At 42.5% G+C, this 72089-nt stretch overlaps 1 protein-coding gene across 3 annotated transcripts; it reads right to left on the reverse strand.

Annotated features, from left to right (window-relative positions):
- Positions 1-10143: 10143 nt before the first annotated feature.
- Positions 10144-44312, reverse strand: LOC148034394 (fructokinase-like 1, chloroplastic). 3 transcript variants are annotated; one of them, XM_087679347.1, is made up of 7 exons: positions 44161-44312; positions 43868-43974; positions 43471-43700; positions 43126-43373; positions 11378-11910; positions 10771-11266; positions 10144-10652 (listed from the first exon to the last, which is right to left on the reverse strand). In XM_087679347.1, the coding sequence occupies exons 3-7, from the start codon at positions 43686-43688 to the stop codon at positions 10450-10452; spliced, it is 1698 nt and encodes a 565-aa protein (XP_087535473.1). In that variant the 5' UTR covers positions 43689-43700; positions 43868-43974; positions 44161-44312; the 3' UTR covers positions 10144-10449. The 3 variants fall into 3 exon arrangements, with proteins under 3 accessions (XP_087535473.1, XP_087535475.1, XP_087535472.1); XM_087679349.1 differs by having other exon boundaries at positions 43868-44042; positions 44161-44260; XM_087679346.1 differs by having other exon boundaries at positions 43868-44279.
- Between the last annotated feature and the right edge of the window lie 27777 nt (positions 44313-72089).

A 72089-nucleotide genomic window follows, 5' to 3' on the forward strand; every position in this document is an offset into this window, starting at 1 on the left:
ATTGTCATGCACTTGAGGACCCAAACTGTGTATAGATTGTGGTGCAGATATTATGTGACTGCATGTGCATACTTAGATATTACGTAGTTAGAAGACTGCTAGTCTAGTTCCTCATAGCAATGTGTGGATGAAGCAAGGGTTCAATGGGGTGGAAAAAATTATCAATGTTGAGGAGAAGTACACTTGAAGGCTTCTTGAGACATCATTTGTGATTTTGACAACATGATTAGCATAATTGAGCTCATTGATACCTTAAATTTTGGTAGATAGTGGCTACTTGTATTGTTTGAAGAGTAGGTGTACTTTCCATGGTCTTTTCTGCCTTGCTTACCACTGTTGTGATTGCCTTGGCACTGAGATGGAGTGCAAAAAGGAATTGCGTAAATAGTTCATGGTGATAGGTCTAACCATAGGCGAGGTATGTCTAATCGTAGGTGAGACAAGCTCCCTACATATGTCCTATCCTTGGTGTGCCCTGAACAATTGTGGGGGATGTATAAAGGCCTAGGGGACTAGGGACAGAGCTAGTTAGCCAAGGTCATTGGACGTACCTAATTTGGGATCCCTAACTGCTGTGATGTGATCATATGCGTTTTTTTTTCTTTTCTTTTCTTTTTTTTTTCTCTTTTTTTTCTTTTTTCTTTTTTGGATAAAATGAATACAATCAATGCAATGCGTTGAGGCTATTAGCCTTTCATTTGGATTAAGAAATGTCAAAGGTTGTGAAAAATGGATTTTACAAAGATGATTGTGTTACTAGAAGCTGTTACCAACATCAACCAAGCGCTGGTAATAAAAAGATGCATTTGTAAGAATAGGATTTTTTTAAAATCTCTTGCATAAAACAAATCCTAGAGAAATTATTAACCATAGATTCCAAGGAATAATTTGGGTTTATACAATATGTACTAGAAAGAGGATGCAATGAAGATATTGCGCTTCTCGAAAGAGTTAAAATTTTTAATTGAACTAATGGAACCTCTGATTGATAAACACAAACAGTAATTCTCTGTTTAAAAAAATAGTCTTGAGATGAAATTGTTAAAAAATACTTTTCGTGACAAGAATCACCAAGAATTTTGAACTATCACTAGACAAGGACCCATAGAACTCAATTAAGAAAAACAAAAAAGATTATCACGAGAGTTGCTCTCAAAAATAGAAGTCTAGAAAAAACAAACTCTTGTTTATGTTTATCCTAGGCTGGATTCCAAGGGGAGAATAATCTGAGAAGATTATTGGAAGATATGGCCACTTACATAAGTTTAGCCCTAGTATTGTTATCCTACAAAAGGGATTTGTCTTGGAAATAAATTCCTTGAAAGTTTGTGTATAATGCATTTGGAGATGGATAATCGAGTATAGATCACCGATTCAGACAGTATTTCGATGGGCACAGAACGCCAACTGAGGCAATGTTCTCTGATGGCGCTAGACCTCCCCAAGGTCAGCATGAATAAAACCTACTCCAAGGGGTTTTTGTTTTCGCGTTAGTGAGCATATACCAACCATGGCGTGAAATGTCCTATCATAGGGCATTATAGTTAGCAAGAGGAGGTGAGGATACCACGGGGCTATGGTCACAAACTCCTTAGACTCTTACAAACTATCAATTACCCTCCAAACATAGATAGTATTCTAGAAGTTCCAATGTTAGTCTAGGAACTAAACTTGGAGAGAATAATACCTTGGGTTGACATTACGTCCAGCCCGAGGATAGAAAACATTGAAAAATATGTTTTGAGAAAGAATTGCTTTACATTATTTTTGTATCGTGAAATAAAGACGTGTAACGAATTTGTGTCAGGAGATAATCAAAGAAGCTATTTTTATATGTCAAACCTAAAGTGGTAGGTAATTAGGTAATTAAAAATATTCTATTGAGAGAAGTGGGAGGATGGATCCCCAACGGGTCCAAACCTACGGCTAGGTGAACTCGGTAAGCCGAGAGCTTTTCTCAAAAGAAAAAGTTTATGTTCATGGATAGGTAAACAAATGACCACTAGATATTAGGAAACCCAACTTGCATTGTTTTAGGGGGCCAGAATGGGATTTTCCCCTATGGGCAGAAGGGTTGACATGTCGCACTCCCCTTCATCTCCCATTCTCTTTGAACCAAGTGCAATACAAGTCCACTTTAGTTCGAGTAATCCTATAAAAAGTGGAAACTCTAATTACTGACACTAACCAACCGTTAGTAGGTGACTTGACCCATAATAGGAACCTAAAACTCAGGTCGATCCTCATGGGAACGACCAAAACTTCCACTGCAAGGTAGACTCGAGTGAGCCTAGACAGCAAACTTCAAGGTATTCCATGGAATCCTAGATGGCCTTGTCTAGGATATCTCTTTATGGACTACTAAGAATGTGGCAGCCATGCACTTTCAAGTATTCAAGTAGCTCAAGATATTTCCTGTAGTATAGAAATTATTATAGTTTCATGCAATGCAGAGTTCAAATCATGCATCAGATAACTTTCAAGCAATTCATTTATTCATGGAGTTTTCAAGCAATTTATACATCTAGGTTTAAATGCTGAATTTTCATGCTTTAACCTTTTCATCGATCTTGTACCAAAGGAAAATCATGCAAGTTATTTTTCATTATTGATTTATGGAAGGAGTTGCTTGGTATCCAGCACCACGAGTCAAGTTCAAAGATTGAGAAAGCATGGGTCAAGTAATATTATTTTGAAAGTTTTCTTGAAGAATCATATGAATGGCATGAGGATTACAAAGTGAAAAAGTTAAGACTTGCATGAATTTAAAGTGTATTAAAATATTGAAAAGCACAATTGCAAAGTTCACAAAGAAGTATGAAGATGTTTTAGATTCATATTTGTATTCAAGTTCAAGTGAGGATGATGAGAATGATGATTGGTGCCTTCCACTTATGGTCTTGCCAAAGATTGAGGCAAAGGGAGTGAGAGAGGACAAGAGCCAGAGAAGCTAAGGATCCTTGAGTGCCCCTCACCCAAGAAAGGAGCTTGCCAATGGGGGAGTGGAACATCACATACCTCGCATCAAAAAATTCAAGGTATTTATAGTATTTTGAACGTTTTTAAGCAACTGTGATCAACCTTCAATAAGGTTTAATCAAGAAGAAATCAGCAAGGAAGAGGATCAATTAAGTGATCAAGAATAAATCAATAAGGAAGATGATAAGCTAAGTGATCAAGAAGATAATTTATGCAATCAAGATGGTAATGTTTTCATGGATAACAAGTTTAAAGATCATGGTTTTCCCAATGAGGATATTATCATGGATGATTTTTTTTTCTCTTATTGATTTTGAGCAAGATGATATAGCTATTAAGCTGGATTCTAATTAAGATACTTGCAAGTATATAAAGTACCATGTTGACAAATTCATGTTTCTAACATAGGGGATACTATTTCAAATTGTTGCATTTTTCGGCTTGAAGAAATTTAGCAATTTTCTACTACAATAAATATTCAAGTCGTGAACCATTAGCAGGCGTAGTGTTCATAAAGTGTTGCATAACAAACAACTATTCACTTTTGTCATCATTGTTGATGCATAATTACCTTGTTGCTTTTTTCCATTTCTAATTTCAGTCTTCTTTTTGAAGTAGTTTTTAAAAATGTGGCCTTTTTTTACCACAATACCAACACTTCTTGCTATCACTAGAATTATTTTACCTATTAGAATCTACAACTTTGTCTCTTTGATCCCCTCTTCCCCATCTATTTAGTTTTTAGGATAGCAAGTTTCAAGACAATAGATGATCAATTTTCTGCAATGTTTAGGTTTATAGCAATTGATTGAATATCACTAATTACAAATTTCAATAATTTTATTTGGTTTTCCACAAGATTCACATGAGATATGTTCTAGCAATCAATCTCCAATTGATAAGTTTAAATGGGTTTCATCTAAACTTGAAAAGGAAAGGAATGCATCAGAAATTACTATACTTGAAGCTTTATCTATCATCAATCAACTTCAAGAAGAGGAAGCATTGTTGCAACAATAGATTTTTCAAGTAACAAATATAATGGATTTACCAATTTCTCAATGTTGAGATTATTAATTCTCATGAGGAAGTTGTTTTGCAAAAGGATAATGATATTGCATATTTGCATACTCAATTAGCATTTTCTCATATTCCAAGTCAAGATATTATTCTTGAGGATTTGTATGCATCAAATGATGAGATTATTGATGTTTCAGTTCAAAATGATGTTTTTGAAGTTTTTGAGGAATCTAATTAGTTTGTCATTGAAGTTGGAACAAATGGAGTTATGCAATTGCTAGCAGATGTGGATATCTATGTAGTTTGTGTTGTAGCACGAATGGTTGATATTGTTTAGATTAATCAATCAGCATGTTGGAATTATTTCTAGATGAGCTAGGTGAAAATAGTGGAAGCATATTGCAATTTGCTATATCAAGAAATGTTCAAATTCTTTATCTGCAAGATTATTTTTCAAGTCTCCTAGAATTTTCAAGTTTGTAGCAAATTTCAGCAAGTGAGGAGTTTTTAGATCTATTAGAAATCTCAGATTTATAAGATGGATTGCAAAGATCTGAATTTCTACAACATAAGTTCTTGAAACAACAACCTAAATTCTTCCAGAGCAACATGAAGTATTGTACTTGCCTGAAAAGCAAGAAATACAATAGGAAGTACTGCAACAAGTATGGCTACAACTTGAAAATTAGAAGTTTACAAAATCTGAAAATAGACCTAGAAGTCAGCAAATAAAAATAGTTTGGATGAATGGTTAAAAAGCATGTTATGCTGAAAATTACTTAAGACCTAAGTTGTTTGTTGCTCAAGGCAGCCTCTGAGCAAAACTTGTATGTGAAGCATTGGTTTGGTTGTAAAAGAGTTTGCAAATTATATGATGCAAATTGAAGTTATGGAAGACTATGATAGAGAGGCTCACACAATGATAAATTTTTTTCTTTTGCAAGCTCTTTTGGATTATCTTGCATATTTCTTTGGTAATGAAATATCTTGTTCAAGATCAAGATTGTGTGGTACATTGCCATACATTTCTTATGATGCAAATGTTTGAGCATCATTAGCATATTTTCTCATCAATATTCTTACTCTTTGTGCTTGGAGTAGCAATATACTTATTCAATCATTGTCCTACGTCTTTATTATCTAACCATGTTCTTTAAATGTTATTGTCTATGATGGGTTTCCATAATATTTTGTATCAAAATTAGTGGAAGGTTCTATGGAAGATTGGAGCATGAGCTACACCAATTGCGAAATGAGTGTGCAGCTGTGACAATTTAGTTGTGTTTGGCTAAGAAGAAAAAGAGAATGGCTTAGGATTATGCAATACAAATGGTTTTTGAGAAGGAAGTGATGAATGAAGAAGTGGATACACATGCAATTCAATTTCTTGATGTTGTTGATGGAGTAAGAAAAGTGTTGGATAATCAAAAGATGGTCAAGAATTTGGAATTACATAATTCAAGAAATCAAAAACTATAGATTTCAAGAAATCGAGAAGTGAAAAATTCAAGAAAATAGAAAGTGCAAATGACAAGCAGTGCTGATTTTGAGATGTTTGATTGGACACTATTTTCGTACAAAGCTTTATTTATCCTTGATTGATTCAGTCATATATGCTACCAAACTTCTAGTAGTAAAATGTATGGCATGTTATTTTTTCTTTTTATCTCTATAATGCATTGGCTAGGCAATTACACAAGTACAAGTACTACTAGTACTACATCTAGACCTCTTCTTGTGACTGCTCGGTGTGGCTCATTCTAGGGTGCACAGCTCTAGGTGGGGTCTAATTAATTGGTCTATCCTTAGTGTGGAATAATAAAGGATCAAGAAAATTAGTGGTTTCAAGTCTTGGCTTCCATAAAGCCAATCCACCATGCTCTATTAGGTGTTGAGGCATAAATGGACCACACTATTAATTCTTAGTGTATGCATTGTAGATGTAAGGCCGTTTTTAATATTCAGGTGACATGTAAGTCACATGATGTATCTCTTGAGAGCACAACATGATGTTGTGTGTGTGTGGGGACTAAGTGTGCAGAATTATGTGGAGAATCAAATATCATTCTTGTCGCAATCTACCATTGTTCTTCCATTCTTTGTTATTTATGGTTCAAATTTACAAGTTCGCAGTCCATGACTATGTGATATATTCATTTCTAAGTGCTGATATGTCTTTGTGAAGTGTTTGTTGTGTGTTAGATAAACAATTACACCTTGCAATCCTACCTACGCTATTACAGTCTCCTAGGACGATTTGGCCTTTTGTAGATGTTTGTGTGTGTATATATGTTTGTGTGCACGCACGTGTGTGTGCATGTGTTTATGTACGCACACACACACATCTTGTGCTCACCGTCACCATGCATGCTACTACATCCTCTTTGTCACTCAACCCACTAGGCCCATTGTCTCAAAATAATAAATCCAAATATATACTCAACAAGCCTCAAGCCTTAGAACCTTATCATCTAGCCAACTACTTATACGCGACTTTAAATACATGTATGTGCTTTATGAAAACCTTAAATATAGACAGAATATCTTGTTTAATAGCATTAAAGATCCCTACAATAAAGGCTTTCCTTTCTTTTCCCATCAAAACTATATTCTTGTTATTACATATATGTTTGATCACTAAGGGCCGAACCATGTTCCATAATCCTAGGAACTCGTCATCTAGTTTGCCTTGATCCCCAAACTATGTGATTTCATTCTAATCATCTCATTTATTCTTATCACTTTAAATTAGTCCTAAAGCTTTCACCAAGTAGCCATAGCTTCCATACATGACCAAAAGAGGTGCTTCATTGTCTCCTATGTTGCATAGAAGATGCAATTTGGATTGACTATCATCCATCTAATCCTATCCTTCATAAGTAACTTCCTAGCGATAACTCTCCACAATAGCAAGTTTGATTGTCTGCTTGGCATGGCCCTCCATGCTCAAACCAATCTCCTTTTCCAAACACTCACACTAGCATGTGCATATTGCTCTATCCATTTACTTTGTATTTCATTGGGATTTCTACCTTCTCCTCTTGGAAATCCCTCCTCGATCTCATCTTGATTGCTGAACTTAGCCTTGTGATTTCCTAATGACTTCCACACCCTAGCTTCAACACACACACGTAATATAGTATAGATTACCCTATCACTATAACCAAAATTCAAACTTCCTAGCATAGTAAAATAAGCTATTGGTTTAGTTGATTGGCCTAAATCAACACTTATCAATGTTTGACATCAAATGGATCTCCCCAAGGGACCAAGTTACGAGAAGAGGTTTGATCCTTAATACATTTCAACTGGTCTCATCTCCTTTCTCTCATAACACAAAGGTGGGATCACTATGGGAATTATCTTTCTCTCTAGCCCAACAACTTGTTAAGCAAGCAATGGCACTTCTCAAGCCATAATAGATGGGAATTCTGCAATCATGTTTTAGGAGGATTAGAGCTCTAACATGTTTGCCAAAGTCCAACAACAAAGCATGGGACTTTATCAAATCTAGACTTTCCTTGTGTTACCTGACTTCAAAGCATGGGACCCAACAACAAATTTGCAGTTATCTAACCAATAAGACCCTTTCAACCTCAATCATCCAAAAGAACTTCATCCAACCTTACACAAGAAGTTTGAAACATTTTCTCTCTAGGGAAAGGGGCTCTTTTCACTTGTTCTTTCCTATAGTGTTTAGCAGCACTATGAGCTTCTACTTGGGGAGGCACCACATACCTAGCTACGTGTAGTCATGGGCAAGGTTTGCTAGGCCCCACCCCAAGCTACCAACCCCCCGACCACACCTAGCTAGGTATGTGGACTAAATGCTCGATCATATTTAAAGGCCCAGCACAAATAAATACACAATCTAGTGCTTATATTGATGCCCACCAACTCGTGCCATAGAGTAGCTCTTTAATTAGCAAAATTAGAACCGCTACAAACCATACATGCTTCCCATAATTTAAGATGCCTCATTGGACCAAAGAGAGAATGTGCTTCCTTCTCCATCCTAGGTGTAAGAATATGCTCAACAAGACTTACATGCATCCTAGGCCACACATGTTCAAGCAATAGCACAAACAACCCTATGACACATAAACTTGCCCAAATATCATACCATTGGGTCACGCAAATATTTTGATATATTAGTATCGTTAAAGTCCACCGTTTTAGATTAGTACCAATAATGTCCATCATTTTCATGTTTGCTTAAAACCTTCTCCAAGTAGTTCATAGCATGATCTACTAGAATTTCATCTATAAGAGAGTGATGATTGCTAGTCAAATGGGTGCCTTGTCCTTTGTGTTTATGCTTGTATTGTCTATGATGGGTCAAAATTTTGCATTATTGCATAGGACTATTCCACAAGTTTCTATTCATGAAAGAATCTTTCCACTCACCAGTCAAATCTTGATCCATGTTTACTCTTTACGATGATAGCAAAAACGTGTACATAAGTACGGAGTTCTTCAAAGAATTGCCCAACTGTTGATTTGGTTTCTTTCTCATCATCATACAGATTTTTCACATCCTATTTCAATTTTCATATGTTTTCTTGCTTACTTGGTTGTATCAACTTATTTTTAAGGGCATTATCATTTATCATTCTAAATGTGCTAGTTCTATCCCAAATACTTCGCTAGCATCAAGGAGAGGGCTGGGTAGATTAGAACATGTATAAAGGCTTCCATAACTTGTTTTCTTATTGCATGGCTACTTTAATTCCAAATTTCATTGCTCAAAACCTTTTAAAGACTAGTAGGCTTTTATAAATACGAGGCACCCTTACCAATTCCACATGTTGCAAAAAGGCTCCCCTCATTTGTGACATGGTTACTTTTATCCCTAGTTACCTTGCTTAGAAGCATAATAAGACTAGCATGCCTCTAGCAAAGGACCTCATCAAAAGCCGAGTTGAAAATCAAATAGAGACTTCTTGCATAAGCTTTTTATATGGTCTTCTCTATGCCAAAACTCCAAACTTCTATAATACTAATAGCTAGATTGAAGGTGCACACATCAGAGCTGTCAATTTTCTTTAATTTGAACTCAACAATTATCTAACAAGAATTCCAAGGTCTTACCTTGTTTATGACATTAACAACACATGGATTTTTAAAGAACTTCAAAACCAGTGTGATTGACTCTTCTAATTTGCATCTCTTGGATGTATGCGAGTAGCATACTTCTACCTTTACAACTTGGAGACAATGGCATGGATGTGACCTTGACAATTCTAGTTAGCATTTCTTATGTGTATATTGCAAGGATGCATTTCAGAAAGGGTGCATTACTGGGAATGAGCTCCTCTTTGGGGCAAGGAAGATACCCACACCTGAGTCTCTGTATGAAGCTTATGTAGAGTATGCAGAAGCTAATGGGATTGAACCAATAGATATTAATAAGGTCTAAGTTGAACGCTTGGATTGGCACTAGCAGCATGCCGTGAGCATCACAATCCTTGAGATACTCTAGCTAGGCATATTTTAGAGGTAGCCTAGATTTGCAGCTATAGCTGTCTCCAGGACTAGCTCTCTTCATTCAAATATTGCAATAGCACACCCTGTTGCAAAACGCAGTTGTCAAGGTTTGGTAGGATGCATAAGAATCCCATGATGTACTTGGAAGGAGAATGGAAGTCTCTAGTGATGATTGGCCCATCCTTAATACTTGCTAGTTAGGAGTTAGGCCTTGGGAAACAACTAAAGAATGTCTCTCTTCTACTTCTTTTAAGAGTTTAAGTCTTCAGATATAGCTGAATGATCTTCCTCATGAGGGACCTTATAGGCCTCCAATAGACGCCTCTTGTCAACTGACATACTACTTATGGAAGAAGGTGCTAAGCAGAAGCTTGAACAATATTATACCTTCCTCAATGAATCCTAATAAGAGAGCGCCATGCTTAGAAGTGCAAAAATAGTTAGAATGCCCGGTCACCAAGCAGCAACTCGTACTGTTAAAAGATATCTTCAAGGAAATATTTCAGGATTTTGCAAATGCAATAGCCTTTCTCAGTCCTGAAAATCAAATTTTGAAAACTTCCAACTAAAAGAAAACTTTGGGTGGAGTTATTTTGCTACTCACTTGGTCTTCAACTATGAACGGATTTTGACATTTCATAACACTAATCTCACCTAGTCATAGATTCGAAGCAGGTGAAATTCACCACGTTTTACCTGAGAAGAGAATGCTCATGCAAGGCCTACATTATTAAGTCTGCATAAATTAAAAACTTTGAACATGCAAGGTAGATGAACCTAGTGGGAGCTAACAATCCAATCTTATGTGGAACATGGATCCTAGACTCCTCGTATCAGCCGCAAAATCCTTACCCTCTGGCATAACCTTGTTCAGATACAGATGCAAAGATTTCAGATGTCCTGAAGCTTGTATTTATCACTACAGGTGTACAAAAATGGTGGCCTCATCATAAACCACAGAGCTCATTTCTTGAGTGGTTGGACATATATAGGACGATATATCTGTTCTAACAAGTTTTGAGCTGCATTCTCTGTAGGCAACCCTCTGGTTGACCCAATTGTCCATTGGGCGATAATGCCAGCACAGATTGCAAATCTGAAGGCTTTAGTAAGAGTTTCTTGATCATGATAAAGTGCAGGCTGGGAAGACAACTTCCTGATCATGCCTACAACAAAGAAAACCACCAGACAGTATTCAGGAACTCCATGAATTTGACTTCAAAAGAAAAAAAAGTCATTGCCAGTTCACAAACTGATATTTTCACATTGATTGATTAAATCTACCTGCAACAACTGCATCCCCAGACCCTGTTCTATCACATGTGTAAGCAGCCACAATAACGTCTTCAACTCCAAGAACTTCCCCATCAAAATCAGGGGTATAATAATGAATAACGTATGTAGCATCTGTTACCAGTAGCATTTTCAGATTCTCATGCCAGACAGACGCAATCTGCTTTCTTGTGTAATGATATTCGCCTCGACGAGAATTCAACTCCCTTCGAGATCTGGCAGCATATTGTGGATGATCGTGTCTGCAATTTTCTTCTCCTACAAGAAACTCAAATTCATGTTTTGTTACCTCAATGACATTTGCCTGCAACCAAGCTTCTTGGATAATTTCCCAGGCATGCTCTCGTGACATCCACAATGTAAGAGGGAGATTGACGTCAAAGAAAATAATGCCCCCATGAAGTTTTGAAAGCCCCAGTGCCCTGAAAAGACTTGTTCTAATAGGCTCTGTCATGAGCACTGATGAGGTAAAATGAAACATCTTTGCCTGTCAGAGAGACAATAGATGTCAGAAAAAAAACTTCACAGCAACCTTGACTTGACTGGAAACTGCTTTGTTAAAACTGTGCACAAGAATTGAGCAAGCACAGATGCACACCTCTTTAAGGATGTCAAGATTGACTTCTGTCTCTAATAAAGAGTTCTCGGCACTGGGTTTGGCACATGACATCTTTACCTGCCCATTGTCATCATAAGAAATATCCATTTGAGACACCCCTGTTCTACAATTGGGATCAAAGCACACACCCCGTGTCTGCACATTATTTTGGTTGAGGGTAAGCACCAGCTCTCTGCCAAACTCATCATCTCCTACTTTACCTATGAAGGCAACTCTGCCTCCTAAACGTGCTAAGGCAATAGCCACATTAAAAGAAGGTCCACTAGGAGCACGGGCAAACTCAGGTGGCCGCCATTGCATGAGTTTCCATCTTGAATACATGTCTGGATGTTCCTGTTTATAAGACACCCGTACAGAAGGAACAAAATCATTTATTGCCTCACCAAAGCAGCACACTAGGGGAGGCCAAAATCCATATTTATCTTCCTCATTTTCTGTTTCACTGTTCCCTATTTCTTTCTGCTTCTTACTCTTTGAAGCCCTGCTTGATGCTTTCCCTGTTGTTCTTTTACCTGCATTGACACAATGAATATTATTGTAACCCATGCAAGTGCCCCATGTATGCATGCATACATAACCACCACCTTTACACTGTAATGAATCATCACAGATATTATAGCCTTCATATCTTGATATTAGTCTGATTACATTGTGCAAGCAATAAAACACCATATATCTAAATCCATTATACATGACGAATAACTTATCCAAATCACTATGAATTGCCACCTTTCACAAATAAGTACTACCTTTCTATTGTAAGCATAGAACAATGTTATGAGGATGTGAAATTTTATTGCTTTGCTTAGCATTTGATTAAAAGTTAATCAAATGTGCTAATTTGACTTGCGCATGTAAGGTGCAAGTTAATTCTCTCACAGAATGGGACCTAGGACCTCGAAATATCAATTGGTGCCAAAGGCAAAAGTTGTAATAAGTTATGCCTAACATGTACTAGGTGGTACCTGGTGTCAAATTCTAGCCTAGACCAATTTATTGGCTACTAATGTCAGTGATGATATTAGAGACTAGGCAAAAATTAATTAAATAATGCTCGTCTAAGGGCTAATAACTACTCGAGGATACTTGGTAGACAAATTGGCCTAGCCAATTTAATTATTGGCTGGTGAAATGGGATAAGAAGGCTGCCACTTGGCAATACTTTCCATGCAAGTGGGAAAAGCGTTTTTGGGGATTGGTGGAAGTCTATTCAAACCATAGTAAGAGAGAAGGAGGCTATTAGAGAGTAAGGAGATGTTGCTGATGTGATTCGCAACCACCAGGGACCAATTCTATAACAGGTAACAATAGTTTGGAATCCCCCAGGTGCAAGTGACAGTAGCCCACGATATTCCTAGTGAAGATGAATGCGCATAGAAGGGAGCAACAACCTTTTTGGTAGTCCTAAGCTGTAGATGGTAGCTTCCATGGTTGTTTGAGCATGGCAACAAGCAATAGTTAGTCTTTCTCGCGATGAAACTTTGAAATTTCTCTCTGTAAAGCATTTTATCTCATTCTACAGTTATCTCAACAAAATCCAACCATTTGAATCATCAAAGATAAAGTTTTTGTTAATCTCAATTTTAAACCCTAATTTATAACAAAAGTTAGGGGTTGATATCCACCTCAAGATGTGTGCTCAGAATTGAGGGCTTAGGACTTGAATTCTAGCTGTTGAAATTGAGCAATTTCATGGAGATTCAAAAGAAGGTACAGCCATGTCTGTACATTTGAATGAGTTTAACTCAATTTTCAGTCAGATGATTACTTTGGATTTCCATATTGATGAAGAGTTCAAGGCTACTTTCTTGCTATATACTTTACCTAAAAGTTGCAATACTTTCAGGACAGCTTTGAGTAATTCAAATACTCAGCTATTATACTCTAAATGTGGAGAGTTCTTTGCTAATGAAAGAACTCAATAGGCAGAATAACTCAGCAAACAAGTCTTCTAATGCATTACACACTAGAGGCAGTGTAAGGCAGTTTTGAAAATAGAGCACGCAACAAGTCTCATGGAAAAAATATGAAATGCCATCATTGTGGCAAAAAAGAGCACTACAAATGGGATTGTTTTCAATTGAAGAAAGAGAAGGGCAAAAACAAAAACACTCAAGACAACATGGCTTTAAAAAAAGGTCGGCCAACCTGCAAAGAAGAGCAATGTGAAAATAGAAGAGGTTAATGTAGTCACTCATGATACTAATAATGATGGTGATGTACTTCTTGCTTCTTTGCGTGCACGTGCATTGATTGCAGATTTTGAGGATGATATGCACACTTGGATACTTGATTCAGGTGCGTCCTTTCATATCACACCACATCATGAGTGGTTCTCTGACCACAATGGTGGTGTACGTGGTTGTCCACTTGGGGAATAACTATGCATGTAAAATTGCAGGCATTGGCAGTGTGAAACTGGAATTTCAACAAGGCTCCGTGTTTGTTTTGCATAATGTGAGACATGTACCTCAGCTCAAGAAGAGCTTGATAAGCATAAGGCAACTAGATGATGAAGGCTATCACACCACCTTTGGGGATAGCGAATGGAAAATCTGTAAGGGCTCTCATATTGTTGCCAAGGGGTCCAAAAGTGATACCTTGTATCCTTTGCATTTATCTAGTGTGTGTAACCATGTAGTTGCCATAACTGAGCAGCCAAGTGTTTCTTTGTGGCATAGCCGGTTGGGACACATGAGTCAAACCAGAATGAAAGTGCTCTCTTGTTTGGGTTATTTACCATCTTTGAGATATACTGACTATTTATAGTAAACATGCTCAAACCTCACATAAAAAATCTCTTTCTCTAAAGTCTTCACCCTTAGAGTTGGTACATTCAGATATATGTCAAATGCCAGGATTATCTTTAGGGGGAAAGAAGTATTTCACTACCTTTGTTGATGATGCCACATGCAAAGTATGGGTTTATTCAATCCCTCGCAGAGACAAGGCCTTCGATTTTTAAAAAATTCCTAGCACTTCCTGAAAATCAGACTAGCAAGACATTAAAATGCCTTCGCTCTGACAATGGTGGGAAATATGTGTCCAAAGCCTTTCAAGACTTTTATGATAGCAAAGAGATTAGAAGGGAGCTTATTGCTCCTCATAATCTGGTGGAAAATATGGGGGGTCCCTCAAGAAGAGTGGTCGGACAAGCCACCTTCATATACTTACTTGAGAGTGTTTGGCTACGAGGCATTTGTGCACATTTACAAGGAAGAATGCAGCAAACTTAAGAGAAAGTCCGGTAGATGTATTTTCCTAGGATATGGTGATGAACGTGAGATGGGATATCGATTATGGGATCTCGAGAAAAGAAAAGTAGTACGCAGCAATGATGTTATCTCCCGAAAAGATCGCATGCACAAACAACTAGAAAGAACAGAGGAGGTCAGAAGGGTTGTATTCCAAAAGGATATACCAATAGGATAGCAAAGAATGCCCGTTAGACAGCAGCAAATACCTGCTGTAAATGTCCCTGAAAATGCAAGGAATGATGCTGAATTTGGAACAACTTGAACCAGCTATACAGCATACTGAACCTGCAGAACAGCAAGCTGTTAATGCAGATTTGTAGGTAAGTGGATATAATATGATGTAAAAACGTACTCGTTTGTTATTAAGTTGGAACACAAATGAGTATAGTAGTTCAATATCTTCATTTTGTAAATCCATCCCACTTGATGTAGCGTGCATGATGATCTAACCTTTAGGATTCCAATAATGTTCTCATTGTACAAACATCAAGATCCACTATAGAATCTTTGCTAAAATTATTAAGATTTTAATCTAAAGCAACCAAACTACCACCAACATAATGCCATCTATTATAATAAAAGCTAATGATGAAATTTTGAGTAGCAATCATATATTTACAAGCTATAGAGCCTTGATCTATATCTTACTTACAATTTTTCCTTCTGTCCTAGTGTCCCATTCCTCATCAACAAATTGTATAACATGATCATATATTAGTCTCTTCACTAAAAGCATGGCCTTTGATCTACTTATCTCAGCATTAGAAAAGAAGTCAACAAATATATTAATAGGCATGAACAAAGTAACTTTGCTTAGCCCACTTGAGATACTAGGTTTTAATGTTCTCTGTATCTCAAAAAATATTTTACATCTATAGCCCTCACCTGTAGCTGCACTTGGCAAAGGCTACTCAAAACTTCAAAAAATCAGGCAAAGGAAGGGGGGATATTGATCCCCAATTGGCTACGTTGCATGGGGATAATATAAGAATGGTCATAGAAGAATATTCAATTCTCTACAAGCTCTGTCTTCATTCTAGCTTTGTATATCTCTTCTCCAATCAAGCCTTGCATCACATCAATCACATCGACAATAGATTCGACCGGTTGTCATTCCTTAAGATTAGAGAGATAGACATCTACGAGACAAATAAACAAATGTTACAATGGAAAACCTTCCAAGTTCAAGGAAAAAGAAGACTTTAAGAATCAAATCCTTACAATTTGGTTTATGCATTGGAAGATTTGAACTTCTAGTTTCCAAATATAGCTCTCTACGCCACCCTAGACAGCTAAGACCTATAAATAGGCCGTTACTTCATTCATTCTTCACCACTTTAGTCATTCTTCACTCCTCATGGTGGCCATCTATCTCTCCCCTCCAATATGGCGACCATCTCTCTCACCCTAGCATCATCTTAGGTGAGCCCACACCTTGTGCTTGGTTGCTTGGAGGATTTCCCACATCCTAACGTCAATTTTACACAGCTAGCGACCACATCTACCAAGCACGCGTCAATCCTACACACCTAGCATCACTTCTTCACACTTGTGTTCATCACCTAGAGTGGTCCCCTCAGCTTGGCGTCATTTGGGCAGCCAATATGCACCCTTCACTCAATGCCCAAACTGCTTTGAGACTGGACGCCTTGAAAAAAAGAAAAGAAAAAGACATGAGCTTGGGCTAGTATATCCCTTTCTAGTTCTAATTTTGAGCCTAAGAGAAGATGCTGAGCTAAAAATATATTAGTCTCTTTAAAACAACCTCAAAACATGCTTAATTAATGAATTGAACATCTTTATTAAAGAGGAATGTGTTCCTAGAGAGTGTCTATGTCCCATAAGACAAATTATAATTTGGGTGGACCCAGTGTGATGGCGACATGAAATTTTGAGATGCTTTGATATTGTCGATAAGATTTAAATAAGTTATTAATCAAATATGCAAGGTTGTTTAGTACATGTGTTGCATATGGCAGTTATCTCATGGTAACAGGCAAGTACCCTAAGGATGTAGTGGATATCAAAGGCAAAAGTTGAGATAAGTTATGCAACTCGGTTTTGGTGGTCAATTGGTATCAATTTTAACCCTAAGACAGTTGTTTGGCCAGTAAGCGTTAGTGGTGACACTAGGGACTAGCATTAATTGATTAATTAATGCCAATCTAAGGGTCAACTGAGGTTGGGGAATACTCCAAGTTGCAAATGGCCTAGCCAATTTAATTATGGATGGGCACCTTTAATTTTGGACAAGGTCAAAATAGCTGAAATTATTTTTTAAAATTATTTAATTTGAAAATTAATTTAATGGTAGGATAATGCCGGAAAATCGGTAACCCCCATCAATGAGAAGGGGAATAGACTACATGAAATAACTTTTTTAAAAATGATGAAAGAAAACGGTTGAAACATGCAGTCCCATGGCACTCACCGTCGTAGGTAGCAGGCATTAGCATGCACCAAAGACGTGGGTGGAAAGGGCATCTGTGGTTGCCATGGCGAAGTGTTGATAGTGGTGGGGAGGAAGGTCGTTGAGGGCACGTTGGTGGATTAAGTGGTAGGTGGTAGGGTAATGGGAGTTGGTGGTAGGGATGTTCTTTGGGGGGTTGCACTGATGGAGTACAATGGCAGGCTTACAGAGTGATAAGCTACCACTTGGAAAAAATACCCATGCAAACTAAGAAAACGTTTTTGGAGCTGAGTCTCAGCCATTCAGTGAGCTTGGAGCTGATGGGTGGGGGGAGAGAGAGAGAGAGAGAAAGAGAGAGAGAGAGAGAGAGAGAGAGAGTTGTTGGTTGGTCGTCATCAATCGTCCTCGTCTTCTGGCTCTTCTTTTGGTGATTGAGGATGGGAGCATGGAGGCCTGACAGACATCTAGGGTTTCTTTCATGTTTACTAGGTATATTATTGTATTCTCTAAAGAAAGCTGTTGGTCATTACACCTGTGCAAAACTCCACATTTGCTGTAGGCAATAGCCATCTGGAACCTTCACGAGGCAGAAGATAGCAAGGAGACACTTTCCAGGGGCTAGCGATAGTGTTGTTGATCAAGCGACAACATCTATGAGGACTCAAGATAGCAAGCAACTGCATTAATGAAAAGAATTGACAGGCCAACAATCAGTTTTGGCCAATTCATAGTGAAGAATCTCTAAATCCTGTCTCATCTCACCATTCTCTAACTTTCTCCAATTTGTGCTCAGAAATTCTCAGCATTTCTCATCCATTTGGAGCATATCTCGACCACATTTGGTGGACAACATGAGGATTTCTGCTATAAACACTAAATTTCTACAGAAATCAAGGTTTAGCAGCCACCTTGAGACCCGTGCCAACAGGAGAAAGCATCATATGCTGAAATCAGCACCTGAAATTTGTGAATTGTCCAAGATTTCATATGTCTAACCATCCATTGTAGTTTGGGGTAGCATTGGTCAATTGGGATCCAATTTAGAGCAAGTCCTAGGTAAAATTCAAGGGGCATTTAGCCCAATTTGTTTGCCGATTGTTGAACCAACAAAGGGCATTGGATTAGCCAAGGAGATCATGGAATCTTGGCTTGTAATCAATCCCATTGGCAATTGACATTAACAAAATACCAAAAGGGGCGCCAGTTTCAGAGCCAACAAGGTATCCAATGTCCAAGATTATTAAGGTAAATTGTGCATTTCATTTTATATTTATTTGTTGATTGCTGTAATTAAGTGCTTAATCAAGGAATTACCACCCTCTCCAAGAAGGAAGGTTGGTTTCATGGTTCCATTGCGAGGATACCATTGAATCCCTTGATTTGGTGAGCCCCAAGCACCTGATTGCAAGCCAAAGCTTTATGTTAGTGCTGATTTTTGCTCTCAGCTGAGAAATTACAGCAATATGTCTTTATATAGTGAGATCGAATCAAGCAATGATGATGCCTCTCAGTACGGACATTCACATGGAGAAGAAGGAAATGCAATGCTTGATCTTAGACAAGGCTCAGACCATGGACAGCAAGCTGAAAATCTTGTTGTTGGGCAAGATGCAAGGCCTTCAAGGCATATTGAGGTTGATGACCAACAAAGTGAAGAGGAATTTAATGACTAGTTAGAGAATTGGATGAGGACAACAGCAAATCTCTTTGCTGAATTGGCAAAGAATCCTCAGTTCACCCAATTTTTGAATGCTCCAAAGAAGGATAGCAAGGGCAAGAAGAAAAAGTTATCTTCCACACCTTTGGGACAACCAGTTGCACCGAAGGTAGTGCCTAAGCCTTCACTTGAAGCTCCCAAAGATACTAATGAAGCAAAACAATTGGCACCTACGAGGCAAGGAATGCAAATGCAAGGCCATCATGAAAGTGCCAATCCAATGGATTTTGGACAGCTGGGTATGTATGCTATGATGGGGCAGCCATGATACTTTGGTGGTAGTACATCACGGGCCAGGTAAAGGCATCGACATCACGTGTCAATGTGGGCAGATGCGCGACGACCAGCCAATAATTCTATAATTTTTGGTTGTGAAGTGGCTTATTTTAAGCCCTGTTTCGCATGTGCAAGCACGATTTTCAAACTAGTGCATCTTTATACCCAGAAGTTTGGGGGTTTTTCCAAATCTGATGCTGGTCAAATATAACAAGATAATCTGACCAGAAAATTGCAAAAATTGCACACATTCGTTTCAAAAATTTTGGGGCTTTTCTCATGTCAATGAAATTTTGCTTAGCAAAGTCAAATTTGTTGACATTGGTGCACAATTGACCTGAGAATTTTTAGGGCTTTTGCAAGATTTTGGCAAATTTGTGCAATCAATGCAGATTTGTCAATAAAATTTTGGGGTTTTTGCTGAAATTTGAGAATTTTGGCAAAAATGATGTCTGAAATGTACGTTGGAAACATTGCTGATGCAATTTTGGTGCTCTAAGCAATGAGATTCATTTCCCACTCGTGAAATATTGAAGAAATTACAGAAAATCTTGGTTTCTTCTATGTATCAGAAATACTTGGTCACATATGTATGCAATACATATGTTGGCCAGCTCCCATTGAGTTAATGTATTGCTGAACAGTCATTTTGCAGCAGTCTTAGTGATCATTTGCAGATCTAGGATTATTGCAGATGTACTTTTGGTGATACTACTAAAGTGGGAGTCACCTAGCAGTGATGTATGCTTTGAGTATATGCTGAAATTTCAGTTATACTGCTGAAAGTCACCAGTTTTACTGCTGTACATGTACTTGGACTAAACCTTGCTCTCATTGACTGAAAATTTGGGCTGATATTAACTGAATATTCAACTCATTGTTTGTTGTTATAAATTGCAGTATTGTTCTTTGGGTACATTGTTGAAAAATGGCTGCAAATGCTTCAAGCAGCAATGACACTAAATCCCTCCTTGAAATCAAGAGATTTAATGGCACTGGTTTTGACTTGTGGAAGTACAGGATGCAAGGCATTTTGTTTCTCAAGGATTGTGATGATGCTCTTTTGGAAGTCAAGCTTGCAGCTATGACAAATGAGGATTGGGCTAGACTCAACAAGAAGGCCATTTCATACATTAAAATGGTTGTATCTAATGATGTACTTATGAACATTATGCGTCTTGATACAGCTTATGCCATATAGAAAAAGTCGATGGACACTTATGAAAACACAACTCCAGTAAATCGAGTGCATCTCATGTGCAAGCTTGTAAACATGGAGTTGGATGAGTCTAAGCCAGCATCCGACCATTTGAGTGCTTTCACAGGGATTTTGAGCCAGTTGCAAGACTCTAGTTTGCAACCTTTCAATGATAAATTGAAGGCAATTTTCTTATTGATGACTTTGCCTGATAGCTCGGAGTCTTTGGTTGTCTCATTGAGCAACAACCCTGCTTTAACCTTCGATGGTATTAGGGGCTCTATTCTCAACGAGAAGATTAGAAGAAAGTCCAATGGAGAAAGCAATGGCTCAGCTTATCATCTCAAAGGCACGTCAAAAAAGAGGGGTAATGCAAGAAATAAAGGCAAAAGCAAGAGTAAAAGCAAGGACAAACAGCAGGATATCACCTGTTATCGATGTGGACTTAAAGGGCATAAAAAGCCTGATTGTCGCTACTACAAGAAAGAGCAAGAAAGAAAAAAACAGCAAGGAAATAACAAGAAAGATGATGACAGATCTCCCTCAAAAGAAGTAGCAAAGGCCAACGTTGTATCTAGTGTGGTCATTGAAGAGCTCTTTGACACTCTTGTTGCAGCCTCATGTAATGATGCAAATGTTCTACAGCAACAGGTGATATGCACATCACTAAAAAGGAGGTGATTGATGCCTTACTTTCAGCTGATGATGAATTGTCTCAATCATGGATAGTGGACAGCGGTGCCTCTTTTCATGCCACTCCCTCTTTGGAGTCATTTTCTGAATACACTTCAAGTTGCCTAGGCAAAGTTTACTTGGGAAACAATTATGCATGTGAAATAGAGAGTATAGGAGCCATTCACTTGGCCCTTGAAAATGACCAAGAGCTGATTTTGCATGATGTCAGATATGTACTTGGCATAAAGAAAAGTCTACTATCAGTTGGGTAGCTTGATGCAAGAGGGTATGTTACTACCTTTGGTGGTGGATCTTGGAAGGTCCACAAGGGCTCTATGCTAATTGTTAAAGGCAGCAAAAAAGGTGACTTTGTATTATTTGCATTGTAAAGCATTACCTGGCAAGTTTTTAGTTGTGGCTGATGTTCATTCACAGATGGAACTTTGGCACAAAAGACTTGGCCATATGAGCCTGAAAGGCCTTCAAGCTCTCTCCTCTTCAGGGAGATTTGATGTAAAAGGCTCTGGTCTTGACTTTTGTAATGATTGCATATATGGAAAACATGTGAAGTCTCCTTATTACTCTGGTGTTGCTAAGAAGTCCAATGCTCTTGACTTAGTACATTCAGATGTGTGAACTATGCCTATTAATTCACATGGAGATGCACGGTACTTTGTCACTTTTATTAATCATTTCAGTAGCAAGTCATGAGTGTATGTATTAAAGAGCAAAAAGAAAGTGTAGGATGCTTTTAAAAAGTTTCGTGCTTTTGTTACCACACAGAAAGGACTTAAGTTAAAAGCTATAAGAACATATAATAGGAGTGAGTATATTTCTAATGAGTTCAAAAGGTTTTGTGAGATGCATGGCATTAAGAGGGAGTTGACAACCCCTTACAATCCTACATCAAATGGCGTGGCTGAAAGCCTAAAGGTATAATCACACACTTTGTGAGAGAGTTAGATGCATGTTGTCCACAACTAATCTCCCACAACAGTTTTGGGGAGAGGCTCTTAAAACTGCAATTCATGTGTACAATCGTTCTCCCAATCGTGCATTGGAAAATGGAATTCCTGAAGAGGTTTGGTCTGACAAACCTATGACCATTTGCGTGTCTTTGGTTGTGATGCTTTTGTGCATATTCCTGTAAATCAGAGGACTAAACTAGACATGAAATCCATCAAGGGCATCTTCATGGGATATGGAGATGAGGGAGAGATGGGATATAGAGTTTGGCTTCCTCAGAATAGAAAGATAGTACACAACCGAGACGTAGTATTTAATGAGGCAAAGTTGCTGAAAAATGCTACACATGGTGACCTTGACAAGAAGAATGTCAAATTTCAGCATGAACAACCAGCCATTCAACAACCATTAGCTGAAGATTCTATCCATTTTGATGCTGAAAATGATCAGCAACCTATTGTGCTAAAGCCAGAAGATATTGGACAGCAAATTGATGTACATGATGGAATAGGACAACAACAAGAACATGCTGAAAACAGGTTACAATAGCAAGAAAATGCTAAAAACCAACCACCAGGTGATGGTGTGCACATACCTAAGGATGTAGGTCCATTGCCTGTCAATACAGATCATTGGGTAAGAAGGTCTACACGTGCCAGAAGGCAGCCATAGAGGTTTCAGACATCTTTGGATTGCATTTTATTGATTGGTGAGCCTCTGACATTTAAAGAGGCACAGTCATGTGAAAACAAGAGAAAGTGGGAGCTTGCTATGCAAGAAGAGATGAAGTCTCTGTATGGGAATAACACATGGGAGCTTGTACCTTTGCCCAAGGGTAGGAAAGCTATTCCTAATAAATGGGTTTATAATGTGAAATGTATTGATGGGAAACCCAAATACAAGGCACATTTGGTTGCTAAGGAAGGCATAGACTTCCAAGAGGTTTTTTCACCAGTGGTAAAGATGACTACGCTCTGTGTTTTGTTTGTTCTCACTGCATCCTTGGATTTAGAGTTGGATCACATGGATGTGAAGACTGCTTTTCTTCATGGCGACCTAAATGAAGAGTTGTACATGAAACAGCCCAAAGGCTTTGCTAATCCAAGGAAAGAGCATTTAGTTTGTAAGCTGAAACGCAGCTTATATGGGCTGAAGCAAGCCCCTAGACAGTGGTATAAAAAGTTTGATACTTTTATGCTCAACCATGGATTCTAACATAGCCATGTAGATCATTGCTTATACACTCAGAAGGCTGATGATGGAAACCTTATTGTGCTGATTTTATATGTGGATGACATGCAAATTGCAGGAAAGCATAAGAGTACTTTACATACTCTTAAAAGGCAGCTGAGTTCAGCCTTCTCAATGAAAGATTTGGGAGCAGCTGAACACATTTTGGGCATGTGCATTAAAAGAGATAGATGTTGAGATTCAGTAATCACACTCACTAACAGCCTCTTTGTATGGAGCTTCAGGGCCAAGGACGTGCAAGCTTACCTATCCCATATGCACAGTGGTGCCTACTGCAGTTTCCTACTTTCCTATAAAGCATTGTACTTGCCTTCTTTTCTTAATGCAATGATAGTACTCTTTTCTTATCAGTAAAGTGTCAGTGTCAGTGTCATTGTCCACATACACAAGATTGTGTTTATGAGTCCAAGTCTCAATCTTGGAACCTAATTCACTTGTGTAACAAACAGTGTCTTTGTCTCCTCCATCATGAGTTTACTCTTCTCCTTTCATCCACCATAACTAACTGCCATGTCTTAGATCCTGCTCATTCTGACATGGTATCAGAGCCCAAACGGGCATGACACTACTCTCTCAGCTCATCTCCACCTCAGTCTAGCTCAATGTCAGCTCATGACTCCATTTTCAACTTGACCTTCATCTTGAACTGTTGTCTGCCATAGCCAGGACTGCACCCTGCCTCCTTGGAGCTTCTTGATCTCCTTCCACAGTCAATATCTTAACCCGCTTTCTTCTGGAGATATCTTGCCTAGGTCAGGGCGCAACCTCCTATTACATCACAGTTCAACATTGCGCACATCAGAAGGCAGCATTGCAGAAATTCGAGCTCGCTGTAATCTCTGCGCCTGTTTCCAGTCCGTACATCGATTCTCTCTCCACGCTGCATGATTTACTCTGTGGCCATAGGGCTTTGTAAGCCCATGTCCTAAGCTACCTCCAGCTCGAGTTTGACGCCGGATGATCGTGTTTGTGGGCTGCTGTAGCAGAAAACTCAGTCAGGCTGAAAACCCTAACTGTGGGACACCATAGCCACAAGTTTAAAAGCTTCATCTTTTACTTCATTTTCACACTCCTGCCACTAAACCAAGCTAAAGCCTACTAAATCTGAAGTTCCCAGCATCAAATCAAGGAGGGGAAGATTTGGATTTTGAAGATCTTGAAAAATTTTGCAGATTTGGAAGACTCAAGGAAGAAGATACAAACATAGTGTCCATTGACACTCATCTAGTGCTCTTAGCACTTGTGACTTGTGACACAACCAACTCTTCTGCTGCTGAAATCTGAGAAATCGGTGCTGATTTGCTGCTGCTTCAACCATCCAACATGGGAAAAGACTCTCCAAATGCTCGGTTCAAGGGAGTCGGGTTTCACACCTGGCAAACCCGCATCAAGCTCATTTTGATGAAGAAGGGTCTTTGGGCCATTACCAATGGCAAAGAGAAGAAACCTCGGGATGCGGACCTTGCAGTTACTTGGCAGAAGAATGATGACAAGGCACAAGCCATCATTAAACTGGAATTGGATGACAGCTACATCCATCATGTGGATGCCTGTGACACGTCCCATGACACTTGGGACAAATTGGATACCTTATTTGGTGCACAGTCAAAGTCGTCTAAGTATGGTCTATTGATTGAATTTTTCCGACTTGATATGAAGCCTCATACATCCCTGGCATCCCATCTGAACTACATGGAAAGCCTGCTTACTCAACTTGTAGGGATAAAGCTAAAAATGGATGACGATGTTTGTATTGGTGTCTTGTTAAAAAGTTTGCCTCCTGCCTATGATAATGTATCAACCACTCTAACCAATATGCCTGATCCTCAACTTGTTGATATTAAAGCCTCTCTACTAGAGGAAGAAAAGAAACTTAAAAGCAAAGAAGAGCCTAGCACTTCAAAGGATGAACAAATGTTATATGTAAACAACAGATACAAAGGCAAAAAGGAACCGCTCTTCTGTGACTTCTGCAAAAGGACCGGACACACTCAGAAGTTCTGTCATGCTAGGAAGAGGTCCCAAAAGGCCTATCTTGCTGTAAAAGAAGAAGAAGACCATGGACCAAAAGATGAAGACGAAGATGAAGATGAAGACCACCAGGATCAAAAGGACAAGTCTCATCAGTCCTTCTACTCTCATTACTCTGATAGAATGTTTTAAAAGCCTTGTATTTCCTTGCCCTAATGCTTCCTGCCATAAGCTTGTAAACTCCTCGTGTAACTTGGCATTACAGTCCCTGTACACTTTGTGAGGTCCCTGTTACAGCCTCTGGATGTCCATCATGTTTTGGTGCCCACACTTAGCCTTTTTTTGCGACAGCCTCTGGTGTCTACCATGTTTGTGGTGTGCCCACACTTTGCAGGTGATTTTCATTACAGCCTCTACACACTTTGTGCCTTTCTAGTTGTGATTGAGGAGGGGTGTTGAGATTCAGCAATCACACTCACTAACAGCCTCTTTGTATGGAGCTTCAGGGCCAAGGACGTGCAGGCTTACCTATCCCATATACACAGTGGTGCCTACTGCAGTTTCCTACTTTCCTATAAAGCATTGTACTTTTGCATTCTTTTCTTAATGCAATGATAGTACTCTTTTCTTATCAGTAAAGTGTCAGTGTCATTGTCCACATACACAAGATTGTGTTTATGAGTCCAAGTCTCAATCTTGGAACCTAATTCACTTGTGTAACAAACAGTGTCTTTGTCTCTTCCATCATGAGTTTACTCTTCTCCTTTCATCCACCATAACTAACTGCCATGTCCTAGATCCTGCTCATTCTGACAATAGAGGACAACACTTGTTGGTTCTCTTACAAGACAAGTACATCAGCAAAGTACTTGACATATTTAATATGGCTAATGCTAAGCCTCTTGGTGTGCCTTTACCACTATATACAAAGCTTAGCAAAGTTGATTGTCCCAAATATGATGCAACTGCTACTGTGATGAAAGGCATACCTTATGCATCAACTTGTGGTTCTTTGATGTATGCCATGGTTGCAACTCGTCCAAACATTGCTCATGCAGTGGGAGTTATTAGTAGATTCGTGTCTAATCTTGTCACACTGACTAAGGTCAAAACCCAAGATAACCCTACAGATGTTCTCACTAAAAACCTTGCAAAGGCTCAGCATGAGCATTGCATTCAACTAGTGGGAGTTGGATAGTTTAAAGGCACACTTCAGGCCTTTAAGTGGAAGGTTGTTGAGTGTAAATCCCCTTTGGGTGTAAACTCTCTTTTACTTTGGTTGTAAACTCCCTTTTATCCCGTGTGTATAAACTTATAGCTGTGAACACACCCTTTACTTGTACCCTAACATATAAATACATTTTTATTCTTTATGTACCATGCAACACACTAGTACACTCTTACTCGATTCTCTCCGCTCTCAGCTCTATCACTGCTCATTCTAGTCTCGCATTCAATCAACACTCTAGCTCAACACAAAGTCAATGAAGCCCAGTAGAAGGAGATTATAAGTCAGGTGAATGAGCTATTAAAAAAAATATTGATTCAACCCAGGTCACCTCCTTTTTGTTCTCCAATGCTTTTTGTGCAAAAAAAAGATAGTTCATGGCATATGTACATTGTTTATCATGCTCTGAATAAAATCACGATAAAGAATCGGTTTTTAATCCCTCGGATTGATGATGTTATGGATAGATTATAAGGGGCAGTCATATTTAACCATGTAGATTTAAAAAGTGGATATCATCAGATACGCATTAGACGAGAGCATATGCCTAAGACAACTTTCAAGTCATCTTTTGGGTTGTATGAGTTTCTTGTTATGCCTTACAGACTTACGAATGCTCCTACCACTTTCAATCGGATAATGGATCGCATCTTCAAGCCATATAGAGGATTTGTGGACACTTTCTTTGATGACATGATTACCTATTCAAAGAATGAGATAGAGCATACAAAACACTTGGACATTGTGTTCAATGAACTTCATAAGCATAGGTTGGTTATCAATGACAAGAAAAGTGAATTTTTTTTGCATGAAATCCACTTTTTGGGACACATTGTATCAACCGATGATATTGGTATGAACCTTGCAAAGGTTGAGACAATACAATCATGGCAACCTTTGAAAAATATGCATAAGATCCACAACTTCTTGGGTTTATGTTCTTACTATGGAAAGTTTGTACGTGAGTTTGCTAAAATTGCATCTACATTGCATACTTTCTTGAAGAAAAATGTGCCATTTGGATGGACATCAGTGGAAATTTCAGCGTTTGAAAAGTTAAAGGAAAAGATGACTTCAAATCTTGTGCTTGTGTTGCCCAATCTAAGGTATTCATTGTCGCGAGTGCATGAGGATCAAGACACACAAGACTAAGATATACATAGTGAGAGAGAGTTAGTGCACAGTAGACAGTGAGAGAGAGAGAAAGCAAAAGACTCAATGTGGGTTCTGAAGTGTACCACTTTAGGTTTTTAATAATATATATAAAGTACATGTATAAGGGTGCGGGCACACTCGAACATTGTAAAATGCACGGTGACTCTTTATTCCCAACAACCTCCCATCTAAAGGCAACATGCCTAAAGGTAGAGGAAAGAATCAGCTAAGTCTATGTATGTATAAAGCTGAAATACGCATATACTATCCAACCCCTATCATCTTGCGGGAATGAGCAAACCGCTCTGCTGGAAGGCCCTTCGTGAGAAGGTCTGCACGTTATCATTTGTATGTACCTTGACAAGCTCAATGCCCTTGCTATCAAGTACACTCCTGATAAAGTGAAATTTCACCTGTATGTGCTTTGTCCTTGCGTGAAAGACAAGATTCAGTGCTAGCATGATAGCACTCTAACTGTCACAGTGGAGGATAGGAACCTCTATAATACCAAGCTCTCTCACCAAATGTAAAAGCCATAAAGCCTCTTTGCATGCCTTAGTAGCAACTACATATTCTACCTTTGTAGTAGACAATGCAACACACTTTTACAGCCCAGATATCCAAGAGACTGCTCCTCCTGTGAACATGAATACATATCCTGAAGTAGACTTCCTACAGTCACGATGGCCAGCATAGTCTACATCTGCAAACCCAACAATAGATGACCTCTACTTACCAAAACAGATACACAAATCCTTTGTGCCCTTCAGATATCTCATGATATCCTTCACTGCTTCTCAATGCTTTTTGTCAAGATATGCCATGTATCTGCTAACCACTCCCACTGCAAATGCAATGTCAGGATGCCTAGCAATCATAGCATACATCAAGCTACCAACAGCTGAAGCATAGGGTATCTTGGCCATTTCAGCCGTTCCATCATCTGATGTAGGGTTGTCATCTGCACTACGTTTCACATATGAAGGCAATGGTACACTAATGGCTTTTCCCGCCTCCATATTGAAATGCTGCAGAACTTTCGTGACATACTCCTCCTATGACAGACAAAGAAGACCCTTTCATCTGTCTTTGAATATACGCATGCCAAGAATGTGATTGGCCTCACCAAGATCTTTCATATCAAAGCTATTGTGTAAACTCTGCTTCAAGGAGTCCAAGGCATAAACATCCTTGCCTGCAATCAGCATGTCATCCACATGCAAAACCAAGAGAAGAAGGATGTCACATGCTGCCTTCTTGGTGTATAAGCAATGATCAACTTGAGAACGATGAAATCCCTAAGATTGCATGAATGTATCAAATTTGTGATACCATTCTTGTGGTGTCTGATTCAGCCCATACAAACTCTTGTTGAGTTTACATACCATGTGCTCTTTTCCCTTTGTAGCAAAACCTTCAGGCTGTTGCACTCCTCATGCAGATCACCATGTAAGAAGGTCGTTTTTACATCCATTTGTATGAGTTCCATGTCTTCAGATGCAACCAAGCCCAAGATGGTTCGCAAAGTCGTCATTTTGACTACAACATAAAAGATATCATCAAAATCAATTCCATGTTCTTGCTTGTACCCTTTAGCAACCAAACATGCCTTGTACTTTGGCAAAGAACCAAAAGTGACTTTCATTTTGTATACCCATTTGCAGGGTGGCAGTTTTTGTCTTTTTGGCAAATGCACCAAATCCCAACTGCCATTCTTCATGAGGGATTCCACCTATGATAGCATTGGTTTGTGTCATTTCTTACTATCTTGTATGTCCATTGCTTCTTGGAAGCATGACGGTTCACCACAATCTATTAACATGACATAATCAGCCACATAGTTTACACCAGGAATGAACCTATTTGGCTGTTTTTGCACTCTGGTCGACCTACAGACCCAACGGTCAAGATTTGCTAGCTGTTCAGCATGCAAATCTGCATTAACAACTTGCTGTTTTGCAGGTTCAGCATGCTGTACAGCTGGTTCAGGTTGTTCCAAATGCATGTGTTCTTGCTAAATTTGCAGGACATCATGGGCAAGATCCTCCTAATCATTTTCAGCATCATTCCCTACATTTTCAGGGACATTTACAGTAGATATTTGCTGCTGTCTAACGGGCATTCTTTGCTGTCCTATTGGTACATCCTCCTGGAATACAACCCTTTTGACCTCCTCTATTCTTTCAGGTTGTTTGTGCATGAGATCTTCCCGGAAGATAACACCATTGCTACGTACTACTTTTCTTTTATCGAGATCCCATAATCGATACCCCATCTCACCTTCATTACCATATCCTAGGAAAATACATTTACAAGACTTTGGCTCAAGTTTGTTGCGTTCTTCCTTGTGAATGTGCACAAATGCCTCACACCCAAACACTCTCAAGTGAGCATACGAAGATGGCTTGCCTGACCACGCTTCTTGAGGGACTCCCCTCCCCAAAGACCTGTTTAGTGACCGATTAATCAAGTGTACGGCTGTCATAATAGCCTCTGCCCAAAATCCATGAGATAAAGCAACATGTGGCAACATTGTACAGACCCTGTCTCGAATGGTCTTGTTCATACGCTCTCCAACACCATTTTGGGGTATATTGTGAGGAGCAATAAGCTCCCCTTTAATCCCTTTGCTGTTTCAAGAGTCCTAAAAGGCTTTTGGACACGACTTTAAGAGGCCATTGATGCTCTCGCCATCGCGTCGCCTGCTACCCCACCCCCCCACTACTCCCTCACACCCACGCTCGCCCTGCCTGTCACCTTAGCTGGTGGCCCCCCGTTCTCCGCCTGCGGCCCCTGCCTAGGCCCCCGCTTGTAGCCCGTCGCCCCATCCCCGCCCTATTCGTCGCCCCGCTCCGCCTTGTCACCTTGTCCCCGCCCTGTCCGTCACCCACACGACTGGCCACACCCGACGACCCACACGACTGTCCCCCCCCCCCCCCCCCGCCCGCAAGGCTATCCTCTGCTCCAGATCCCCCCCCCCCCCCGGGTGCACTTCCCCCGTCCGCAACCCATCCATAGCAAACACAGTAGTGTTTCCCCCCCCCCCCCTCGCCATTGATCCCCCCACCCTCCAGTTGCTCCCTCCATCTGCAGCAACTCCCCCCCTCAGGTAGCACCGCGACGTGATTGGTAGTTCTCTCAGAAGGGACGCGCAATTGAAACCTCTGGTCAGACGCCGGCACACTCAGCGGGTGCCCCCCAGTCAAACACCTTGCGCGTAGTCCTCTCTAAGGAACAGCTCTTAGTCATCCGAGCTAAGGAGCTAAAGCTAATGGAAACAGCGATTTATGGTCAAGTAGTAGGACATTCCCCAGCCAGGGCCCACCTTCAGGACTGGCTACACTCCACGCTGCGCATCGGGACAGCGCAGATCGAGGAGGCGGTCCTATTGGGCCAAGGGATCTTCATGGTCCGGCTCAACTCGGCAGACGCAGCTCGCGAGTTACTCACCAATTCACCATATGCGTCCACGAAGGGGGTCATACACATGGTCCCCTGGCACAGGGGCTTTACAGTGGAGGTGTTTGCACTCCACAACAGGTTTCTTCAGCACCCGGTCACCCTTCTTTTCCTCGGCCTGGCGATTGAGTATCGCTAGTTGGTGGAAGATTTTGGATGGCTTTTCGGCACTATCCTTCCTGCGTCCTTCGCGGATACAGTGACAGCTACAAGAGTCCCAAAGGTACGGGTGGCAATGAAAGAGGTCAAGAATATTCCACAGTTCCTAGAGATTGAGGCGGGCCGGCACTCCTATAGGCAGCAAGTCATTGTGACGGGGCAGCCAGAGCAATGCCTGTGTTGCCATGACTTTGGGCATCATGCAACAGGTTGCACGCGTTTCGAAGCCAAGGTAGCTCCGCTGACAGGCCCACAGGTGGATGCTGATGGCTTCACACGGGTTCAGAGACGACAGAGAGGGAGACGGCAAGGGGGGGCGCAGCCAGCATCTCAGACCCAGCCTCGGCAGCAGGGAGCAGGTGGACGTGCGACGCCCCCTCGACAAAGCACTCCACAGCCCCCCCTTGCCCGCCCCACCCGGCAGGACCGCAGCCCCCCACATCCACCGCCCGTGCCACAGACTACCTCTCCCGAGTCCCCACAACCCCCACACCCACCTCCCTCCACATCCCATTCCCCCCTCCCCACTAACCCTGGCCCACAGCCCCCCACTTCCAGGACCACCAGCCCCCCCCCAACACCCGCCATGTACTTCCATCCATCCCACCATCCCTCGATCATCCTTTCCCCCACCACCTCCCGTACCAAGTACCCCCCCTGATCCGCACCTGGTTCAGGCGCTCCCCCCCAGACCCACCTCCCCTCCTCCCACAGGAGGTGATGAGCCACACACGCCTACATCCTCTTCGCACCAATAGTCCTTCCTCTCCCATAAAGCCACCAGCTCATCCACCCCTACCGCCCATCACACTTTCCCGAGACAGGCACACCTGTTGCCACAGGAGTTCTTCCACAGTGGCCCATGGTCCTACTTGAGAGTTGCGGAGCGCGGAGAGTTCCCACTACCTCTAGAGATGGGGATCTTCGTGGTTCGTAAGTCAAGGAGGGGCAAGGTCCATCTACTAGTGCCACCGGATGGACCAAACTATGCCTTTTTTCTTCAATCCTCTCACTCAGGGGAGTGGATGACGACACAGATAGAGAAAGTTGAAGAGTCAGGTGGCCGACCACACCTCCCAGTGGATGGGAGAAGGACTAGCATTGTTTGCACAGCAGTGGCCTGGTTGCATGATGGACATTAACTGGTGGGCTAGTGCCGAGGTCCCTCACCTGAGCATTATCTTTCGAGCCCCTCCATAGTGGAGAGCTCCGAGGGATGTGATCGAGTGGCCCCTGGCACAAGCGGCCCATTTCTACCAGTGCACAGAATCTCGACTCTCAACATGGCTGATAGATGCATTGATAGCACCTCCTGAAACTTCTATCACCCCTATGGTCCAGCCGAGGGCCACCATGGGGAAATGGAGCTCGCCGTCCAGACCGACGGCAAAGCGTACCTGCATGCCTCATAGCTCCTCCTCGTCATCAGCAACCTCCACACCGAACAGATGTCTGTTCCGACAGTCACAAGTTTCCCCATGAGTTTACACCTTGCATCCTGGAATGTGAATAGCATCCACTACAGTGGGGCATGTGGTTCCAGGAAATTGATTGTTCGGCAGGAGTTGTAGCCTGCCCTTGCCGGACAGATAGACATCTTACTTCTACAAGAGCACAAGCTCACCCCCACCCTGGCCCAACGGGTAGGGAAGGTACTCCCAGGCAGCTCGCACACTTACTGGGAGCACGCCATAGGTGCCCACGATAGGAGTGGAGGCGTATGCACCTCTATTGGTCCGAGTCTTACTGCTTGTGTTCGAGACCACGGGATGATGGTGGCAGGGAGGTGCTATGGGTCAGATTTGGATATTGGGGACTTGTGCCTTGGAGTCCTTAATATCTATGCCCCTACGGAGGTTAGGGCACATAGCAGGTTATGGGTGGAGATCACAAAAGGACTCCCAGAGGTGGACTCCTGGATTGTTGGAGAAGACTTCAACAGCCTGGAGGCTTTGGAGGACCAGCAGGGCAAAGGGAGAAACTACCAGGGCATGGCCAGGGAGGAGCAGGAGGCATGGGAGGTGTTTCTACTGGCAGTAGGAACACGCGATGCCTGGAGAGACCCTGCCTTCCACAGGAGGGAGAGGTCGCTGGACTTCTCTTGGGGATACAGGCGGCTAGGTGGAGTCCTGCTGGAGCGGTTGGACAAGTTTTATGTGGGAGAGTGGGGAGGCTCTCGGGGAGACCAGATTGGGCAGTTGGCGGGCACCACATTGTCTGATCATTGCCCTGTTCTCCTAACACTAGATCCCCCAGCATCTACCCTACATACACGATCTTGTCGAATCCCTGACTCGATCTACAGGAGGGAGGAGGTGATGAGACAGATATAGCAGGTTTGGACCAGAGAGTGGGGCAGGAGGAGCCAGATCGCAGAGGAGGTTGCAGAGGCCCTAGCTAAGTCAAGTAGAATCTGCCAAGAGGCAGCCATACACGCCAGGTAGTAGAGCTGGGAGGAGGAGAGAGCACTCCGGCGGGACCTTGCAGCCACACAGAGATTATTACACGAGGCACCAGGGGATCCCACTCTCCACGCACAAGAGGTGCGTGCGCGAGCAGCCATTGCTGGCCTAGAGGACAAGCGCTCTGAGTTCTCTTTCCGCACCTCAGCAGCTTTCTGGGCACAGAAAGAGGACACGACGTGCAGGGAGTTTTTCAGGTGCACCAACCTCGCACCTCAAGAGAGCAAATACGCAGCCTTCGAGATCAGTATGGGAGGACCCGTTCTAGCCCAAACGAGGTGATGGAGATTGCCACCGACTACTATAGTCGCCTCTTCCAGCAGGAGACAGCCTCAGCTAGAGGACAGCGATGTAGACAACAGGTCTGGGATAACATCCCGTCCCTCGTCACAGAGATGGGACGCTCCCTCCTAGCCCCCTTCACAAAGAATGAACTAAAGGAGGCTTTCCATACACAGGACAGGCAGAAATGCCTGGGAGAGGATGGCCTCTCTAAGGCTTTCTTCACTACCTTCTGGAAAGTGGTGAAGGACCCCCTACTGATGGCCATTCAAGAGATTATCACTTCAGGACAGATGCCAAGGAGTCTATCAGCAGGCCTTATCAGTCTTCTCCCCAAAGGGGAAGACCGGTTGGAGCTTTCCCAATGGAGACCGATCACCTTATTGTCAGTGGCATATAAGGCACTGGCAAAGATGATTGGTAGGAGACTACGCCCCTTGCTTCCAGACATCATCCATGACACACAAATAGGCTTTGTCCGGGATAGGAGCATCCTGGACAATGTATTCACCTTCTTTGAGGCAACAGAGTGGGCCCAGTACAATGGGCAAAGACTGGCCGTACTACTCTTGGATTTTGAGAAAGCCTATGACAAGGTGGACTGGGATTTCCTAGAGGGCACCATGGTGAGGTTGGGTTTCCCCCAGGCTTGGATTTCGGAGGTCTCCACACTTTGCAAATCGGCCACCAACAAGGTTCTCATAGGAGGCAGGCGAGGGGAGGAGTTTCGGCTGGAGAGATCAGTCCGACAGGGCTGCCCCTTGGCCCCGTACCTATTCCTTCTCTTTGCAGAGGCGATGTCTCACTTCCTTAGGTCATGTGTGAGCGGTTTACGTGGCCTCCGACTTCCAGTAAGAGAGGAGACCGAGTTGTTAGACTCAGAGTATACAGATGATACAGCACTCTACATAGAGGACGACGAGTTGATGCTGGAGAGAGTGAGGTTGGCTCTTGAGGTGTTCTGTTTTGCAGCAGGAGCAAAAATCAGCTGGCGAAAGTCGGTTGGTTTCCTCACAGGCCTAGACTCTAGCACGGAGTGGGGCGTCCACCTGGGATTTAGATGGGTGCAGACCGTCCAATACCTAGGATTCCAGGTGGGACTCGACATCACTCCCACCCAGCAGTTTCTTCTAGTCCTCGATTCTATTCGGAGAAAGCTGACCTACTGGAGCACGGCTCACCTCTCACTAGTCGGCCGAGCCCTAGTAGTTAACCAGGTCCTCCTAGCAATGGCCTGATACATCGCCTCGTGTTGGTGCTTCTCCTCCTCTTGCGTAATGCAACTTCGCCGCCTAGTGCGGAATTTCCTTTGGTCCGGGTCAAACGGCTCCAGGGATTCCAGGGCCAAGGTGGCGTAGGCAACCACTATACGACATCGGTCAGAGGGAGGGCTTGGGATCATAGACCCAGAGTATCAGAGTATGGCCCTCCTGGGCAAGCTAGTTGTCCACGGCCTCACACCGGGAGGGCAAACCTGGAAGGTCCTATTGCAGGAGGGTCTTCAGGACTGTAGACCGAGGCTTGGCGGTGAGTGGAGGCCGTCCCTAAGATGGATCTTCATGTCAGCCCAAATCACCTCCCTCAAATCACCCTTCCTACACAGCTTGCTCCGCGTGTAGCACGGCCTCTGAAAGGCCCTAATCCAGAGCCCCCCAGGCTGCCAGGAGGAGATAGACTGTCAGCCGGGGATTTGGAACCCCTATGTCAAGGACCGGGAAGGGACACAAATTGGTGAGCGCCCCCACATCCAGTGGGCTGGTTGGGAAGCTGGACCGGCTCGGGAAGAAAGGCCACTTGATGAGCTGGAGTGGGATCCGGGAGAGTGGCTTTGGCTGGCCACTGCGGTAAGAAGCCACTGAGGTTCCTAGAGTACACTGCTAGGATTGGTAGACACATACTGATGCAGGACATGGATTGGGCGCCGTAACGTAGCAAGCACTGGGCGGAGCACAGCATCACGGAGCCGTTCTGACCGACCTTCTGGTGCCACCTGTGAGACAACTGGAAGCCGAGGAGGGTATCGTATTTTTTATGGCTAGTGGCACATGGAGGCTTGGCGGTGGGAAGCTGGCTTGCCCAGATGCAAGAGGGAATTTGTAAGTGTTGCACATAGCAGTCTATGGAAACCCCAAAGCATTGCCTTTGGTCTTGTGAGGCGGCACAGCTCGTGTGGAGAGGAGTATGCCGCATCCTGCGCCGCATAGCACTCAGCCTTGGATGTATCTCTTGGGGTGCTTTCTGCTGACATGTGGTCAGCCAGGACCGTCACCTTCTGTATGAGGCCGGGATGCAGGATACGATATTGTCAGATATTGCACAAAGAGTAGAGAGCAATAGAGAGGAGAGTGAGCAAAACACACTTGATGTTCCATACAAAGACGAGTGTACCACTTTTTAGGTTTTGATAATATATAAAGTACAAGAGTGTAAGGGTACGTTCACACCCGAACACTGTAAAAGGCACAGTGAGCCTTTATTCCCAGCAGCCAATGCTTTGAGGGCACAGACATCCTCAACACCTGTGAGCTTTACCCATATGTCCTCCATGTTGCTTGAGCATGAGGTATCTTTGTATCTATAGGGCAAGCTTCCATCTCATTTCTACATGTTCTGGTGAGGCTCTTGCAACTTCAAAGAGAGGTGACAAGAAAAAGAAGTTGAAGGCCGAGTGTTATCACTGTGTTAAGAAGGGACACTTTCGGAAGGACTTTAACGAGTTAGCGGCTTCGAGAAAGGAGGAAAAGAAAAAGAAGCAATCCAGACGCTTCTATTGAGTCATCCTCTTCCTCATTCTCCAAATTCGATCCTCTGGCCCGAGCGAAGGCCAAGGTGCGGAAGGGATCCTCATCCTCAGATCAAGGGAAGGGCGTGTTTGCCCCTTGCTCTATTACTTTCTAGTACAAGTGATGCAGTCATCTCTCATGACTCTTTGGTTCTAGAGAGGGAGTGAGAGAGAGTGGTGAGATGGGGTAGGTGAACCTCATCTATGTAGGTATACCAATGCACAGGTTCCAAAGAGGGACATCCTTGACACATCGACCAAAGTCTAGTAGATCCAAATCTTGGAACTAGGATTGACATCAAGGTTTATGATGGGCTAGTATTAACAGAGATCAACATTGGCTCCTAGTGTGAGCTCACATGAGAGGATACTCTGGCGGTCTAGCCAAAGGCAGGAAATCCATGGTTACTTATGTTCAAAGGCATTTTTGACAGGATGGTCTTGTATGCTACTGCGAGACATTGTTAATAGATATTGAGAGCTACTTTGATTCTTTTCTATTTTCAGAAGCTAGTGCGATCGACATCGACATCAAGTTCTCTCTAAGGCACCTTGGTAGTGGCTTGCACACCCACTGCTTGGGTATCTATGGTTCTACTCTGGTGGACATTGTTATATGTCCTATGATGGGGTATTATCATCATGTATTGTATTGTATCAAATCACCCATGATCTAAGAGAAGATATTGGCAGATATGTCAATTCATAGTTGAGTCTGTGAATGTGATTCAAAGGGCTAGGGTATCATGGCATTTTCCTAATTATCCATGCATTTTATCTGGCTATTTTAGCATTTTATACTAGCCGACCAGCACTAAATGTTGGCCGACCTACTACCATTTATGGCATTCTTTTAGCCTTTTTATTCAAGCTCCTCCTCTATAGTCATTATCATTCATTTGTCATATGCACATCCTTGTTGGAGAGAGAAGTCGATGCCAATGCCTTCACAACCAGTGACTCACATTGATTTTGTATTGTCTCACGTCTTGGTCAATGGATTTCGTTTCCCGAGCATTCCTCTAAGTTCTCTTCTTTTGCAATGTTTTTCTTTTCTCTTTGCCTTGTATTCAACGGTCTATTTCAGCATACGCATATGCTTCCATTGCTGCATCCACTTCTAACAAGAGGCATGTACCATGCATGGCATTCAAGGCTCAAGGGTAGGTAGCAATATTATTTAGGGAGGAGCTATACTCACAAATCCACTTACTCCATAGAGATGAATAAGCTAGATATGTGTGGGTGGAATACAAGGGGAGAAACGCTCCTTGTTTATTGCTATATGTTTCCCTCCCATGCTATCTAGATATGTTTTCCCAAAGGGGCAATCACCATATGCAGTTTTGGATAAGGATATTTGGGAGTTCTCTAGAGAAGGTGATGTCATTTTGTTAGGGGACTTTGAACGCTTGTACAACCTGCCACCAAACATCCTTCTTCGACACATCAAAGGAGTGTTAGCAAATTAGTTAGCCCATGTCTGAGTCTGGTTGGTTTTCAGTGAGCTATGCATTTTTAATGGCGCCAATTTATTTTGTGGCGATCTAGGATTATGACTCACCGATTGCTATTTTTGGTTCCTTTGATGTTGGCTGACCTGATCTAGATCTTTGGCCTATTTATTAGCCAAGCTTCCTTTTCCTCCGTATCATTGTCTGTATACTTTGTTACTCGCAAGTCCTCACAAGCGATTTTGATACATGGTCTTAGACGCTATTGTGCGGCCCTGTATTCCTATTAGCAGTTTAGTTAGCTCATGTGCGATTGTGGGTTGGGCATTGTAGACTATTTTGGGTATTTTTTATCGTCATCCTTCTGTGATTTGGGCCATTTACTGCAGGCTGACTCATATTTATACTGTCTAACCTATTATTTTGTTAGCATCATTTTATGCCTCTATCTTCAGCTCCCTCCTCGGTCACGATCATCATCCACTTGCATATTCCTAGTGTAGGTCCTGTTGGAGAGAGGGAGCAAGTGCCAATGACTCACTATTGTATGCGATTGTCTCATATTTGGTATATGGATTCCATTTCCCAAGCATATCTTTGAGTTCTCCCTTTGCAGTATTATTTTGTTTTCTCTTTTCTTGTGTTGTGCAGTCTATTACAACAGTTATCTATGCTTCCACCGCTGCACCCACTTCTAACATGGTATTAGATGTCCTGTTTCCTGCTATAGCAGATCTGTCCTCACACCTATCTTGTGCTGATTTGCCTTTTACTACCTGTTGCTGCCCAAAAGACCTGTCCTTGCTAAAATCGGCCAAATTTTCAGCCCCTATTGGCTGTGCTTCATCTCAGCTGCCTGCATTTCTTATTTTCTGCATTAATTTAATGCTGACAAATGCATTTAATGCCTTATCTGTCTGCATTTTCTGATTTAATGCTTGTGCAGGCTGGGCAACAGGCTTTTTCTGTTAGAGATGTCATTCCCTGGACAGAAATGTTGCAGAGCAGTACGGCCAGTGCCACATCAGCAGTCGCAGCGCAGGTGCACAGCAGCAGTCGGACAATTTTTTATGCAGTCGGATGGCCTGATTCTTGCAATATTTCATGGTATTTTTCTGCTATTTATAGCAGTCCTCCAGCACACTCTGGACACTTGCATCTGTCAGAGACAGCCTGCTGGTGACAGACTGCACGCGAGCTGACAGAGATCGAGGTCCTCAAGGCGGAGACATACATAGATATTCTCTCTGCACCCGTGTATATTTCTGCATTCCTGTACAGCATTCTACACTGCAGATTTTCTGTGTTTCACTATCTCCTCTCTTTTTTTTTTTCGTACACTGTCTCCTCTCTCTCTCTCCTCTCCGTGTTCACTCTCTCTCAGTCTTGGTCCCACGCTTCCGCATCACTGCACTCTGACATGGTATCAGAGCGGTGAAGATGGACTGACTAATTGAAAAACCTACCTAAAGAGGAGATTTCAGCACGACACAAGGCTGCATTTCCAGCATTCGAGGGCGAGCAGGAGGGCTGCACATTGGAACAAGGCTGAAGCAAGTGTGGGCGTGCAAGAAAGAAGTCCAGTTGGTGAATTTGTTGCAGGTTGTTGCTGTTTGAAGGGGAGGAAGGCTGTGTTTTAGGCCTTTCCATTGCAGATTTTACCTTTTCTTCACCTCCGACGGCTGAAGAAGGTTCAGGAAGCGGAGGAAAGAGCCCTAACAGGCTGCGTTTTCACAATCAGAGGGGGCTGCTTTTGCGTTTGTGCAGGCATTGCAGGTGAGCATGTCTACAGAAACTGACTTGGAGTTCCAGGCGATTATGGACAGGAAGGTGCTTGTCCTACCGGCTCTTCCCTCAGATCAAAAGCTTGATGGTGACAATTACTGCATCTGGCGCATGATGATGTTGGCCATTCTAGCGTCTTATGATTTAGCGGAGCTTGTGATGGAGGTGATTAACTAGCCCTCCATGCGTGATGAGTCCAGACTCTCTTCCAATGCTTGTGTGGAGTTGACCAAGGCCCAGTCTCATTGGGACAAACTGAAAGCCAGGATTCGTTCTTTTCTTTTTCTGTCTTGTACTACAGCCGTGATAGGTCACATCAAGCACTTGATGGTGGCTCGCGAGATATGGCTGGAGCTCGACCAAATGTATAACCGGATAACCCTAATGAAGAGGGTTTCTTTGGAGGTGCAGATGCGGACCTTGTCCGTGAATAAGTCTTCTTCGCTTCGAGAACACATCAACAACCTTCAACAACTTCAGATGCAGGTTCAAAATGCGAGGAAGCCTATTTCCTCCAAAGACATGGCGATCACTTTATTGTCCCAGTTCCCGCCACGATTCGGTACCTTTTAGTCCACTCTTATTGCATCAGGGCGAGAGTCGACTCTTCGGTGGGAAGAGCTGGTTCCTATGATCTTGGACCAAGAGGAACAGTTGAAGGGACAAAATGCTTCCAAATCAGAGGCATTGGTTGGTCAAGCCTCTCAGAAGAAGAGGAAGGACCAAAAGAAGGAGGACAACAAATCCAAGAAGGACAAGAAGGAATCGACCTGCCATATTTGTGGTAAGACCGGTCATTGGAAGAAGGATTGCCCCGACAAAGACAATAAGGACACCAAGAAGAAGGACCCAAAGGATTCTAGAGCAGTGGCTGCATCCTCATCAACTGCTTTTCTACATTGAGCGGTCATTGAGGACCCTACACCGAAGACTTCTGATGCTGCGATGATAGCTCCCCAAGCTCGAGAGTGGATCGTGGATAGTGGTGCCTCACGGCACATGACTCCTTCTCCCGTGGGTGTTGCCCATTTGCAACCTTTGCCTGGGCAAATTCTCATTGGAGACAACTCTTCTGTGTCTATTGCAACATAGGGTGAGATGCAGCTGATTCCAGATGGACGTGGTAGTACCCACACTTCCGAGGTGTTGCATGTGCCAAGTTTGGGGATATCATTTGCTTTCGGTCCATAAGATTTGTTCTCTTAGCCTCTTGGTGGAGTTTGACAGTGATGTTCATGTTCTAGATTGTGGATCGAGGAAGGTTCTCTCTTTAGGGTATGAGGAGAACGGTATCTACAGATTGAAGTCTTCTACAGCTCTAACTTCTCTTCTTCTTACCTCTCACACACAATCCAAGCTATGGCATGCTTGGTTTGGCCACCTGAACTATGAGTACTTTCGGCAGGCGTCAAGAGGATCGTTTTGCCAGACATAGTGGTGAGCCACCAACCATGTGTCTCCTGCATTCGTGGGAAACTGCATCGGGATGTGATTCCCAACAAAGCTTCGTGGGGGTCTACTTCACCTATGGAGATTGTATCTACGGATCTTTGTGGCCCGATGAGGACCGAGTCCCTAAAGGGGAGCTTGTACTTCATGTTGATCGTAGATAACTACAGTAGGATGACATGGGCCTATTTCTTTCCATCATTGCACCCAATTCTAACAATTCCAACTCCACTTTGAGATGATTGGGACCTGCAAAACTATGAGAAAGTTGTGATTACATGGAATACAGATGATACTCATGCGTATTCCGCTCTTATCCAATGCATTTCTAAAGTGATCCTTTTGACATTTACCTCTTACAGGGACAGCTTCAAAAGTGTAGAAGAAGCCACAGATGTTGTATAAGGCTTTGTTGACCATGGGACCTATAACTCTCTATGGTCAACTCAATCAAATAAAGTTCAAGCCAAAGATACTACCCAATCATTCTTACTTCGTGTACACAAGTATAGGAACAACTTTGGCACATATAGCTCGTCCTTCTAGAGGCACACCTTGTGGGGACTATACTCTATAAGCTCTCTCTAGAGTTTGATGGAGTAGTCAATGCTTTACGGACCTAAACATCCTTCATATCAATGAGCTTCACTCATATGTTCTCTATACTACTTGAGCATAAGACATCCTTGAGGTTACAAGAGAGACTTCCATCTCAACATGGTGGCCAAGATGAGGCTTTTCCAACTTCAAAGACAAGTAGTAGGAGGAAGAAGACAAAGGCCCAGTACTATCACTATGGGAAGATGGGACACTTATGCAAGGATTACAAGGAGTTAATGGCCTCATAGAAGGGGAAGGAGAAGTAAAAGAAGCAAGATACAAACTCGTCTAATGAGTCTCCTTCAACTTGAACTCCAATTCAAATCCTCCGGCCAAGGCCCAGAAGGGGTCATCTTCTACCAAAAAGGGGAAGGGCATGGTTGCCACTCTTGATGCTTTTATGTGCATATTTTTGACGGAGGCAAGAAAAAAAATGATGGGTCTAACAATTGTGATCATGTAAAGCATCCAAGTGAGCTAGCAGTTTATATTTTGCATCTTGCTCATCTTGAAGAGCCTAGACCCTATGTTTCAACTGCTTGAAATAAGTGGCCAATTCATCTAAAGTATCCTCAACCTCTTGCAAGTTCACACAATGCAAATACTGCTACTCAGCTCTTAAAGCATATGCTTGAGTCCAAATGCCAATGCATGCCTGTGACAAATGGCAACCTTGTGCCCGGCAAACATGCACAACAAAGTGGTTGAATTTTACAATGTGCCTAATCTAACGGTAAAATTTGAAACCGGAATACCTCTATAGGCAGGTCATTGTGGCCGGAATACCAGAGCATGCACATAACTTTTCTCAGATTGGGTGAGAATTTGTCATTTCATGACATCAATTACACAATAGTGCTTTTCACATAGAGAGTGTTCTCTTAGATCAGCAAGAAATGCCATACATTGGTGCTATCTTTGACATAGGTGCAAGTCATATGGCTAAGGAGAACCCAGAGCTGAGATCAAAGACGGCACTTGATCACACTTTTTTACTCACCCTTGTTTAAGACCATACGAAACAGAATTCCAAGCACAAACTAACTAACTGATCGCTATGACAAGAGGCAAACTGAAAAGTGCCTAAAAATATGTTAAGAACATTGTGTTGAGCAGCATACAAAATAATATTGTAAATGCCCAATGCAGTGAAATAAAGACTTTTGATTTAGCAAAACATAAATATCCTACTTCTTGTTGTCTTTGTTGTTGTTCCAGCAGCAGTTCTTCTTGGCCGTTTTGGAGGTTTTTCCTCAGTATCAGAGGACCTCATCTCTTCATCACTGCTCAGTTCTGCCTCACTATAGGTGGCATCAGCTAATTCGTCAGATGATACCATAGCCCGTACCACAAATGGACATGCTGCAAACCTTGTGTTGAAAGAAAAGTTTCCTTTTGAGCACCTCAATGAAGACTGACAACAGGCCATGGCCTCATTTCTACAAAGCACAAACAGCAAGAAAATGAACAAGCTTAGTAGCACCATCAACCACAAGCTGCTATTTGAGGAGCTGCAGGTGATCGCAAGAAGAAGACCTGCTTTGGAAACCACGCACTCCAGAGACGCCAACTCCAGAGAAAGATCGACCTCGAAATGGGATGTGAAGGCAAGAGGTGTTGTCTTGCAAATGGTTCGCCTGTGATGGAAATGGATAGAAGTGGTGTGTCTCCAGGTTCGGCTTCAAAGCGTGGAACATGTCAGGAAATGTTATCACATCCCGGACAGAAAATACTGGAACGTTGTTGCCAAGCATCTCAAAGTTTCCCTGTTGATGGAAGGACACAGTTAAGGCATCCATTACGTATATTGCCAAAGATACAACTCTAACACCTGATTTATCGTAAAGATTAAGTATAATGAGGAAGTCTTGCATATATTAGACACAGTTGTATACTGTAACAAGCTTATTTGAATCTGACTTTAGGAGCTTACTTCTCTAGTGTAGAATTTCACAGAGAAACCTCAAGGATCCATTGAAGTAGAATTTCACGTATAGTGAAAATCTATGAATTGATGGTGTCTAGGAGCTTGTACAAAATCTGCAACCAGTGAGGGGGGAGAACAGTCACGAGTCTTCTTTAGAAAAACTGCCTTCGGCTACACACGCCTGCGTACGCGCGCACACACAGAGAAGTAGCCATCGAGCAAGACAGCTTATGGATATCACACACACAGATGGAAGCCAAAGTAAAGCCCGCACGAAGCGAGGAGAGAATGCAGCTAACCTGCAAGGCACGAACGCGCGCAGGTTGTGCATGTTTCAAGCTTACAGAGTTCGAGCGACAGGATAAGAAAACAAGGTGATGTTGTCATAGCAACACAACCCAACGCCTTTGATCTATTTCAATTGAACTAGCAGAGTATTCAAAGGCCACTAGGCCATGACAAATAATAGCCTTCACATGGATTTTCGATGTAAAAGAATTTTGTAGTAGTAGAATATGAGAGCTTAAACTCTAGATTTGTAACTAGGGGTGCTCAAAGCCTTGACTACCAACTTGACATTTGGTCCCGTCGTAACATCCACATTGGTGACCACAATCGAGTGAAGCAACCGTCCCTCTTTTTACATTTTCCATAGGTGCCTTCACCTCTACCCGTGAGAATGGAACCTTGACCTTAGCTTTATCGCACAGTCTTATTACCACTTGAGCGAGCAAGTCTTAGCACTTTTACATGATTTTCAAGTGTGAGTCTGAAATAAGTTTCTCGTCATATTATAAAGTGCACATGATTGATAAGAAGATTTCAAGTGTGAGTCTGAAATAAGTTTCTCATCTTATTATATAGTGCACATGATTGATAAGAAGATGGATCAAACTAATAAGGTATCTTTCAAGTGTGAGTTTGAAATAAGTTTCTCGTCTTATTATATAGTGTCCATGATTGATAAGAAGATGGATCAAACTAATAGGGTGTTTTTTTGGCCTATACCTAAAGGTCTCTACATCATCGTTGAATGGTACCAGAGAAAGTGCCATTTACTTACCACATTGCAATGGCTAGCATGGATGAAGTAGGATTGCTTAAAGTACAATGGCTATATAATCTTGCTTTGATTTCTACTCAAATTTTACTAGATGTTCTCTTTTGCAACATGTGGTGCTAAAATTACTTCAAGATCACAAGTGCAATTAGGTGTTGAACCCCATTATCCTAATGCTACTGTGAAGAAGAGTTAGCAAATGAGCAAGGTGATCCAATCTACAAGATAAGAAGATTCAAAAGATTCCTTTGTTGACAGGCCATAAGAACCATGACAACTTGTGCTCCCAAAAAGTTCTTAGGAGCCAAAAAGCAAGGAATCATCATTAGTGGAATACCTTGGTTGTTGAGGGACATAAGCTCAATGTTGAGGACTTGAAGGACTACCTACCTTTTTAAGTAGTTTTGCACACTCAATAACTCACCTATCTCTCACTTAGGTTGCTCAACACTTGAGCTCCTTACTCAAGCTTCTCCGACTCCACTCCTACTCTCAAGAATGCAAATTACAAGCAATAAGAATGCTCAAAGGTACATGAGTACTTGAAACATGCCTCAACCTCTACTATTGTAGTCTAGATGGTATGGAAGGAATCTCAAATGGTCTCCCATTTGGGTGCACTCTCTATACCTCCTTTCATTCGTTTCCTTTAAGCCATCCTTCCAAACATGCAAGCAAGAAATAGAAGAAGAAGAGAGAAGAAAACACTCAATAGTGGAAAAGGGAGAAACCCTCACATTCTCAGGCTTAACAAACTCTCATGTGTTCACTACCTCATCCACACTCAAATCCAAGCTATGGTGGATCTAGAAAATAGATGAAGATAGAGAAAGGGAGCCACAAGTTTGCACACACAAGACCAAACTTTCATTCCTTAAGTTTGAACTTCATGTACAAGAAAACTTCTCCCTAACCTTTTGGCTCATACTATATGGTTACAACAAGCACTTGGCCATGGCCAGTGGCCATGGTCCACAGTGGCATGATTGAAAAATAAAATAGAACAATAACCCAAATATATTGGCAAATATTATGTTAAGCATTATGTTGGTTGATACATGTGCTTTGCTTTGCTTTCTTTTTAGCTTCTCTTGCCATTTTTTGGCATGTGGCTTCCTTTATGTGTATTTACTTGCCTTTGTTAATTTTAAATTATGTCATAAATGGGTAACATTACCCCACTTATTAGAGTCCATTGATCCTTGGCACTCATTGGCGAGTGAATAAGTCTTCTTGGATAGTTGAAGGGTCAATGTGACAAAGGTGGGAGTGTTCAATGGATTCTACAGCCATAGGTGGTTTGTGCTCTCCATAAAGGGTGTATAATTTCTTCAAGCTGAAAAATGCAACAATTTGAAATAGTATCCCCTATGTTAGAAACATGAATTTGTCAACATGGTACTTTATATACTTGCAAGTATCATAATTAGAATCCAGCTTAATAGCTATATCATCTTGCTCAAAATCAATAAGAGAAAAAAAAATCATCCATGATAATATCCTCATTGGAAAAACCATGATCTTCAAACTTGTTATCCATGAAAACATTACCATCTTGATTGCATAAATTATCTTCTTGATCACTTAGCTTATCATCTTCCTTATTGATTTATTCTTGATCGCTTAATTGATCCTCTTCCTTGCTGATTTCTTCTTGATTAAAGCTTATTGAAGGTTGATCACAGTTGCTTAAAAAAGTTCAAAATACTATAAATACCTTGAATTTGTTGATGCGAGGTATGTGATGTTCCACTCCCCCATTGGCAAGCTCCTTTCTTGGGTGAGGGGCACTCAAGGATCCTTAGCTTCTCTGGCTCTTGTCCTCTCTCACTCCCTTTGCCTCAATCTTTGGCAAGACCACAAGTGGAAGGCACCAATCATCATTCTCATCAAAAGCGGACTTGTATTGCACTTGGTTCAAAGAGAATGGGAGATGAAGGGGAGTGCGACATGTCAACCCTTCTGCCCATAGGGGAAAATCCCATTCTGGCCCCCTAAAACAATGCAAGTTGGGTTTCCTAATATCTAGTGGTCATTTGTTTACCTATCCATGAACATAAAAATTTTCTTTTGAGAAAAGCTCTCGGCTTACCGAGTTCACCTAGCCATAGGTCTGGACCCGTCGGGGATCCATCCTCCCACTTCCCTCAATAGAGAATTTTTTTACCCAATTACCTACCACTTTAGGTTTGACATATAAAAATAGCTTCTTTGATTATCTCCTGACACAAATTCGTTACACGTCTTTATTTCACGATACAAAAATAATGTAAAGCAATTCTTTCTCAAAACATATTTTTCAATGTTTTCTATCCTCGGGCAGGACGTAATGTCAACCCAAGGTATTATTCTCTCCAAGTTTAGTTCCTAGACTAGCATTGGAACTTCTAGAATACTATCTGTGTTTAGAGGGTAATTGATAGTTTATAAGAGTCTAAGGAGTTTGTGACCATAGCCCCCTGGTATCCTCACCTCCTCTTGCTAACTATAATGCCCTATGATAGGACATTTCACGCCATGGTTGGTATATGCTCACTAACGCGAAAACAAAAACCCCTTGGAGTAGGTTTTATTCATGCTGACCTTGGGGAGGTCTAGCGCCATCAGAGAACATTGCCTCAGTTGGCGTTCTATGCCCATCGAAATACTGTCTGAACCGGTGATCTATACTCGATTATCCATCTCCAAATGCATTATACACAAACTTTCAACGAATTTATTTCTAAGACAAATCCCTTTTGTAGGATAACAATACTAGGGCTAAACTTATGTAAGTGGCCATATCTTCCAATAATCTTCTCAGATTATTCTCCCCTTGGAATCTAGCCTAGGATAAACATAAACAAGAGTTTGTTTTTTCTAGACTTCTATTTTTGAGAGCAACTCTCGTGATAATCTTTTTTGTTTTTCTTAACGGAGTTCTATGGGTCCTTGTCTAGTGATAGTTCAAAATTCTTGGTGATTCTTATCATGAAAAGTATTTTTTAACAATTTCATCTCAAGACTATTTTTTTAAATAGAGAATTACTGTTTGTGTTTATCAATCAGAGGTTCCATTAGTTCAATTAAAAATTTTAACTCTTTCGGGAAGTGCAATATCTTCATTGCATCCTCTTTCTAGTACATATTGTATAAACCCAAATTATTCCTTGGAATTTATGGTTAATAATTTCTCTAGGATTTGTTTTATGCAAGAGATTTTAAAAAAATCCTATTCTTACAAATGCAGCTTTTTATTACCAGCGCTTGGTTGATGTTGGTAACAGCTTCTTTGACACAAATTTGTTACATGTCTTTATTTCACGACACAAAAACAGTGTAAAACAATTTTTTCTCAAAATATCTTTTACAATGTCTTCAGTCTGGCTGAACGTAATATCAACCCCAAGGTATTATTCTCTCCAAGTTTAGTTCCTAGACTAGCAATGGAACTTCCAGAATACTATTTGGGTTTGAAGGGTAATTGACAGTTTGTAAGATTCTAAGGAGTTTGTGACCAAAGCCCCCTGGTATCCTCACCTCCTCCTGCCAACTAGAATTCCCTAGGAAATATTGCGCCGTGGTTGGTCTATACTCACTAATGCGAAAACAAAAACCCCTTAGAGTGGGTTTTATTCACGCTGACCTTGGGGAGGTCTAGCGCCATTAGAGAACATTGCCTGAGTTGGCGGTCTATGTCCATCGGAATACTGCCTCAATCGGTGATCTGTACCCGATCATCCATCTCTTAGCTTGATAATTTAGGAAAGATTAGTGCATAGTTTACAATCATAGACAACTTACTTCAAATGCATTATACACAAACTTTTAACGAATTTATTTCCAAGACAAACCCCTTGTCTAGGATAACAATACCATAGCTAAACTTAGCATAAGTAGCCATATCTTCCAATAATATTCTTAGATTATTCTTCCCTTGGTATCTAGCCTAGGATAAACTTAAATAAGAGTTTGTTTTTCCTAGACTTCTATTTTTGAGAGCAACTCTCGTGATAATCTTTTTGTTTTTCTTAACGGAGTTCTATGGGTCCTTGTCTAGCGATAATTCAAAATTCTTGGTGATTCTTATTACAAAAAGAAAATTTTAACAATTTCATCTCAAGATTATTTTTTTAAATAGAGAATCAACGTTCGTGTTTATCAATCACAGGTTCCATTAGTTCAATTAAAAAATTTTAATTCTTTTGGGAAGCACAATATATTCCTGGCACCCTATTTGCAGTACATCGCATATAAATCCAAATTATTCCTTGGAATTTGTGGTTAAGAATTTCTCTAGGATTTTTTAATGTAGGAGATTTAAAGGAAAATCCTATTCTTACAAATGCAGCTTTTCATTACCAGCATCATGTAGGATGATGCTATATTTGTTGCTTTTAATATTTAAAATAATAATCAAATATGGTACCTAGGGATTTATGGCGAGCGCTTGGTTGATGTTGGTATTCACAGCTTCGTTTGTAATCCCGATACTCGCCATTCCGTTTGCTTCCATAATGTTATTGCCAGCTTTCTCTTCTGTGACCTTCATGATTTTCTTCTTCGGGGCCATGGTCGTTGATCATGAGATTGTGGAGAAGACTTTTACAATAGAGCTTTGGGTCATCACAATTGGATTGATGGAGATGGCGATTATTAGAAATTGGGTGAAAATTGAGTAGAGCCTCAATTCTACAAGGAAGTGAAGGTAGAAGAGATGGGATTCGATTTCGAGAACTGATAGAGTATCCTCCTTGTCCTTGCGACAAGAATTTTCTTTCTTGCGCTCCTCTTATCTCTTTCCCTCTTGTTCTTCTCTCTTGGTTTGAGAAGAGTCTCTTCTCTTAGTTCGGGCTGCCTCCCAATGGCTCCTCATACCCCATATTTATAGTTATAGTTGAAGGGGAGGGGGTTTATGGGCTGTGGCCAAGAAGCGAAGTTCTTTATAGAGGGCATCTTGCCAATCCAACTATCTAGAAGTTTTCAAGATGCAATATGATATTGGCGATTTAATCTTTGAAGTCCAGAGAGGCTGCCAGAGATGCCATAACTGATTCGCTTGGCTCTTGGGTGATCTTGCTCCAATCTAGGCCTCTTGTCGAACTGAGAAAATGGGGAGATTGTTGGAGTCTTACGCTCATATTATTGAGGAAGAGAATTTAGGCCTTTTTTTCTTGTTTTTAGCTTCTCCCAATTTCGGAAGGAAGAGAGAGGGATGTGCCGTTTTTTCACGAAAAAAAGGAGGGGGGGGGGCAGCAACCAGTTCGTCAATTCCTTCTCCTTCATAAGTTTTTTAATAAAGCTTAAAGCTTTTTTTTCTTTCTTTCTTCCTTAGTCCCCCATTTGTCAAGCCAAGTGTTAAATGTGTTTAGTCAATTTCAGACTTATGAGTCATGAGCACCGTGCATATAATAATATTCGTGTGAAGATGTTTGTAGTTTTATCGATCATCTTGGAAGGTGTCAGGTTACGAAATATGGATTATTTTATTCAAGACTCCCCTTTCTAATGGTCTAAACTCTCAAATTCTAATTATGAGAAGTTGAGAAAGTCAAAAATAAAAGTAAAAAAATCACAATTGTCTAAATGCTTGTAATGCCTAAATGCCTATCTGCCTTGCAAAACGCTTGAATGTCTATTTGCCCTACAAAATTCTTGAATGTTTGTTGATCTTAAATAGCTTGAATGCTTGTACACACTCTGTAAAATAGGGCATTTTAATGTAGGCACCTGATATCCGTCATTGACAAAAGCTCACAAAATGCTTGAAGATTTAAAATGCCGTGAATTCTTGAAATATCTTGAGGCTTTTGTTATGCTACAAACATACATATCTCCTATGCTACATGGAAATGGTCACCTTTCTCTCACCTAGAGATTAGAGAAATGTCCTTAATCACATGGGTATCGTACGAGAAGCCTACAAGATTACCAAGTGTAATTGTGCACGTAGGATCACTAAGTGTTGTTGTGCACACAAATTGCTAGGTGTAATTACACAAGCATGATTGCCAAGTGTAATTGTCTAATCTAGTACATAGCAAACACTACATAGAGATATATCATTGCCTTAAAGGAATACATCACAGTTAGGGACTCAAAATGTGTAAATTTGAACCATAAATAACAAAGAAGCCCCCCCTCACCTCACCTCGTGTACACACACAAAACATCAAACTGTGCTGTCAAGAGATAGATCTCGCAACTTATATGCTACATGAATATTAAAAACAACCTTACACCTATTGATTAGACAAAGGTTGTTAACCCTTAGACGAACAAGGTGGAAAATTTGGAAAATCTAAACCACAAGACAAGGTTTAAGGCAAAAGCGAAAAGGAAGATGAAGGCACGTGTTGGGGCGACGATCAACCGCCAATACTCACGGACCGCTTATTGTTTCAAGTGTTCCAAGCCGAGCATTAACGACTACCTCTCACATAGCCAACATGCCATCCATCTCTACAAGTGTAGTGAGCTTACCTCTATGCCCGATCGAGTTACTTCCTCTCCCGAGCACTCCGGTAGCTCCACGATCCAAGTGCAAGCTTCAAGCAAGCTCCATTCTCAAGCTCCATGCTCCAAGCTCCATTACCGCTAGCAAGAGAAGATAAGAGAAGAGAAGAGAAGAGAAGAGAAGAAGATGGAGAGCTTCTCCACCACGGTTCCTCACCCTCACACGCTCACTTCCTCACACTCTCACACTCCATCTCTCAAGCACAAGCTCAAGCAAGCAAGAACAAGGAGAAGAAGAAGAAGAAGAGAGCTACTTTTGGCCATAATCAAGAATGACCTTCTCATTCACTTTTCAAATTTACATACAAAACCCTAAATCCCTTTTGGACGGTTATCCCCTTATCCCCTTTTTTACATGGCGAGCTGTGGCCTAGGCCCTTTTTCCCATTGTCCTCCTATCTTCCTAGCTTCCTTTCCACCGCCCATCTACCTTTAGCCCAACGCTCTTAAAATAAATCATGGTGCACCTTGCACTCTTTTACAAAAGTATTGACTTGCACTTTTTCTTGTGCACCTTTCTCCTTGATTTAGGACTTTTCTGCACTTCTTGTGTTTCCAGATTCTTCTTGGCGCGCCTTCATCTTCCGTTTCACTTTTACCTTGGCCTTGTCTTCTACTTTAGATTTTTTGAAATTTCCACATTTTTCATTTGAGGGTTAACATTACCCCCCTCCTAGACGAGTGCCAGTCCCATGGCACTCACCATCATAGGTAGTAGACTTTGGCATGCATCAAAGACGTGGGTAGAAGGGACATCTATGGTTTGCCTTGGAGGAGTTGTGGTGGTGGTACGGATGAGGGTCATTGGGGCATGTTGTTGGCCTGGGTGGCTGGTGGTCGGTGTGTTGGAGTTGGAGATAGGGCTGCTTGTTGTTGGGAATTGCACGGAGGGCTGGCACAAGTGTGGGTTCATGGGGATTCTGCACATGACGGTGCTTTGGTGGGATTGCCCGATGAGAAAGGACAAGAGTTCAAAGTTGAGTGGTGATGGAGAGCTGTCGGTACTTTCGTTGTAGTCGTCAATGCCTGGAATTGAAAACCTCTCATATGGTCTCTCCCTAGGGGTTGTTGCTAGTCTTCTCATGGTGTGCACAAGACGAGGTTGATTAGTTTGAGAGACAGGTCAAACTCTAAGCAAGTTGAGAGTAATGGCCTGCACTTGAGGACCCAAACCGTGTATAGGTTGTGGTTCAGATATTATGTGAGTGCTCGTGCATACTTAGATATTACGTAGTTAGAAGACTGCTGGTTTGGTTCCTTGTAGCAATGCGTGGATGAAGCAAGGATTCAATGGGTGGAAAAAATTATCGATGTTGAGGAGGAGTACACACAAAGGTGTGTTGAGGCATCATTTGTGATTTTGACAACACGATGTAGTATAATGGAGCTTATTGGCACCTTAACTTTTGGTAGCTAGTGGCTAGTTGTGTTGGTCAAAGAGTACGGTGTACTTTCAATGGTATTGTGTGACTTGCTTACCATTATTGATTGCAATGGTTCTGAGATGGAGTGCGAAAAAAGAATCGTGCAAATGGGTCAGGGTGACAGGTCTAACCATAGGCGAGACAAGCTCCCTAGGTATGTCCTGCCCTTGTTGTGCCCTGAACAATTGTGGGGGATGTGTAAGGAGCTAGGGGGCTAGGGACGGAGCTAGCTGACCAAGGTCAATTTGAGGACCCCTAGGTGCGGTACTATGATTGTGAGTGTTTTTTTTTTATAAATTGAATACAACCAATGCAATACATTGAGGCGATCATTTGGACTAAGAAATGTCAAGATCCAAAGGCTGTGGAAAATGGATATTACAAGGATGATCGTGTTACTAACCTCGCTACTAGATTGTTGAGATGGAGATATACACTTGAGATTTCACAAACCTCTTTGTAACTTGTGAGACATTGGTACAATTGAGGTGGCAACTGCAGTGAGCCATATGTAGAGTTTGTGGCCAAGAAAGGGAGAGTAGCCAATGACTATGCTTTGGCCCATGGATAAATGCAATGTGTGCTGTATTTGCAGGGGTGATTTTCTCTTTCAGCAACGAGGTTTCCGTCATGGCTCTTATTCTTGGTATTTTTGTTGCTTTTTCTGTAATGGCTCTTTGTGGGGTTGGTGGTCTTGTGGTGACTTGGACAGTAAACACTTTCGTACAAAGACTTGTGTCGTCCTGTATCCACTTGACAATTTGGAGAGTATATGCTGGTCATACGCTTTAATCATAATGAGCAGATGCAACAAAAAAAGACATCACTTATGTAAATCCTATAGTGTTAACTTTGATGCACATCACCCGCACTTGATTATCTTTTTTTAAAAAAAGGTCATGAAATATATTAGCAGTAGATAGGGAAAGGTTGTACAGTTGGGGAACCTACCCCTTTAACCATCTAATAGATAGAAAGTTGTGGTTAGCTAGCACTTGGTGAGCATTTTATACAAAAGAGGGCTATTCTATTTGTATGAGGTGGGGTGAGATCCGGTTATCAAGTGATTGGGGCATTGCTGGTGAGGAGCTTCTATCAGGCCTTGCAAGGGAGATATCGACTGGACCAAAATGGTGTAGTCCTTGATTGCCGCAGTATCAAGAATGCTCTGAAATAGCTCAACAATCTCGTTCTTGATTGTAGTCTCATTTTCTTCTTTTGAGCACCTAGTGCACGAGCAGCTGGGGAGGGCCCGCATGGCACGGGTCACTACCTCCTAGGCATTCCCTTGAACCTCCCTCTTCCTGGCTTGGGGAGTTTTCGGCTTGCGTCCTAGGCGGTGTTGCTTTGGGTCTCGTGTTAGCGCATACCTCTTTAGGGTAGGCACCTAGCGTTCTAGTGGGGGAGCTTGTGCTGTATACTCCCTTCCGCGGAGGAGAGCTTCTTTGTAGGACAGCTGCTTTATGTGCTCCATGATAGGTTACTGTGGAGGAGCCTGCAAAATGTGAACCAAGGGTTATAGGCCTTGAGGTAGGATAGAGCCACTTGCATGAAAGCCCAAACTTTTGTTCCTGCGCTTGACTATCATTGCTTGTGTGCGCGGGTATTATTTATACACAATCATAAAACTCATCGTTTATTTATAAATTGTTATCACTTCGTGAGGATAAAAACCAATTGTAGAACTCAAGATTGTACTGGAGTGTGGCACACACATCCAGCACTCGTGGCAGCCTACTCAATAACAACATATATTTTGCAACATCGAGTAGCATGGTACCTTGTCCGAGTCTACTTGCGACATGTAGCTCCTCCTCAGTGAGAACCTTATAAACCAGAGAGTTTTCTTGGCTAGTTCCAGTTAAGGCCATACCTCGAATGGTAGGCAACACTCAAAAGGAAGTTGGTGCCACATAGGTTGGGTCTCTTTGAGAGACCGCGATTTGGCCAATCGCTCCTCTAAGACCGTCATAATTTGGACTCCTAGTTTGGCCATTGCAACACGATTTTCAAACCAACGTTTTTCAAATTGAGTTTGACCCTCCGATTATCGCTTTGGTTACTCTATCTCTAAGAGTTTTTTTTGGCAAAGCTCTTCGTTGAATGTCACAGTTAAGTGTAGTTTGTTGGCCTCCTCGTTAGAGATGAGTTGCATGCGCTTATGTAGGAGCGTGTCATAGTGATCGTTAAGATATTCTTGCTCTTCCTAGGATAGGGGACATGGCAAGTATTCTTCAGGCTGATCCCTAGGGAATGTGCCCATGTCTGCAAGGACATAGATACGTGCGAATAGTTTGAGTTTAGCATCCAACTCAATCAAGAACTTTGTGACACTTCTGTGTTCTATGAAGGCTTGCTCGGTTGCTATCTCATGCAAGGTTCTAGGGGTTTCTCTAGGCTTTAGCATAGTTGGGGGGTCAGGCCTAGATGAGCAAGATTGGTCAATGCTAAGATTGCTTATATCCTTGAGGTTTTCATGTTTCTCCTAAGTTTTTGTTGCTATTGTGTCATGGTTCTCCTCAGATGTGACTGGTATAGTCTTGTCATCCTGTTGTGATAGTGTTGTATCCACTCTTGATTGGGTAGTGCAAGTTCTGTTGTCGGTGGATGGAGTTTTGCAAGCAACCATTGATGGTAATGGTTGCTTTGATTTTTCAGAACACACGGATGTGTCTGAGGTTTCACCGATGTTAGGAGAGATAGTGATGGATTCATTGGTGAGTGAACTCGATGCTTTATTCCTTAGCTCTTCAGCCATCTTGGTCTCAATCTTCTTGGTGTCTACAGCTAGTAGCAACTACCATTGTTTTCACTGTTTTCTCCTCTTTTTCTTGCCCACTTGTTGTGCATCCTTTAAGGACTCTCAGGACCTTGAACTAGGTCAGATGTTGATGTGCTTGGTTGGGCCTCAACATTCTCTTCCTCTAGTGTGTCCTCATGGGACATAGATGCAGCCTATTGAACAGCCTTGTAGAGTTGTGAGGAAACAATTACCTCTCCTCTTGGGGATTCTAGCTCTTTGGTCAAATTTCCCTTGTTTGGCTCCTCATCTGATTCCTGTTTGGAAAAAATTAGCCACTAGTTTCAGTGGACTGGCTATTGTTGGTGGATTGCGGTGCCAAGTCCTTAGGCGGATCGGAGGTGGTCACGTCTTTTGTTGCCAACAAATGTTGAGCATTAGTTGAGCTAGTCACAATGGATTGTATAGGCATATCCTTAGGTTGAGAGCTAAGGGTGGTGTTATGTCCCAACTCTTGGACATTTGGAAGCTTTGATAGAGATGGGAATTGGAATTGAGTAGCCACATTTGACGACTGCTACCTGTTGTGCTTCCTGTGTCCATTTAGGGAAAGAGGGTGTAGGAGACTTGGGACTCCTAAGTGGCTTTGACACTGGCTAGAAGATTTGCTCATGGCTATTAGATGACTCTACCATTTGCTTTACTGAGCAATTAGCCTTATCATGAGCAACATTGTGCCTGTGATTCTTGTTATCCTCTTGGGAAATCAAAGGCTCCTTGGGCACTAGTGGCTTCTGTGCACACTCGATGGTTACATGTGATATTCATTTGTTAAGCACGCTACAACCTTGTTGAGTTAAGACTTGTATTTTCATCTAGATTTCCTCTTGCGCTTCTTTGTTTTTGATACGATCTGGCTTTCAGTTGACAGAGGTGGTTTAGTAGGGGGTTTTGGCACCCCAAATCCATCAGTTATGTGCATATTACCTTGAGCACATAGAAATGCTTTGGATATCCATTGCGGCATGGTGCTAGCTCTCCATATATAACTTTGTCTATAAGGCTTGGGCTTCTTTTGTGGTCTTCTACAATATTTGTAAGTCCAAAGCCTATCCTTGGTATTGTCTCCTGACGTTCTTGTTTGAAGCATGGCCTTGCTCATTGGTTCTCTTTGTTCAACATGCACTTGTACCAACTCTTTCAACAAGTCCTTGCTCTTGTTACTAGGCTTGCCTAGTATGTCAGAATATTTCTTGCTTTTCCCTTAAGGTTTGCTAATGTCACCCTTACTAAAGGTTGTGATTATTCTCACACCCGATAATGTCAAGTGTATCCTTTGTGCTACATAATTGGCCTCGCATGTTGTCGCTCTTTTGAAAGGTCTTCCTAGGAGGGTTTCCTTTCCACAATGAACACTATTTGGAGGAACATGGAATAGGATAAGCAAGCTTTCAGTTTCAATAGTTACAAGGATTTTGCAGTTCCCTATAAGTGCTTGTAGGTGCCCCCCGTACGGACTAAGAGTTGCATTAGTCAATGTGAGCTCTGGTTGGCCTAGTAGGGTCCATGCTTCATAGGTCAAGATATTAAAATATACTCCTTCATTGATGAGAGCATCGACACTATGCTCTCTTTTTGCGGTGAGTTTGACCCTAAGATAAGCAGGCGGTACTATGTCTTCATCCTTCGGGTCTTGGCTTATAAATTTAAGCCTTCTGATATATGACTTTGAGTCCCCAACTGCACAACCAAATGTGGATGCTCCGTTGATGTCTGGGTCGTTTGTGGAGTGCCATTGCATTTATCGTGAGGATTGTCATTTCTAGTCATCCTCGCAATTGTAGCTTGATGTTGTTGCATTCCCCTTAGACTAGATGCAATCCAAACACAACCTATATATGTTTTTGTGGTATGGCTTTTTTGCCCTTGTTGGCTAGATTGGCCCATTGAGGTTCTAGGGTCTCTGTTTGTCTTTGTTCGTGTATGGGTTTTTGGTAGTTGTTTTGTAAGTGAGAGTCTACGCGTATGCAGAGCCATTACTACATTAGGATTTAATTTGGAGGACCTGTCATGGCACGTGTTTTCTCTCCAACCTACTTGGGGGAGGTGTGGAGGGTCATTACGTTGAACACCATATGTGATTTTAAGGACCGTTCGTAGTCAAAATTTGAAATACTTGTTCCAGATTTCAATCTAGTGATAGAACTATGATGTGCTTTTGGCTCTGTATGGTCTTTGGGTCAGCTTCAAGGTCTATAGGTTAAAATTTGAAAAAATCCAAACTCAGCCCAATAGGTCCAAATCGGAGGGGCGGAATGCCCGATTCGGCCCGTCCGAATGGCCAAGTGTCACTAAATTGATTGCTTATTACTCATTCTCTATTTAATAAATTCATGTCAATAAATTAATGACTCACTTTTCTTTAAGTCGTGTTGGACATTTTTTCATCCAAACAATGCACAAAGAGATATCTTGAAATCATCATTGTCCATAGTTTCAGGCTGCTCCCCACTCAACCGAAGTGGCTTAATCTGAGATTTCTGCACCAAAACCTGCCATATTTGACTCTTCCAGTAAGAGTAGTTGGTACCATCCAACTTTGTAATGTTAAAGATGGCACTATCATGCGAAGATGACGCCATTATGCAGGCTGGAAATCCCCAAACAGTCCAAAAAACTGCTTGCTATTTTACTGCAGAAACTGCCCAAAAATGACCAAAACGGGGTCCAAAGGGTGAGCAAAGTGTGCCAAAAGTTGCTGCCCACTTAGTACTAGGTGCGGTACACCAAATCAGGATATTTTAGCATGAAAAGTACACCTCAGTCCACCAATAACTGCTTGCTGTAATAAATTGCAGGTATGCAGTCTAGAGAGCAAACTGTCCCAAAATAGGATCCAATGTCAAGCAAACAATGCTAGGTCCAAAGCCGGCATGATACGGACATAAGCAAGGCCAATGACAATGAAAAGAACATGAGCTCAACACCGAAGCATGTCAAAATAACATCTGCCAGTGAAAGGCACACCCCCAGACACTCTAGGCAAAGTGTTCCTGTAACTGCCAAAACCTGACACAAATAGGTGTCTGCTCAAAAAGAAAGATCCAAATATGAGACTTAGCTCATAAGCATCCTGTGAACCAAGAGTACATCAATGCATATCCATAAAGATCGGAGTATGATCCCAAAGTCTCAATGCGTATGTAGCTGCTCAAGACATAAACTGCTCCAAATACATGTAAGTGCTCCAATAGCATGCAACTGTCAAAGGTCAAGCAAGCATGTAAAATGCTCCCACTGGCACAAAAGGCGTACAAAGCGAGCTCAGAAGCTCAAACAACCCAAGAGAAAGCACCAGTGATAAGTGACCCTGTCAATGCATCAAGCGCATCCAAGAGAGCATGACATACATGAAGCACCGGTCGTATTAACCATGAAGCAATACATAAGCCCAAATAAGCTCTCGGTCAACTCAATGACATCCAAGTAGCAACCAAGATCAGTGATCAAGTAAGCCAGGAATGCTCAAATACATCCAAATCCAAGCTCCAAATGTCGGTATGGCATACACGAACCAAATAGCATATGTCATGAACCAAAGCATGTAATGCAAAAGCCTAAATATCAAGCAGAGACATGAGGCATAGGCGGTCCACGAGCATGCCAAGTCGGTCCAAATGCCAGTGAAGACGGAGCTAATGCGAAGCTCAAAAGCATCCCATAATCTCATACATATGCTCCAAGTCGTCCCCAAATGTCAGAGACATCATGCCAAAGCTCAAAGCATACATCCGGTATCGGTAGGTAAGTGCCAAAGCATGTAAAGTACCTTCAGCCCACTGTTATTCCAGCATGTATTTACTGTTCTAAACAGTAGATTTCAGCCCCGAATTCAAGCCAAAATCATGGTCAAACCAAATGCATACATCCCCAATACATCCGGGTAGGAAGTAGACCGCATACGGGCATCAAATAAGGTAACCGGAGTAGAGTATAAGCATCAAATGCCAATGCCAAGTGTGGCTGCCCTGTTTCCAGCACTGTATAACAGTAAATAACAGTCCCAAATCAGCCAATATTTCAGGCCAAAATCATGGCATAATCATGTGCATACATTCCCAAGGCACTAGGCATCATGTAGACCGCATACGGGCATCAAATATCACAACCGGAATGGAGTATAAGCAACAAATGCTAATGCCAATGGTGCTGCCCTGTTTTCAGCCTGTTATGACAGTTTATAACAGTCCCAAATCTGAAGAGATCAGCCCCGAATGATCAAGACCAATGCCCAAAGCTTGAATGACATCAAACATGAAGTCTATAGCCCTCTTGATCAAGGTAGAGAGCAGGAAGCAATGGCCAAGTGTGGAGCTGAAGTAGATGAGTGCTCACAGCCTGGAAAAAAATGATGCAATCTGCCCTGTTGGTGCTGAACTTGCTGCTGCTCCACATGGGCTGAAAAGGGGGTAATGGGGGGCTCAAGAAGGGCCTATCAAAGGCCTATGACAAGCCTCTTTGAGCCTTGATAGGTATAAGGCACAATATGAGGGGAATAAGCTTCAAGGGTTTGAAGCCATGGCTACCCTTGCTATTTGCAACCTATAGACTGAAATAAAACCCTGAAAGAATGATCAAATACCTCAGTATCAATGCCTTGAAGGTGCCTCAATAGGCTGGGAAGGTGCTCGGGAAGCCGGGGAGTGATGGGAGCTCGAGGAGATCGGATATGGCTGCCGGGATGGAGACCCAATGCGTGAAGCGAGTCGATGCGAAGGTCGGGAAGCACCGAGTCGAGCTCGAGCAAGAGAATGCCAAGCTCTGATACCAGTTGAAAGGTGAGAAGGATCGAAGCTTGCATGCGAGCTATGGCGGGAGAGCAAGAGCAAGAAAGAGAGAGATAAGAAATGGGAACTCCAACAGTCACAATGTGTGACCGGGCCTTCCTTTATTCAAACTGTCACTAAAAGAATAAAGAATAAAGTGACGTGACGGGCGCCCGCCACCTGCAGTATGCAGTGGCGGGTACTGTCAGTGTAGTAATACACGGGGCGGCACGGCGGAGGCGCCTTTACCCCCAACAGATGGACGGTGGAAAGGAAGCTAGGAAGATAGGAGGACAATGGGAAAAATGGCCTAGGCCATGTAAAAAAGGGGATAGGGGGTGACCGCCAAAAAGGGATTTAGGGTTTTGTATATAAAGTTAAAAAATGAATGAGAAGCTCATTCTTTTGTATAGCCAAAAGTAGCTCTCTTCTTCTTCTTCTTCTCCTTATTCTTGCTTTCTTGAGCCTGTGCTTGAGAGAGGGAGTGTGAGAGTGTGAGGGAGTGAGTATGTGAGGGTGAGGGACCGTGGTGGAAAAGCTCTCCATCTTCTCCTCTCTTCTTTTCTTCTGTTCTCTGGAGCTTGAGGATGGAGCTTGCTTGAAGCTTGCACTTGGATCATGGAGCTACAGGAATGCTCAGGAGAGGAGGTAACTCAATCAGACATAGAGATAAGCTCACTACACCTATAGAGATGGATGGCGTGTCAGCTATGTGAGAGGCAGCCATTAGTGCTCTACTTGGAACGCCTGAAACAATAAGTGGTCCGTGGATCTAGGTAGTTGATCGCCCCAACATTTTGGTTCCGTTGCCGGGACAGATGGATTCAAGCCTTGAGCGCTTGCATGCTTTGAATTGAGCATGGAAGTAGGGTTTTCCCTGAACTGGTGCTTGAGGTAGATAGGTAGGAAGCGAGGGAGTTTGAAGAGGTATTCGATCTCCTTAGCAAGTAAGTTTTTGGTTTTTTGGATTTGGAAATGTAGGTTGGAGTAGTGTAGGTGTTCTCTTTATTATTTTCGTTTACATTTAGGTGGGATAGGAGCAAAATAGTTGAGCACATAGTATGGTTTTTGCTAATGTATAATAGTCTCAAACAGAAAAAAGAAGGGAAAAAAATAAAATTTTGGATTAAATGTTGGTGAAGGGAGCGAGAATAAGGTGAATGCAAGCCTGGGAAGGGGGTAATAAGAGGCTAGGAGTGGCAAGGAAGACCACATTTTTCATTACAGGGATTCGGGAGAGCAGGAGAGAGAGAGAGAGAGAGCTTCATTGCGCAGAGCTACTTCAATCTTGTCGTCGAGGAGTTCTTTGCCCACTACAAGTAATTCCACACCTTCCCCTACATGTGTAGTTAGGATCTAGAGGTTCTCGGCCAGTGGGAAGGCCTCGATTGCTTGGCGCAATGAATTCTATGTAAGTCCGTTGAAAAACGTGTCACGCTCGGCCCCGTTCGAGTAGTGGCGATTCTAGGCCGAGTCCTAGAATCGGCCCTCAGTCGCCCTTGCTCCCACCTGACTCGGACACCAACCATTCGGACCAACTTGAAATTCCGTCCTCAACCCAACCCCACTCGAACAACCTGGCATATGGCCTGGCCAAATTCACCATTCAAACCACTTGAATTCAGCCCACCTGACTCGGCTCTCAGTCGCTTGGCCCAAACCCATTTGGACAAACTACTCGGCCCCTTGGACCAGTAAATTCGGCCCATTTTTGTTCAACCATTCGGCCCTCAAATGACCACATTCAAACTGGCCGAATTTGATAGTCGGACTGGTTGCATTCTACCATTTCCCCATTCGGCCCTCGATATTATAGAATCCGGGATATACGCTCGACTTTCTTATATATTTAAAATATATATGGCAAATATTATGTTGGCACAGAGGGAGAATAGATGAGAGAAAAGAAAGATGTAGAGAGAGAGGTAGAGAAATTGGCAACACACTAGGGACTGGAAGATGGGCAAGTCGCCCCCCCCCCCCCCCCCCCCCCCCCCTTCTGGAGTTATATTATTGACAAGGAGCAAGCTCCTCCATTTCACATAAGCCAATTCTTACTTGTAGATCTTGGAAACAAGATCACGGTTCCTTGCACAATATACAACCGGCTAACACTTGCACAACTTGGAAGTTGGCACCTTTTGATCTTTCTTGAGTCTCTTTCTCTCCTACACGATATGTGTAGGGCTCTCCTCTTGATGCTTGATTTCATCAGAGCTTCCACAGCACTTGCACCTTCTCTTCTCCTCTTGGAACTTGATTTCAATAGAGCTTCCATAGCACTTGATTTCAACAGGGCTTCCGCAGCACTTGCACCTTCTCTTCTCCTCTTGGATACATGCAAAGTGATGCTTCCTTCACCTCTCCCTCACACCCAAGGATAGCCTCCTCTTTTATAGGCTTTCAAGAGCTTCTATTCTTGGAGAGAGACTTGAGTTGATCTTCATGCAAGATGTGGTTGTTCCACTCTATAGCACTTGAACTTGATGAGCCATGCAAGTCCACGATTGTATTGTCTCTCACTGAACAGGTACATTATAATGTATTTGAGGAAGCACAGAGTGCATGGGATCTATGGAATAAGATCAAGAATCTTTATGATAAGAAAAGTCCGGCGAGTCAAATGTACTGGTTGAAGCAGCTTATGGATCTGCGCATGAAGGATAATGCGACTATGTCTGCTCACTTGAGCCAGTTCCATGCTATACTGAAGAACCTGACTTCGCAGGATATCACCTTTGGAGAGGAAGTAACTCCTCTTTTCTTGCTTGGGACTCTGAATGAGTCATGGGATGTTTTCCGTACTGCTCTTTGTGCCTCTAGTGCTACTCTAAAATTGGCAGATGTTGAGAGTGCTCTTCTTCAGGAAGAGGTGAATCGCAAAAACTTGGATGCCTCTCGTGGTAGTCATGCTTTGACAGTTAGAGGCAGGAATGACAGGTATGACCGTGGTAATGGCCGAGGCCGTGACTCGCAGAAGGGTTGGTCTAAATCTCGTGGTGGCAAGTCGCGTAGTAAGTCACGTGGGCACAATGCAAATGTCACTTGTCATCATTGTGGGAAAAAGGGCCATATTAGACCACAGTGTCATGAGTTGCACAATGAGAAGCGCAAGGATAAGGGGAAAGATAAAGTGCAGGAGAAGTCCTCTGATCGCAGCATAGTACCTGCGAAGTCCAGCGTCAAGATTGAGGAAATTAATGTCACGCAGACTGAGGAGTCCGATGGTGGTGACAAGTTTATACTTGCAGCTAGTTCTTCTGATGCTTCACACTTGACTGAGACATCTAGTATGTATGCACAGTGCTGGTTATTGGATTCAGGTGCGTCCTTCCATGTGACGCCTTACCGTGAGTGGTTCCACTCTTACCGCACTATATCTGGTTCAGTCAGACTTGGAGACGACAGGTCTCTTGACATTGTGGGCATGGGTGATATTCAGTTGCAGTTTTCCACTGGCAGTTCATTTTTGCTTAGGGATGTACGTCATGTACCTACGCTTACGCGCAGTCTTATGTCTGCAGGACAGTTGGATGATGCAGGATTTCATGTCTGTTTTGGGGATTCTGCCTGGAAGATTACCAAAGGCAGACTTGTGCTTGCTAGAGGCGCCAAGGCTGGTAGCCTCTATCCTCTTGTTGTATCTGGGTCTTCTGTAGACCATGTTTTGGCAGTGGGCTCTATCCCACATGTATCACTTTGGCATGCCCGTTTGGGGCATATGTCTTTGAAAGGAATGAAAATGTTATCTGGTTTGCAGTATCTTCCGCCTTTGGACTATGCACGTTTTGACTCGTGTGATCATTGTCTTTATGGTAAGCAGAATAGGTCTACGCATAAGAAATTGGGTAGGCCACACATGAGTGAGCCCTTGGCATTGGTGCATTCCGATGTTTGTGGGCCTATGCCTTGCATGTCTATGGGTGGCGCGAAGTACTTCGTTACCTTCATTGATGATTTTTCTAGGAAAGTGTGGGCTTATCCCATAAAGCAGAAGTCCAATGTCTTGGCAGTTTTTCAGAGATGGCTTTCTCTTGTTGAGAACCAAACTGGGTATAGGCTGAAATGCCTTAGGACAGATAATGGGGGAGAATATGTCTCGCATGCTTTTGAGCAGTTTTGTGATGACAGGGGTATTAAGCGTCAGTTGACCGCCCCTTACACCCCACCCCAGAATGGTTTGGTTGAGCGCATGAACAGGACTATTCAGGAACGTGTGCGCTCTATGCTTAGCCATGCAGGCCTACCCCAGAGTTTTTGGGCTGAGGCAGTTAGTACGGCAGTGCATGTCATAAACCGATCGCCTTCCAGCGGATTGGATTTCCAGGTTGCAGAGGAAGTTTGGGCTGGTAAGCCACCCTCTTATGCGCATCTCCGTGTCTTTGGATGTGAGGCATTCTGCCATGTGCCCAAGGACAAGAGGAGTAAATTGGATCCAAAGAGCATTAAATGCATATTCCTTGGCTATGGTGAGTCAGGAGAGATGGGCTATCACCTATGGGATCCGCAGGCGCGGAAAATAGTACGCAGCCATGATGTCGTCTTCCATGAAGACAAGATGCACAGGCAGCCTGAGAAGGTGGTTGAGATCCGCAGAGTGATCTTTCAGGAGGAGCCTAAAGCTCCAGCACAGCCAGTAGTACACTTTGCAGCAGTTCCTCCACAGGGCCAGGATGTTGGACAGGCAGTTAGACAGGTAGCAGAGCCTGCGGTGAGACGGTCTGCTAGAGACAGACGTCCACCTGACAGATTTCAGCCCTCTATGCATTATGTTTTGGTTACAGATGCAGTAGAGCCTTTCACTTATGATGAGGCTATGCGCAGGGGTGACAGTCACTCCTGGGAGAGGGCTATGCAGTCTGAGATAGACTCCCTGCATAAGAATGAGACTTGAGATTTGGTTGCCTTGCCTAAGGGCAAGAAGGCTTTGCCATGCAAGTGGGTGTACAAGCTGAAAAGTACCCCTGGATACCCCAAGCCGGCATACAAGGCTAGATTGGCAGCAAAGGGTTTTAAGCAGGAACATGGTGTGGACTTTGATGAGGTCTTCTCTCCTGTGGTTAAGATGACCACCCTGCGCTTAGTCTTGGCTTTGGTTGCACAGCTTGACTTAGATCTATATCAGATGGATGTCAAGACGGCTTTTCTACATGGGGACTTGCATGATGAGATCTATATGGATCAGCCTAAGGGCTTTGCAGAACCTGGCAGGGAGCACCTAGTGTGCAAGTTGAAGAAGAGCTTGTATGGCTTGAAGCAGGCACCTAGGGAATGGTATCATAAGTTTGATGCCTTTATGCAGTCACAGGGCTACAGCAGGAGTGCTATGGATCCGTGTCTTTACACGAAGAAAGCCCGCGATGGCAGTTTGCTTATCTTGGTACTCTATGTTGATGATATGCTGATAGTAGGGAAAGCTCATGATGAGCTAGATGCTCTTAAATCTCAGCTGAAGAAGAGCTTTGAGATGAAGGATTTGGGACAGGCCTCACATATACTTGGGATGCGCATTAACCGTGATAGGCATCAGGGACTTTTGTATCTCTCACAGCGGGAGTACATTCATAAAGTTCTTGAGCGCTTCCGCATGCAGGACGTAAAGCCTATTGGCTGTCCATTACCTTCTTATGTGAAGGTATCACAGGTCGATTGTCCGCAGACAGATGAGCAGAGGGCCGAGATGGCCAAGATCCCTTATGCTTCAGCCGTGGGCAGTTTGATGTATGCCATGATAGCCACTCGTCCAGATGGCACGCTATATGGCTACACCTGGCAGCAGACATTGGGATGCCGTGAAGGGTATCATGAGGTATCTGAAGGGCACAGCAGATATGTGTATTTGCTATGGCAGCCAGGATACAGGGGTCGTGGGGTACACTGACTCCGATTATGCAGGACATGCAGATAGTAGGAAGTCCACTTCTGGCTATGTATTCACCTATGCTGGAGGGGTTGTCTCTTGGATGTCCAGGGTTTAGAAGTGTACGGCTTTGTCTACCACTGAGGCCGAGTATGTTGCAGCCACTGAGGCTTACAAGGAGGCCATATGGTTAGGCCGTCTAGTTGCTGACCTTGGGATTGATGCTACACCTACACTGCATTCAGATTCTATGAGTGCCATTCAGTTGGCTAAGAATCCGGTTTTCCATGCGAAGACAAAACACATTGAGGTGAGGTATCACTTCATACGTGGTGTCGTGGAGGACAAGTCTGTTGACCTTGTCAAGATCTCCACTGACGAGAATCCTACAGATCTGCTCACGAAGAGCCTCACTACTGAGCGCTTTGCCTTCCTCAGGAGGTTGATGGGCGTTGGATGAGATGTCGCCTTTCCTCATCCCTTGTACCTATGTACATTTGTACTGTCTTTTCTTTTTTTTCTTCTCTCTCTCACTAGGGCAGATTCGCCTTTAAGTGGGAGGTTGTTGGGGGTAAAGGCGCCTCCGCCGTGCCGCCCCGTGTATTACTACACTGACAGTACCCGCCACTGCACACTGCAGGTGGCGGGCGCCCGTCACGTCACTTTATTCTTTATTCTTTTAGTGACAGTTTGAATAAAGGAAGGCCCGGTCACACATTGTGACTATTGGAGTTCCCATTTCTTGTCTCTCTCTTTCTTGCTCTTGCTCTCCCGCCATAGCTCGTGTGCAAGCTTCGATCCTTCTCACCTTTCACCATCTACCTTTACAATTTGTACGGGTGAGAGCTCGGCACTCTTAAAATAAATCATGGTGCACCTTGCGCTCTTTTACAAAAGTATTGACTTCCACTTTTTCTTGTGCACCTTTCTCCTTGATTTAGGACTTTTTTGCACTTCTTGTGTTTCCAGATTCTTCTTGGCGTGCCTTCATCTTTCGTTTCACTTTTACCTTGGCCTTGCCTTCTACTTTAGATTTTTTGGATTTTCCACCTTGTTCATTTGAGGGTTAACAGCATGCCAAGAAGAATTTAGAAACACAAGAAGTGCACAAAAGTCGTAAATCAAGGAGAAAGGCGCACAACAAAAAGCTTAAGTCAATACTTTTGTAAAAGAGCGCAAAGGCGCACCATGATTTATTTTAAGAGTGCCGGGCTCTCACCCATGCAAATTGTAAAGGTAGATGGGCATTAGGAAGGAAGCTAAGAGGATAGGAGGACAATACGAAAAAGGGCCTAGGCCATGGTTGGCCATGTAAAAAAGGGGATAAGGGGATGACTACCCAAAAGGGATTTAGGGTTTTGTATATAAAGTTGAAAAGTGAATGAGAAGCTCATTCATTTGTGTGGCCAAAAGTAGCTCTTCTCCTCCTCTTCTTGTTGTTGTTGTTCTTGCTTGCTTGAGCTTGTGCTTGAGAGAGGGAGTGTGAGAGTGTGAGGGAGTGAGTGTGTGAGGGTGAGGGACCATGGTGGAGAATCTCTCCATCTTCTCCTCTCTTCTTCTCTTCTCTTCTCTTCTCTTGTCTTGCTCGCGGCAATGGAGCTTGGAGTGTGGAGCTTGAGGATTGAGGTCACTTGAAGCTTGTACTTGGATCATGGAACTACTGGAGTGCTTGGGAGAGGAGGCAACTCGATTGGGCATGGAGGTAAGCTCACTACACTCGTAGAGAGAGATAGCACGTCAGTCACGTGAGAGGTAGCCATTAGTGCTCGGCTTGAAACACTTGAACAATAAGTAGTCTCAGTGGGTCTTGACAGTTGAGCGTGAGCTCCCAACAAAGGTTAATAATGCAGTCAATTTAGGCCTCAACAAAGACCAAACTGTTACATTTGAAAGTCATGGAACTTTCCCAGGTCCCAAAAATAGTTTTCATCTAAATCTATGACTAACTAAATGGAGAATAAAGAATACATAGTTGATGAATTCAAAATAATGTTAAAAAACAAATACAATATGAAATTGTTGTTGGGTTATCCTCATCCCAGGATATCTCTCATGGGTCTATCTAACATAGAGAGGCTAAAGCGGTGAGGTAAGGTTCCCCATTGATGATGTAGTATCCTTTGTATTTGCGGCAAACTGGTGTCTCCTATAGGGGCATGGAGTGGCTATGCATGGATGATGAGCTTCGTATCTCTCACACTGGCTGTCTAGGGTGACTCCTTATGGTGGGGCCACCAATTGGATTGATGGGGGGCTCATGTAGAGGGGTGATTGATGCTCTATAGAACTCTATGAGTGTACATTGGTCTATGTCTCCATGTGCTTGCTCCTGAGTTTGTAAGAGGTGCTCTCTATGCTAGCATACCTCCAGTAAGAAGAGCCAGAGACATCTTTTATTTGAAAAATTCCATCACCCTAGAGAATGGATTGAATCTCTCTATAAATAGGCAGTGGGACCATCCTTTGATCTCATAACACATTGGCCATTTGCATATGTAATGCTTCTTTGTCTATGGCTTGATCTGACAAAGTTGGTACATCTAGTCCTTTAAGGGGAGGGATTTTGCTACCTATCTCGATTTGTAGGTGGTGTGAAGATGTATGGAACTATCCAATGGCACATCATAGACTATGAGACAAGTGTGCATCCATGTACCTTGGATAGGTAGTAATGACATGGGGAGATATGTGCAAAACATGTTTTCAATATAAAACCATATTCATCCTCAAATCATCAATAGGTGTCACATGTGTCCTTCATGTGTGTAGTTGAATAAGGTCCATCCTGATGATGCAGTTTAGCTTCTCTCGACTAAGCTCCAAGTGAGGGAAATCCAAGTTGTACTATAGGGGCAAGAGGCAATCCATGTGTAATCTATGGAGCCATAACCATGCCTTTGTCTGAGCATGCTAGCATTCAATATCCCCTTATAATGCTAGCTGTTTAGATGACTCCAGCATGAGTTGGGGTTTTGGCAAGCTCTAGAGCCTATGCATGAAAGTTGGTTTGGAAAAAGGGTCTCTACCACTATAGGTAGTGCTCTCATCATGTGATATGGAGGGCTTACTCCGAATCATTCATGAAAACATTAGTACTAGCTATCTCTCCATCTGCTCGTACTTGTCATATATCTCCTCTCTCTTGGGTAGTGGTTGATCCTATGTGGCCATCCTTGCATGATAGAGGATCGATCTCCATATGGAGATCCCATATAGAAATATTGGTGTAACCAAAGCATTGAAGAGCCAAAGCTTTGTTCGAGGCTCTTGAAACTATATGCCTATGCATTGGCTCTCGATCAACCCTAGGGTCACATAGCCTCATGTCAACCTATCATTGTTGCCCTCCTCAAAGTGAATCTTGACCCTGAAAATGTAATCCCCAAGTAGACAGATCTTTGGACCATCTCCACTATCTCCTCTCTATATGTGAAAGGGTGAATTGATTGCACTGAATCCACTGGTGGGTGGAGATATTAAACACCATAACCTTGGTCTTCCTAAGGTTCACTATGAGATTACTATCCTAGTAGAAGGCTTGTAGTGCATCTAGGTGGTGTTGTGATCCCTTCACTGTGTTAGAGATCAGGACTGTATCATCTGCATGCAATAATATGTGTACTACTACCCCTCCAAGGCTACATCCCAATCGTCCAAGTCAATCAATGTAATTTGATATCTCATCAATATACAGCCCACACAAAGTAGGTGAAGGCATCCCTATTTCACTCCAATGGTATTGGTGATCTCCTTTGACAACCCTCCTAGTGCTCATACTAGTCTTGTGAGGCAGAATCATATAGTGCTAGTATCCCCCCCATCTCATCTTAGTGGGGACCTCTTGCTCTTGTAGTCTTGGCATGAGCTTGGCATGTAATACTATGTCAAAGGCCTTGTGGAAATCCATAAACTAGGATTATAACCACCTCCCCTATGCCTCACTCTCCTTGACGATGACTTGAACTATGAGGATATGATCAAGTATGGAGTATTCTCTCCTGAATCTTGCATATCCACCTACTTGATGTTGGTTCTTCTTTTCCCATTTGCTTAGCTCATGCTCTAGTATAGATCCATAAATCTTGTCTAGCTCACCATGACTATTTGGTACTTCATAGGAATGATGGGGTCTCCAACTTTTAGGATCAATACTATAGTATTAGCTGACCAATTGGCAAGGAAGCCATCACATGGGGCCCTGTTGAATAGATGGTCTAGAAGGGGCGCAAGTATATCTTTGGCATGTGAAAGGTGCTCTATTGCTAGCCATAATGTTGGCCATTCTGGAATATGTAAATGGCATTGCAAACCCGGGCTATATTGAAGAAGGTGGATGATGTCAGTCTTTCCCTTGATGGTCAAGGCAAAGGGGGTTATCAAGGTATATGACACAATGAGGTGGCATATACATGCCACATATCTGGAGAAGTAATGGGTGTCTGGACTTGGGGCTATTAGAATGACTTCCATGCCCCCACACATATCTAGAGATGTAATGTGTGTATGGGATTGAGGCTCTTGGAATGCCTTCCATACCTCCTTGCTGTCCTACCCCAAGAATAGCTAGTAAAACTCATGCTCCAATCTAGGTATATATTCCCTCTTCTTCCATTGCACTAGGTGATGAAAGATCAAGTGGGTCTGAGATATGTGTGTAGATTCCTTGTGCCTCCCCTTTTGCTGGAGATGAAGACTAGTTTCCTTGCACTCCTGGTCATACTAGCTATCCTTTGGAACATTCTTGCTTGGAGGGGTGGAATGAGGATGTGTGTGGGGAAAATACACAGCACTTAAGGTGTGAAATACTCTAGCAAGTGGTGATGTGAACTCCTCTAGGGGTTATGCGAGTATTCTTCTCTTGTAGGCTCTGGTAGAGATGATCTGAGTATGCACTCATTGTCAATTTGGTAAATTCATATATAGGGAATTTGTGGACTACTCACTAGAGGGATCAGAGAATGTCTGCAAGTGATGGTATACTATAGGTAAGCATGGTTGGTTGCCATTGCAAATGTGGATGAGGGGAGACTCTAAAAGACTATATGTTGGAGATGAGGGATAAGGGTCCTAAAACATAGTCCACCATGCTCACTCCTGGTCTTTGTATAGATCCTCTAGAGGTGCCTCCTGCTCTCCTCTATGTCGTTTGAATGCATGCTTATGTTGAAAGCATGTGAGAGCATCGGATTTCCTTGCCATCTAGGCAAGCCAGTAGGGATAGCTAATCCATGTGCACCTCCCAAGGCTAGAAGGTGGTCACTATAGTCTTTTCACTCAGCTATGATCTGTGATGTCTAGCTAAGCCCCATCTCCTCTTGTGCTATCTCTCTATACATGTGATCCTTACTCTTGAAGAAGGGAACCTGTATCTATGTTGTGTGGGCATTGAGGTCGCCAACCAACAGGACATCCCCTATGGAAAAATAATGCATAATATCCTAATATAGTGGTAAATATGGTGACTCTCCTCCTTGTGATGCATATGGATAGTTCATTGGAGCAAAGTAGCACATTGCAATGTATATGTTATTGGGGTGATTTGTATGTATCCACATCTACACTAGAAGTGAGCCTCCTCATCCCTCTGCATGACATGCACAATATGTTGTAGCTCCTTTCTATACAATATAGACACTCCCCTAAAACCTTCTACACCCAATGGCTGCGTGATCACGCTCGAGGGCAACATGCCATCTCCCATTTGTAGCCTCTTACCCTTGGTAAATGCATGCTCGAGCTCTAGTGTTGTCTCTATATACAAGAGTTTGTTGCATCTTTTAATTGTACTCACATGAGTGCACTCTACATTGCACACTCAGGTAG

This window comes from Lygodium microphyllum, chromosome 6 (assembly GCF_053477565.2).
Source record: "Lygodium microphyllum isolate KBCC chromosome 6, Lygodium_microphyllum_v1.1.10, whole genome shotgun sequence".
Taxonomy (NCBI): Eukaryota; Viridiplantae; Streptophyta; class Polypodiopsida; order Schizaeales; family Lygodiaceae; genus Lygodium; species Lygodium microphyllum.

Bases quoted from the DNA above. Each gene is read 5' to 3' on its own strand.
- LOC148034394 (XM_087679347.1), bottom strand. From the start codon at position 43,688: ATGCTTGGCAACAACGTTCCAGTATTTTCTGTCCGGGATGTGATAACA. The intron at 11,911-43,125 runs GTAGGATATTTA...GTGTCAATGCAG, and splicing joins AACAACAAAGACAACAAGAA to GTAAAAGAACAACAGGGAAA. The intron at 10,653-10,770 runs GTAGATTTAATC...TCTTTGTTGTAG, and splicing joins TGGGGATGCAGTTGTTGCAG to GCATGATCAGGAAGTTGTCT.